This window comes from Scyliorhinus canicula, chromosome 4 (assembly GCF_902713615.1).
Source record: "Scyliorhinus canicula chromosome 4, sScyCan1.1, whole genome shotgun sequence".
Classification (NCBI taxonomy): domain Eukaryota; kingdom Metazoa; phylum Chordata; class Chondrichthyes; order Carcharhiniformes; family Scyliorhinidae; genus Scyliorhinus; species Scyliorhinus canicula.
Genome location: NC_052149.1, coordinates 144,070,384 through 144,142,472, shown reverse-complemented (window position 1 = coordinate 144,142,472; position 72,089 = coordinate 144,070,384). Strand labels below are relative to the sequence as shown.

At 49.0% G+C, this 72,089-nt stretch overlaps 1 protein-coding gene across 1 annotated transcript; it reads left to right on the top strand.

The window, feature by feature from the left end:
- The first annotated feature begins 22,968 nt into the window (after window positions 1-22,968).
- LOC119964255 (matrix metalloproteinase-21-like) lies at window positions 22,969-59,036 on the top strand. The gene is made up of 7 exons (XM_038793534.1): window positions 22,969-23,118; window positions 26,750-27,440; window positions 41,398-41,537; window positions 43,457-43,598; window positions 49,050-49,325; window positions 56,562-56,734; window positions 58,728-59,036. Exons 1-7 carry the CDS (start codon window positions 22,969-22,971, stop codon window positions 59,034-59,036), a joined length of 1,881 nt encoding a protein of 626 aa, XP_038649462.1.
- The last annotated feature ends 13,053 nt before the right edge of the window (window positions 59,037-72,089 follow it).

The window sequence follows — 72,089 nt, the reverse complement described above, 5'->3', positions numbered from 1 at the left end:
GCATTTGATGGATAGACATAAGACTTGAAGTGTGGCAGAGGGGAAGACACCATCAATAGATGCGTAAACAAATTGGAGAAGAATGGCCTGTGAGAAGAATTGATAATAACTGAGACTCGTTTTGGGAAAGGACTGTACCAGATCTCGAAAGGCTGGAATGGAGCCAGAAATTTAGCTTAAAGGGACGCTGCTTTGAGGACTCACTGCGGCAGCCGTAGTAGAATAGTCATCATTGGAGATGAGAAGAAGGGCTGGGAATGGAGTGATTGACCGTAGTGCCAACCTGGAAGATTACTCAGCGACTTGGTAATGTATATACCAAGGAAATAGTAATGTATGTACCAATTTGGGGAACTGTCATGGAAAACGGTTATTGTTTGTGTTTTAGAAAAATCTCTTTCTTCTCTTCTGATAATATATATGTATAAAGTGCTTTCTCCTTTCAATTAAATTATCTTTATTCCTATTTACTCTTCTCTTTTTTGATATTAGCAATTATAATTGTCATGTCATTATTATTATAATCATTATTCAATATTCAATAAAGTTGTTGTTTTAACACGTTAATCATTCCTGTTACGTCCAGTATACAGCTCTGAATCTACGTGAGATGCCGAAAAAGGCTCAGACACCCGATTCCTTACAGCATGGTCCCAGCACATCAGCTGCCCTAAGTAGAATATCTCAACCCCGGGGCTTCCCTGAGCCCCAAAACTCAAACAACATGGAGCAACCAACAGCCCTAGGGCTTCCCTACTCTCAAACAGCATTGAACCATCAATGGCTCCCAGAGCTCCCCTGAGCCCCAGTCCCCTCATCAGCATGAAGCTAATGGCAGCACTTCTTTGCATGGAGCTGATCCTCCTCTTCATTTATTCCCATGGGCATCTCTGCGCCCCGGCTTCATGGAGCTAGCGACCTTCTTCTGCCACTCTCGCTCCTGCTTAAAAACTATCCACACGGGCTCACTTTTTCGTGCCACACTGTCATTGTTTCGCGTCACACTGTCACCTTGGCGCACTACCTGAACCTCACAACTGTCAAACGAATGCCAAAAACCAAGCATGCAATGCCTGTGTCCCTGCCTATCTCTGCGCATGCATCTGTCGGCCCTCATCTCAATGACAACGCACTGTGGAAGCATTGACAACAGGAGACGTTCTTGCTGTCAGACCCCACTCCGCTCTCTATTTATATACCAGAGCCCCAATTACACCCAATTTCCTTTTGAACATTACTGTTGAATCTGCTTTTAGGAAATGCATTCCAGATTATAACAACTCACTGCGTAACAAACTTCCCCCAAAATTATCACTGCAGAGTACCCTGCCACTCCTCTATCTATTAGATAATAAAACTTGATACTTAAGTAAGACTCACCAAAGATTCATTTCTGCTGATGTAACTTAAGTATCAGGAGTTTAATTTAAGTGTTTTAATTTAAATTTTCCTGTCTCCTTGACTACTCCCTGATTTTGGACAAAAGGAAATAAAACTACGATACTCACCTATCAATCACCCGATGGCCTTCCTGTGCTGGAACAGGAATCAATTTGATTTAGTTTCTCGCACTTTTTCAAATTCCTGACCGCTCGTGTCCGCAGTTGCTTCTAACTCCCTCTTCCACAAAGATCAGGCTAAATAAAAGCAGCTTTACAACAGAAGAATGTATTATATTTTACAGTGTCTATATCCTGATAAAACAACATCAACCAACCGACTGGGAGCAGAAGCATGGTAAATCTCATACTTTTTAAAAAGTCTACTTTGTAAATAGCGTGTAGAGAAAGAAACAACACTGAAGAGTAAAATATCAACATAGTTCAACTCACATTTGTGGGTAAAGGCTACAAAGCACCTATTGTTTTCTATTATGGGCCAGAGTTTAGAGAACACCAAAGTATATCATAGAGTTCACCTGACCCACAACCTTTAATAGATTTTGGTTATGGGGAGCACAAGGACCCACTTTACAGGTGTGATGCAACAGGGATCTAAAGTATGTTTAAACAAAAACAATGTTTATTCTATGAATCCAGATAACATTTTATAAACACACAGTAAACATCTTATCAACTGCCAACACTGATAATCCCCACAGATGCAATACTCAATGGGTAACCCTTAATAACTTTCCTAACTACATCCATGAGTCAAAAATACTTTATAACAATGACAGTAGGTTTGTGTTCCTTACAGAAACAGGTATTACTTTGAAATCATCAAGTGATCTGGAGACATTCTTTAGTAGGCAGAGAGAGACAGAGAGACCTAAACACCTCCTTGGTTTGAATGCAGCTCCCCAACTGAAAACGAAACTGAAACTCGGAGCCAAAAAACAGCTTCCAGCTCAAAGCGAAAGTAAAAAGCCAGAAACACAGCTCAGCTCCACCCACACAATGACATCACTGCAGCTATTTGATAAAAATACTTTTCTAAGGGGACCCTCACATGACATTTCTAACAAGCCAGCCTTAGCTCAGTGGCAGGACTCTCACCTCTAAGTAAGGAGGTTTTATAACTTACACTAAGCTGACATATAAGAGATTTTTTGGAAGAGACATTAGCTTTCACAAGTGCAAGCATAAGAACCTGAGGCACTATCTGATGAAGAGCAGAAAGTTTCTATCCAATGCCCTGACCAATAATTATCCCTCAGCAAACATCACTGGCCAGGTGATCTGGTTTGTTTGCGTAAGGCTGCTGTGCACAAATTGTTTCCTATATTACACCAATGATGACATTTCCAAAATACTCATTGGCTGTAAAATGCTTTGGAATGTCCTGGAATCATGAAGGGCGCTATATAAATGCATTATCCATTTCGGTATCCTAACAAAACAGCACCATCTAGAGACTGGGTGTATTATTGGTCTTAACTGAATAAATATATAGATGCAAAATTGACATATTTTTTTATTTAGCAATGCGGGAACATATAAAAGGAAGAGGCTCTGTTATGTAGAGCAGTGGTGGGCAACCAGCAGCACAGGGGCCACATTCCGCCACTCATCTGAGTTCTGAATGCGGCCCACGAGACATTTTGTTAACCATAGCCTACGCACAGTTACCACATTCCAGTGGTTCCATTTGCATAGGTTTTTTTTTCCATGTGGTATGACTGAAGTGGTACACACTTAAAGCAAGGGCAAGTGAAGTGTGGTGCATGCTGATTGCTCAGAACATTGACTGAGAGCCGTGCGTTCTCTCTGCGTCCAATTAAGTGAAAATATTTATTTTGCTTTTTCCACTTGAAGTTGATGACAGTTTTATTAATGTATGAATTATTAAGCATGTGTTATGACTTGGTATGAAATATTTGGTGTGTATTAAATTTATTTAATCTCATTCAAAAGTCATGGTTAGTGAGCAAGCCTGATTTCAATCCTTCGGACCACTGAGATGAAGGAGGGCCACTAGGTGGCCTATTTCCGATGTAGAGGGTGATGATGTTTCACGCTGCTAATCAAAGACCTGTCAGTGTGGTTCCCTTGGCCAAAATCATCTTCACCTTCCCCGGTGGTGTAAAGTGCGAACAATGGGACAGCCCACTAACAGTGGTGGGACCGGGCGATCCCATCACTGGCCAATGGTTGGCCGCCTCGACCACCGTGTAACATGCCACGGCGGGGGGTGGGGGGGGGGGGGTCTGAAAATTCCGCCAATCGTCCCACTTTGAAAATGGAAATGAAAAGCTTAAAATCAATTGCTCCAATTTAGCATATTGACAATTTAAAAGCGCTCAGTTACACTCAGAAAGAGTCTTGTAAATAAGAATTATTTTCTTCAATTGTTATGGAATAAAATTTTTTTTTTATAAATGTTTTTTATTGGGTTTTTGAACAAAGTATATTTACCGTTATGTACACAGGATAAAAGACATATATACACATTATTAGAAGAGAAGGGCACACCCAAACATACCAAAGAAAAGAAAATAGTAAATAATAATTTTTAAAAATACAATAAAAAATAAAATAGAATAACTGGTATTGTGCACCAGCTCAACAGCAGCAACTCTGTACACCTGGCAAAATGATTTACAACACATAAGTGGGCGACTGTTGATGGGGGGGAGGGAGGGGGGGTGGAAACTGGGGAGGTAAATATACATTTGGGTGCCGGAGAAACAATTACAGTGGCCAATACTCAAATGGGTTTGGTGTTGGTGTTGTCGCTTGCTTCTCCTGGATGGATCTCGCTGCCGTCTCGCGCTCACCTCCGCTTCTGCCGTTCCTCCTGTCTTTCGTCTTTATTCTCCTCGTTCCCAGCTCCTGGAGATGCCATGTTCGTTATTGTATCCCGTGCCTTCCTTCCTGCTCTCATTTCCCTGCCTCCCCCCCCCCCCCCCCCCCCCCACCTCCTTGGTTCTCCTCTCTTGTTCCCTATCTCTTCCCTCTCCCCCCCCCCTCCCCCCCCCCCCACCTCCTTGGTTCTCCTCTCTTGTTCCCTATCTCTTCCCTCTCCCCCCCTCCCCCCCCCCCCCCCCCCCTCCCTCCTGTGATTCACCTTTCTTTCCTCTTAGGTTTAGCTGCCCCCCCCCACCCCCCACCCCCCTCCCGGTCTATCTCTCCCTCTCATGCTTTGGCGTCTTTCCCCTGATTCTTCGCTACCTGGCTATTCTCCCGCTTGTTCGTTGGCCACAATTGCATGAATGGCTCCCACGTTCTGTGGAAGCCGTCGTCTGGCCTGTCATAATATCCACTCATGTATATAATGAGATGCAGACAGGCAGTGATTGACACATAGGATGACCAATGAACACACAACACAGAACAACCAATCACCAGACAAGACACCACCACTATAAAGCTCACAGGGCATTAAGACTCCCGCTCTTTTCGGGACCCAGATACTGAGACAGTCAGAGTGCACAAGTCAGTGGACATTATTGCCATGTGGTAGCTAATAAGTCTGGTCGAACCAGTAAGAGGTCATCAGTAGGATTAGTAGAGTGTCAACCCACAGCTGAACATGTACAGTAGTTCATAGTTTAAATAAATCCATGTTGGATCATCTCCGGTGTTAGACGTTTGTGTCTAGCTTCCCTGCATCTAGTTGCAGTCAACGTCAAACCAACCCGCCTAACACATCATGACCCTCGGATGGTGAATTTGGTTTTCTCCATTTGGAGAGATTCCAAGAGGTCGGACAGCCAGTCTGCAGCTCTGGGCGGTGCTGCTGACCGCCAGCCAAACAGGATTCTACGGCGGGCGATCAGGGAGGCAAAGGCAAGGGCGTCCGCCCTCCTCCCCAGGAATAGATCTGGCTGGTCCAAAACCCAGAAGACCGCCACTATCGGGCATGGCTCCACCCTCACCCCCACCACTTTGGACATTGCCTCAAAGAAGGCTGTCCAGTACCCTGCAAGTCTGGGGCAAGACCAGGACATGTGGGTGTGGTTGGCCGGTCCTCCTTGGCACCATTCATATCTATCCTCCACCTCCGGGAAGAACCTACTCATACGGGTTCTTGTTAAGTGAACTCTATGAGGTTACACTCCTAATTTTTTATATTTATTCTTTCATAGGATGTGGATGTCACTGGCAAACACAGAAGTTGTTGCCCATCCCTAATTACCCTTGAACAGAGTGGCTTGTTCAGAGTCAACCACTTTGCTGTGGATCTGGAGTCACATGTAGACCAGATCAGGTAAGATTACCAAGACTAACTTTAATTCCCAGATTGTATTAATTAATTAAATTTAAATTCCACCAGTGCCCATAATGAGATTTGAATGTATTTCTCTAATGGAAAATAACCCTGGGCCTCTGGCCTTACCATTGACCAAATGACTTTACCATTTCGCTATTTCTGGCTGATTTCATGATCTTAGTCACACAATGCAGACCTCACCAAAGCAAGTGCCATACTTATCATGTCAGCCATGATATGGAGATGCCGGCGTTGGACTGGGGTGAGCACAGTAAGAAGTCTTACAACACCAGGTTAAAGTCCAACAGGTTTGTTTCAAGTCACTAGCTTTCAGAGCACTGCTCCTTCCTCAGGTGAATGAAGAAGTACCGTATATACTCGCGTATCATGCGATCACGTGTATCATGCGACCCCTAAATTTTAGACCCCAAAACATGATTTTATGCTATACCTCATGTATCATGCGAGTCACTTTTTTGAGACACAAAATGAGATACCAAATTACGCCATTAACAACCGCCGTAAACAACCAGCTGTTTTGCGGTTTCTAATCACGGTAATAAGCAGTTAACTAACGCGTAACACATAACGGTCGAATACATTCCACCATTAGCCACTGTGGAGAAAAGATCTGCCAAGAAATATACTGCCAAATTGAAGCTGCAAGTCGTTGCCGAAGCGGAACACAGCAACAACGTTAAAGAAGAATTCCAAGCTTTATTTGATGATGACACTGATAGCAATGAAAGCGAATTTGACGGATTTTAGTTAACCTGCAAAAGTTTGTTTTAATAGTTTTTTTATTAAACTTTTATTAAAGTTTGTTAATTAACCTACATATGTATTCCTGTTTTATATTTCATTATGTCCATAATAATGTCCATTTGACTTTCCGTTAATGGATACGGTCTGCTTAACAGCCTAACAGCCTAATCTTGACCAGTACTTCACACCCAAAATTTTGTATCTTGTGTATCATGCGACCCCCAAATTCAGGTCAAAATATAGGTCTTCAAAGGTCGCATGTTACGCGAGTATATACGGTAGGTTCCAGAAGCATATATATAGACAAAGTCATAGATGCAAGATGATGCTTTGAATGCGAGCATTTGCAGGTAATTAAGTCTTTACAGATCCAGAGAGAGGGGTAGCCCCAGGTTAAAGAGGTGTGAATTGTCTCAGGACAGGACAGTTGGTAGGATTTCGCAAGCCCAGGCTAGATCTGGGCCCTCCACCATTTGGCCTGTAGGGTCTACTTTTGCTCCTATTTCTTATTGGGCGGGATTCTCTGACACCCCGCTGGGTCGGCAATTTGGGGGGGTCCAAGGATTGCATTGGGGGATAGAGAGTCAGTGCAGGAAATGAAGGGAAGTGCAGCCTCGGCTGGGCCTTCCCCACCGAGGCCCGAAATAATAAGAGTCCCGTTCGATAGCGGGGTCGTCTCTCGCGCTAGAAGTATCATCCCACTAAACCCGCTCAAAGTGGGACTGTGTTTTCTTTTTCAATAAATGGTGCCTCACATTTTCTATATGACACTTCAAAAGATGTACTTAATTGGCTGTAAATTATGGTGAGATGCCATGAAAGATGCTGTATAAATGTAAGTTCTCTGCTTTATTCGTTCCGAACAATGATAGTTCACTTAGCAACAAAGCTTTTGCTGAAATACCTGACTGCATTGCAAAAGAAAATCACATCTTTCAGTGCATTGACACTGAATGGTGACAGGCTGAACCCATATGTCCATCCTCGGCCTGTTGCTATGCTCCAGTGATGCCCAGCTCAAACTGGAACAACAACGCCTCATCGTCCGATTAGATACGTTACAGCCCTCTGCACTCAACATTAAATTCAACAGCTTTAGACTGTGACCTTTCCCTTCCATCTTGAACCCCCTTTTTGTCTTTAAATTTTCAGTTCCCTTGCCTTGCTCCACCTGTCCTTTGTTATTCAGTTTTTCTCCTACTGATTCGATGTAGGGACCAAATGTGATATTTCCAAGATCGTGAATGATACAAAACTAGGCCGGAATGTGTATGCATATACACATTGCTCTGTATATTTCTTTATACAGAGGGTTGTGAATCTTGGGATTTTCTACTCCAGAGGCCTATGGAAGCCCAGTCACTGCCCCTGGGTGACCACATTTCGCAGCAGGGTGTGCAACCTGACGTTGACAAGGTGCTGGCAATCAATGCCATGAAGACCCCGGAGGACAAAAAGGCGGTCCTCCGTTTCCTCGGGATTGTGAATTTTCTCGGGAAATTCATTCCCAACATGGCATCCCACACCACAGCACTCCGGCATCTCGCAAAAAAGTCGACAGTGTTCCAATGGCTTCCCGCACATCAAGCGGAGTGGTTTGAGCTGAAGGCGAAGCTCACCACAGCCCCAGTACTGGCATTCTTTGACCCAACCAAGGATACCAAGATATCCACAGACGCAAGCCAGAGCGGCATTGGGGCGGTGCTCCTCTAGCGAGACGACTCCTCGTCCTGGGCTCCAGTGGCATACGTCTCCAGGGTCATTATTCCGACCGAACAACAGTATGCCCAGATTGAAAAGGAGTGCTTGGGTCTCCTGACGGGAATAGTCAAGTTTCATGACTATGTATACGGCCTGCCAAAGTTCATGGTGGATACAGATCACAGGCCTTTAGTCCACCCAATCCAAAAGGATTTAAATGACATGACACCTCAGCTGCAGCAAATTCTCTTTTTGTCTCCACCGGTATGACTTCGAACTCGTCTACACACCGGGTAAGGAGCTGATCGTCGCGGATACCCTATCCCGATCCGCCACCATGCCATATGAACAGGGCGACTTCATTTGCCACATTGAAACACAGGTGCAGCTGTGTGCCAGCAACCTCCCAGCCACTGATGAACGAGTTATACAAATACACAAAGAAACTGTCAAAGATCCCCTACTGCAGCGTGTGATGAAGCACCTCGCCCATGGCTGTCAAAAAGGGCAGTGCCCCCAGTTCTTCAACATTAAGGACGAGCTGACGGTTGTTGAGGGGATCCTTCTTAAACTAGATAGAATCGTCATTCCTCAAAGCATGCAAAACATGGTGCTCAGACAGATTCATGAGGGTCACCTGGGGGGTCGGGAAATGTCGACACAGAGCTCGGCAGGCAATTTACTGGCCTGGCATCATCAAGGACATTACCAACACAGTCCTCAACTGCACAACATGCCAGAAGTTTCAACCAACTCAGCCCAAGGAAACGCTGCAACAGCACGAGATCGTGACCTCTCCGTGGTCCAAGGTGGGGATAGACCTCTTTCGCGCCAATGGGCGTGATTACGTGCTCCTGGTCGACTACTTCTCCAGTTACCCGGAAGTGGTGAAACTGTCGGACCACACATCCAAGTCCGTCATCAAAGCCTGCAAAGGGACGTTTGCCAGGCATGGGATACCACTCACGGTAATGAGTGACAACGGTCCATGTTTCTACAGCCAAGAGTGGTCCGACTTTGCATGATCCTACCACTTTAGTCACATCACATCCAGTCCCCATTACCCGCAATCAAACGGGAAGGCCGAGAAAGGGGGTCCATATTGTCAAGTGGTTGCTGTGCAAGGCTGCAGACTCAGCCTCGGATTTCAACCTGCCGCTACTGGCATACAGGGCAACACCTCTGTCGACTGGTTTGCCTCCGGCGCAGCTGCTCATGAACCGCAACCTGAGGACGACTGTTCCAGCCATCCATGTTCCAGACCTTGACCAGCTCACGGTGCTGCAGAAGGTGCAGCGATCCAGGGACCAGCAAAAGATCACGCATGATGCTCATGCCACAGATCTGCCTGCGCTGGCTCCAGACGATGTTGTTCGCGTTCAGCTGCCTGAGGGAGGTTGGTCAGCCCCAGCTGTTGTTATCAGACAGGCTGCTCCCAGGCCTTTCGTTGTCCAAATGGCTGATGGCTCCATTTTACGGCGCAACAGGAGGGCGCTGCGGAAAGTTCCCTGCCCATCACCCGACCGCACTTCTCCACATGTCATCATGCCTCCTCCAGACGTCTTGCACCACGAGGTCACCGATCTGGCAGCGATCCCACCTGTCCACAAGGCCACCGAGATGGCAGCCATCCCGCCTGTCCAGGTGCCGGCGTCCCCCCCTCCACTTCTGCGGCGATCAACGAGAATTCGTCGCCCACCACAAAGACTGAATCTATAGACTTAAATCTTGTAAATTTTGTTCGGTTTGCTCTGTATCTGCACGATAGACACCTTCCCATGTACATATGTTCATTCATTCCCCACTTGTACATAGTTATGCATGTATATACAACCACGTTCCAGAATTCATTTTAAAAGGGGGAGATGCCATAATATCCATTCTTGTACATCATGAGATGCAGACAGGCAGTGATTGACACACAGGATAACCAATGAACACACACGACACAGAACAACCAATCACCAGACAGGACACTCTCCCTCTCTCACAGGACATGGCTGGGGAGATAGTCACAGTGCACAGGCCAATGAACATCATCACCATGTGATAGAGAGCTAGTCTGGTCAAGCCAGTAGGAGGTTATCCGTTAGGTTAATACAGTGTCACCCCACAGCAGATTATGTACAGCAATCAGCAGGTTCAATAAAACAGTGTTGGACCATCTACTGTGTCGGAAGCCTGTTTCTCGTTCTACTGCATCCAGTTGCAGCCGATGTTAGACCAACACAGATAAAACATCAGATCCAGCCTTAGATCTCTAACCATATTAAAATCCCCGCGCCCATAACCAGATGCGAGTCCAGATTAGGGGTCTGCCCCAATACCCGCCTCATTAACTCTACATCATTCCCAGTTTGGTACATAAATGTTCATCGGCACTATGGCATCCCATCCAAATCCCGCTCACCGTAACGTATCTGCCCCCCAAATCCACGACTATACTTCCCACTTCAAATGCCACCTGCTTATTAATCAGAATCGCCGCTCCCCTTGTTTCAGAATCAAGCCCCAAATGAAATACCTACCCAACCCACCCCTTCCTCAGCCTAGTCTGATCCACCACACTCAGGTGTGTCTCCCGTAGAATTGCCACGTCCGCCTTTGAGCTTTTCAGATGTGAGAACACACGGGCTCTCTTGACTGCTCATTCAACCCTCTCACATTTCATGTGATCAGCCTGGTCGGTGGGCAACGCCCCCCCCCCCCCCCTTTCCTAGGCCAGTCCCCAGCCCGCGTCCCACACCTCTTCAGCCCCGCCTTCGGGCACCACCATCAATGACCCTCTCCCTGTTACCTTTCGTCAGTCCCTCCCCTGTCAGCAGACTTCTGCCCTCCCTGCCCCCCCCCCACCCCCATAACAAAATAACAATCCCAACCCCCATCCAAAAACTTACTACCTGCTCACCCCCACTGCACTTCCATGTGCTAGACTGCCCAGTTCGCCTGGTAGCCCCCGTCCATGGCGCCAAGCATCCTACCCCCTACTGATTCCCCTCCCCCCCCCCCCCAACTCGGCCATCCTCTCAGTGCAAACTGTACAATCCGCAACAAACAGAAAGAGAAAAAAAAGCAACCCACCATCCCCCGACAAGAACAAAACAAACCCAAAACTGAACAGCCCAAATACAGTGAAAAAGTGGTTCATACAAACCAGAAGAGAGCCAAAATACAAAATATGGACACTCCCTCTAGAATTCAATATCCTTATTCTCTTGCCAGTCCATTGTCTCTAATAAATTCCATCGCCTCCTCTGGCAATCCAAAGTAGAGTTCCTGGCCCTCGTACGTTACCCACAGATGCGCTGGGTCCAACATGCCGAACTTCACCCCCTTCTTCAAGAGGGACTACTTCACCTTGTTGAATCTCGCTCTCCTTTTGGCCAGCTCCACACCCAAGTCCTGATAGACATGCAGCTCGCTGCCTTCCCATGTGCAGCGCCTCATCTGCCTGGGCCACGTCAAAATCTGTTCCTTTTCCAGGAGCCAGTGCAATCACACCACCATCGCCCTCGGCAGCTGGTTTCTCTGCGACCTGTGCCGGGAGCGGCTCTCGGAGTATCGCTCGGGAACGCGTGTGATTTACGTGGCGCGGTAGGGTCCACGACGGAGTCCCTGGGCGAGAACTCAGGGCTTGCACTGACCAGCTGGCGAGTATATTCGCAGATATCTTCAACACCTCACTCCTCCGCCCCGAGGTCCCTACCTGCTTCAGTAAGACCACCATAATACCAGTACAAAGAAGAACAAGGTAACGGCTACCAACCTGTGGCCCTGATGTCTGTTATCATGAAATGCCTCGAGCGGCTAGTCATGAGGTGGATCTATGCCAGCCTCCCAGATGGTCTCAATCCATTGCAGTTCATCTACCGCAGCAACCGATCCACAGCAGATGCGATCTCTCTGGCCCTACAGTCAACTATCGAACATCTCGACAAGGACACTCACGTCAGACTGCAGTTCTTAGTGTCATGTGAGAGTACCTTTTAAGAAGTGGGTGTTTAAGAAATGTACCTTTAAGAAATGAGTGTTTATCAGTGATGTCAGAGTGTGGGTGGGGCTGGGCTGTCTGTCAGCTTTTTACTTTTGTTTCAGGTTGTTTGCTGCAGAGTGTGTTTTAGTTTTGTTTTCAGAGCTGGATAGTCAGAGCAGTCACAGCCAGAAGGGGTATTAGTCTCTCTCTGTAATCTAAAGACCATAAATCAATCATTTGGTGATTTAAAACTAATAACTGCTCTCAGCAGTGACTTTAACCTGATGTGCTTCTGTTTAAAGGTTTTTTTAAAGTCTTCTGGATGTTAAAAGGACAGCTTAAGGATTACTTAGTGTTGTGTTCGTTGGGGGTTGTATTTGAATTAATGGTTGCTAAAATGTTCACTGTATGTTTTAAAAAGGTTAACTTGAGTTCATAGAATAAACATTGTGTTGCTTTAAAAAATACTTTTCCATTTCTGCTGTACCACACCTGTAGAATAGGCCATGTGCTCCCCATACCACAATCTAATAAAAGTTGTGGGTTAGGTGAACTCCATGATACACTTTGGGGTTCTCTAAACCCTGGCCCATAACAATAGACTACAGCTCCACCTTCTACACCATTATCCCAACAAGGCTAATAACCAAACTCTGCAACTTTGGACTTGACTGTGCAGCTGGATCCTTGACTTCCTCACCAACAGACCGCAATCTGTGAGGATAGGTAACAACACCTCCTCCACAATAGTCCTCAACACCGGGGCTCCGCAAGGATGTGTGCTCAGTCCTCTGCTGTACTTCCTGTACACACACAACTGTGTGGCGAGATTCAACTCCAATTCAATCTATAAGTTTGATGATACGACTGTGGTGGGTCGTATCTTAAAGGATGAATCAGACTACAGAAGGAAAATAGATCACTTGGTTCCATGGTGTACCTAAAACAACCTCTCTCTAAATGTCGGAAAGATCAAAGAACTGATCATCGACTTCAGGAAGCATAGCATGACACACACTCCCGTCTGCATCAATGGCTCCGAAATGGCAGGTTGATGCGACTGTCAAGAAAGCCCAACAAGTCTCTACTTCCTACGGAAGCTAAAGAAATTCAGCATGTCTGCATTGACTCTCACAAACTTCTATAGATGTGCTATAGTGAGCATCCTATCCGGCTGCATTACAGTTTGGTATGGCAACTGCTCGGACAAGATCGGCCCAAGATCGCAAGAAACTGCAGAGTGTGGTGAACTCAGCCCAACGCATCACACAGGTTTGCCATCCTCCCATTGATTCTGTCTACACCTCCCACTACCTCGGAAAGGCAGACAGCATTGTCAGAGACCTCTCCCACCCAGGCTTTGCCCTGTTCCAGACCTTTCCTTCAGGCAGAAAACACAGAAGTCTGAAGACCCGCACATCCAGACATAGGAACAGCTTCTTCCCCACAGTTACTAGACTCTTCAACGACTCTCCCTTGGACTGATCTGTTCTCTGTAAGAACGCCATTCACAACGCCCTATGCTGCTCTTGTTTGGCCTTGTTCCGCACTGTGACCAATCACGATTTGTTGATGTACCATTGTCTAGTTATTTTTTTTAAAATATTTTTATTCTCCTCCTTTTTCACATTTTCTCCCAAATTTACACCCACCAACAATAAACAATAATCAGCAACAGATATGTCAATCCCCATAACAATAACAACGATCCCATCCTCCCACCAACCCCCAAGCATCAGCCCACATGTTCACAGAAACAAATGACAAAAAGGAATCAGGGGTTACCCATAGTCACCCTTAATATACACAGCCCCCCTCCCCCCCAACCCTCCCACACATCCCCCCAACTAATGTTCAATGTTATCCAGTTCTTGAAAGTGCATAATGAATAATGCCCATGACTTGTAGAACCCCTCCGTCCTTCCCCTCAGTTTAAACTTAACCTTCTCAAGAGTCAAGTATTCCAACAGGTCCCCCCGCCACGCCAGGGCACAAGGTGGAGAGGCTGCTCTCCATCCCAACAGGATCCGCCTTCGGGCGATCAACGAGGCGAAGGCTATAATATCTGCCTCCGCACCCGTTTCCAACCCTGGCTGGTCCGACACCCCGAATATGGCCTCCCGGGGATCCGGGTCCAGTTTCACATGAACCACCTTGGAAATTACCCTAAAAACCTCCTTCCAGTACTCCTCCAGCTTTGGATAGGACCAAAACATATGAACGTGATTAGTGCCTCCCCCCGCCCCCCCCCCCCCCCCCCCCCCCCCCCCCCCCCCCCGGGCAACGCTCACCACACATCTTGTACTCCTTCAAAAAATGGAGGCATTTACTCTCCGGAGCACGTCACACCAGACCCCCTTCTCTATAACCTCTCCCAACTCTTCCTCCCACTTTGCTTTAATCCCTTCCAGTGCCGATTATTCTTTTGTCCTCTATGTACGTACTGTGTACATTCCTTTGGCTGCAGAAAAATACTTTTCACTGTACTTTGGTACATGTGACAATAAATATCAATCAATCAATCAATCAACTATTGACAGAGAGCCCCCTCCCCCGCGATTCTCCGCGCAAGACTGGCCGAGTTCCCGACAGTGTGGTTCTAACCATGTATCGGCCGCTGGGAACCTTGGGTGGTGCTGCGGACTCAATCAGTGGCCGCCCTGGTGGGGGGCGGTGGGATCAAGTACCGGGGGGGGGGGGGGGGGGGGGGCCTTATGGGCAGCCGGGAAGGGCGAGCGGGCGGGTAATATGGAGCAGCACAGGGACAATCGATGGGACCTTCTTTCCTGGTTCCTGGTCCAGGTCCGCCGGCTGTGTCCGCCACGCCGCACAGGGCAGCCGCCGCAGGCCGCACTCCCGACCAGAAGCGCGCGACCCTGTATCTGCAGCCAGAGCCGCGAGGAGCACTCTGGGACCCTGCTAGCTCCCTGAAGATGGGAGAATCACTCAGGACTTTCTTAAGGAAAGTCCAGAGTGTTACGCCAGCGTTTGTGATGCTGGCGTGGGGACATAGTCCCATTTTTGGAGAATCCACCCAGAATAGTTATTCCACAATCATTGCACACATGATCCTCGGCAGATTCACTCAGGTCACTTTGGGATTGAGAAGTGCAAGAGGCGGGCCAGAGAATCGGTTTATTGGCCATGGATCAGTCAGAACATTCAATGAACTATGGAACACTGTGAAACATGTCAAAGATATCAGAATCATCAATGCAAGCAAACAGGGCTGAAAATGAGTTGGTTAATAAACCATGGATGAAGATCGGGGTTGATCTTTTTTACCTGGATGGCACTGAATACATACTGCTAATTGATTACTACTCCAACAACCCAGAGGTAATGAAACTACAGAATTCCTGCAGTGCAGCATGATCCGATGTGCAAAAGAGGTTTTTGCACGTCATGGCATACTGCAAATTGGCATGAGTGACAACAGTCCTTGCACTGACAGTTGGGAGTGGCAGAATTTCACTGGGAGATTTGATTTCAAGCACGTCACCCTAAGTCCGCACTACCCTCAATCCAATAGGTAGGCAGAAGAAGGGGTTCACATTTCTAAGACTCTGCTCAAGAAGGCCATTGCTCTAACAGGACTGCCGTTTAAATAAGCCCAACACAAATTCCGTTACATGGGGCTCCAAATGGCCCATGACTGGAAAGGGATCCACAAATGGAACCTCACCAGCCTGGCGGAGGAAGTAAAAAAGGACCTGCAAAGATGGAACACACTCCCACTCTCCCTCGCGGGGAGAGTCCAGATGATCAAAATGAACGTGCTGCCCAGGTACCTCTTCCTACTGAGATCCATTCCGATCTACATCCCCAAGGCCTTTTTCAAAGCACTGGACAAGCTAATCATGGCGTTTGTATTTGTGTGTGTGTGTGTGTGTGTGTGTGTGTGGGGGGGGGGGGGGGGGGGGGGGGGGGGGGGGGATGCTGGGATATCAAAGAAGGTCCTGCAAAAAACAAAATCTGGTGGGGGCTAGCCCTCCCAAGCCTACAATTCTACCACTGGGCGGCGACAGCCGAGCGAATAAGGGGATGGATCCAGGAGCCAGAAGCCGAGTGGGTGCGCGCGGAAGAGGCCTCCTGCACGGGGACCTCCCTCCGGGCCCTCGCCACGGCAGCACTCCCATCCCCACCCAAAAAACACTCCAGTAGCCCGGTGGTGATAGCCACCCTCCAATCCTGGAACCAACTACGGCTGCAATTTGGCCTGGCCAAAATGTCGGACAAAGCTCCCATCTGCAACAACCATAGGTTCACACCAGCGCTGACTGACACCACCTTTAAAAAGTGGGGACAGGACGGAGGGTCACTGACAGTCAGGGAACCTATACACGGACGGCAGGATCGCAACACCGGACGAACTGACAGAGAAATTCTAGCTAGCCAGGGGGAATAGCTAAGGTACCTGCAACTCAAAAATTTCTACGAAAGGAGACAAGGACATATCCACAACAACCATGACAGACATTACTGGAAGAGTTACTGGACACAAGCATCCTAGATAAAGGGTACTGTAGCGACATGTATGACCGACTGGTAGAAAGGGCCGACACCATACTGGACGCAACAAGAAAGAAATTAGAAGAAGACCTGGGGATTGAAATAGGGTGGGGACTCTGGAACAAAGCACTGTATAGGGTCAACTCAACCTCCACGTGCACAAGACTCAGCCTGACGCAACTAAAATTGGGACATAGAGTCCACGTAATAAGAACCCGTATGAGTAGGTTCTTCCCGGAGGTGGAGGACAGATGTGAACGGTGTCAAGGGGGCCTGGCCAACCACGCCCACATGTTCTGGTCTTGCCCCAGACTTGTGGAGTACTGGACAGCCTTCTTCAAGGCAATGTCCAAAGAGGTGGGGATGAGGGTAGAGCCATGACCAAAAGTGGCGGTCTTCGGAGTTTCAGACCAGCCAGATCTATTCCTGGAGAAGAGGGCGGATGCCCTTGCCTTTGCCTCTCTGATCACCCGCCGTAGAACCCTGTTCGGCTGGCGGTCAGCAGCACCACCCAGAGCTGCAGACTGGCTGCCTGACCTCTCGGAATCTCTCCAAATGGAGAAAATCAAATTTGCCAACCGAAGGGTCAGACGACGGCTTCCACAGAACGTGGGTGCCATTCACCCAATTGTTCTGGGACCTGTTTCTGGCCAATGAGCAAGCAGAAGAATAGCCAGGTAGCCAAGAATCAGGGGAAAGTAGCCAGGGCATGAGAGGGAGGGATAGACCGGGGGGGGGGAGGGGGGGCAGCTAAACTTCAGAAAAAAAGAATGGTGAACCACGGGAGAAGGGGAGGGGGGAGGGAGGAAAGGGGGCAGATGGGGGGGGGAAGGGGGGAGAGAAGAGGGAGGAAACAGGGAACAATAGAAGGGAACCAGAGAGGTGAGGGGGAGGCAAGGGAATGATAGCCGGAAGGAGGGTACAGGAAACGATAACAAACTTTGCAAATACAGGAACAGAGAGCAAGGTAAATACGGGCGAAGGACGGGACGAACGGCCGAAGCGGAGGTGAACGCGGGACGACAATGGCAGCAAAAACCGTCCGGGAGAAGCAAGTAACAACACCAACACCAGATCCATTCTCGTATTGCCCTCTCTGTATTGGACATAACTAATGTACGGGTTTCCTTGGCACCCAAATGTATATGTCCCTCCCCAGTTTCCCCGCCCCCACCTACAAACAGGTGCCTACTTATGTGTTAGAAATCATTTTGCTTACTGTACAGAGTTGCTGTTGTTGAGCTAGTGCATAATATCCTACCAGTTTTTGTTTTGTGTTTTCTTCTCTTCTATATATATGTATATTTTATTCTGTGTACATAGCTGCAAATATACTTTGTTCAAAAACCCAATAAAAAACATTTATTAAAAAAGAAGGCCATTGCTTCACGCCATGACCCCTCTTGCCCTGTTGGCGTACCGTACCACACTACTGAGTAGTGGAGCTCCAGCTCAGCTGCCAATGGGGAGGAAGCTGCACTTCCCAGCATTCCTGAAATAAATCCATAATAAGCCCATTATTCATAAATCGCTGCTCAAAAGTAGAATCAAACACACAACTTCTACCGCTCAGCAGAATGTTGGACGGTTTGGGACCAGATGATACCCTCAGGGTTGAGACCCCACAAGAATGGTCCATGACTGCCAAAGTCATAAGACAGGCAGATCCCAGTTCCTTTGTCGTTCTCACGGATCAAGGCTCAATATTGAGACGCAATCGTAGAGCATTGCTAAAGCTCAAGGCAAATCAATCGTTTACTCTTCAATCAAGACTGGATGATGAGGTTACTCTTCCTCGCATGCTTGAGACTATGCACATGGTTGCAGAAACACTGACCATTGAAGCAACAAATGAGCAAGTTAGCTTACCAGAAAATAAACAGACTACCTTGTCTTCACCTCAAGCACTGCGACGGTCCACCAGGATCCGAAGACAACCTGATAGACTTAATTTATGAACATCACCAGCCTGATGATTTGAATGTATACAGAATTATATCCGCATTGTTCGTAAAAATGTAAATACTTTGAAGCTACAAATGTATCTCAAAAAAAAACATTTCCAAAGAAAGGGGGTTGTGATGATAAGCAGATTGTCATCTGTATTCTCATCTGTACGAAATAGTAATATATGTATAATTGTTATAGTTCCAGCATCCGACCACCAGCTGGTGTGAATATGCAGACACTTGACACGGACACACCATGGCCGGAATTCTCCCTTCAGGGGACTAAGTCCCCACACTGGCAGGAAAACCAGCGCCAACGACTCTGGCGTCAACGGCCCCCCAAGGTGAGGAATTCTCACCTGTCTAGGGAGCTAGGTGGATGCCAGAGGAGTTGGCACCACTCCAGCCGACGCTGAAGGGCCTCCGCGGGTTTGCGCATGTGCGGAACGGCCGGCGTGATCTCGCACATGCGCGGAACGGCTGGCATAATTCCGTGCATGCACAGACCGGCCGGTGTATTTTCCCACATGGGCGGGGGGCTGTTTCTCTTATCTGTGCTGGACCCCAGGCAATATGGTGGAGCCCTACAGGGGCCCGGCGCGAAGGAAGATATGCCCCCATGGAACAAGCCCGCCCACAGATCGGTGGGTCCCCATCGCGGGCCAGGCCACCTTGGGGCCCCCCCCTGGGGTCGGATCCCCTATACACCCCCCCGAGGGCCTCCCCCACATACTCACCTGATAGGTCCCGCCATGCGGGACTGGCCAGAAATGGACGGCCGCTTGGCCCATCCATGCCCAGAGAATCATCGGGGGGTGGGGGCGCTGTCAACTGCCCCCGGCCGCGTGGCGGGAATTTCGCCCTCGCCCGAAAAGCGGCACCAGAGCATTGGGCAGCCAGCGGCGGGATTCGCCTGGGGATTCTCCGACCCGGCGGGGGATCGGAGAATCCCGTCTCATGTGTTCCAGAAGAAGTTGAATATGGAGTTTGTAGGAGTTGCATATTACCGTCGCTCTGTAGTATTTTAGTGTAAGTTAGCGTTGGGCCATTATTTCCAACTGTATTCATCTTAGACATTTCAGTAATTCATTAGTATAGTGTTAGTAATAAATAACTTTGTTTATAAAACAAAGTCTAATGACTTTGTTCACACTACACTGTCAAGATTCAACAACAGCCCAATCAAAGAACGTTTCAATGGTAACTTAACATGGCAGCTTCCATTTATCTACTTCAGCAACCGAATTAACTAACAGCATGGTTTCTGCAGTCCCATAACTCACTTGCTTGCAAAGTACGGCAAGCTAAACAAGGCATCCAATACAATGGACGGCCGCTTGGCCCATCCGTGCCCGGAGAATCATCGGGGGCGGGGGGGGGGGGGGGGGGGGGGGGGGGCGGTGGGGTGGGGGGGGGGGGGCGCTGTCAACTGCCCCCGGCCGCGTGGCGGGAATTTCGCCCTCGCCCGAAAAGCGGCACCAGAGCATTGGGCAGCCAGCGGCTTGTAAATTGTAAATTTCCACAAGGTATGGACAATTGCACTGCACCTCCATCAGCTTCACGAAAAATGCATCCTACCCTCACCCTCCTCATATGTTTCATGGAAGTTGCTACATTTGCAAATAAGTTGCCCATTAAACGTGCTACAGAAAGTTAAGTGTAATATTCAACAGCATAAACATCTAATTTAAAGACATGATAACAGTTAATGACTGTCAATCCATCTCTCCAGACTAGAAAATGAACAATAAAAGTGTGGAGAAACATTCCCTCAGATTGCAAATTACTGTTGGAGATTTAAGACATTTAAGTTTTCTAATTTGGGGTGAAAATTTTTACTTTTCCCTTCTGCCTCTTTTTCTTTCGCTCTCTTCATCCAGTCTTTCTTTTCTTCACTTTATTTTGCTTTTGGTACCTGATTTGACATTGAATGCTGCCACTTTCACTTCATTTTCTTTCTCAGTCCTTCTCAATAACTTAATCTCATTGATTAAGGAGATAGACCATTGGTCTTGTCATTTGCTGATGTCCCATATGTCCTGGTGCCCAGGTCACTTTGATTTCAACTTGCACTTCCAACAAGTGGACAGGGCTGAAGAATGCAGGGAAATGTCTAACTGTGCACGCATGAGATGCTCTGCTCAAGCATATTCTGGCCCCATTGAGAATTAAACAACTTTGTTTTCAAACAATGTTCATCTTTATTTATGTACTTCTCTGGTGTAAGGTTACTTAGTCACATTTCCAAAGATTTTTTAAAAATGCTGTTCAAAACTTAGTCCTGACCCAACAGAATCAGCTTTAGTGCCACAGTGCTAAAGATATAGTGAGATCTATAATATTGTTTTTCAAGACTCACTATTTTAAAAGTGAGATTGGGATTGAGTCCAATCCAATTCACACAGAATAGCAACACAGCTGCCCAATACTGCACCAAGCCCACTCACTGATCACCAAAGCCATTTCCCCCTTTGACAACTCCTCAACCTTCAACCTGTTGATTGAAAATCCTTCTCCTCTTCTTCTAATCCTGGCTCATTTTCCCTGCCTCTTAGTTTTGCAACCGCTCTCCAGGCCTATGTCTCAGCTTTCTGGACATTTGTGTGTTCTCTCTCCAATCTGCACATCTCCTCTGCCCCTTTGTCTTCAACAATGTCACCTCCCTCACAAACACCTCCTGCCTAACATGTTCCCTATCTTGTGGTCATTTTCTAAAACCTTCTACTTTACAGCATCTCCCAGCTTCAAAATCTCCCTTAAAACATTTTGGGAATGTTCCTAACTTAGCTCCCCCCCCCCCCCCCCCCCCCCCCCCCGCAATGAACCATTCACTAAATGTCCACTTTTAGCACAAGTTATTATGGTTGTTGATGGGTATTTCATTACTGGGCAACAAATGTTTGTACATTATAACCTTTTCCATGTACCATGCCATGGTCTTCTATTGCATGCATTGTCAAACTCGGGGGCGGGACCCGTGGATGGGTCGCGGGCAGGTGTCAGGAGAATTGCGGAGCTGTCCGTCGCGGTGCTCCTGATCGCGCAAATCTGCTTGCAACAGCCGCAGCAGCCGGCTGTTAATAACGCCGACTGCAAGCGGCCTTCAAAATGGGCATGAACATGTAAAAAAACGATGGCCGCACTGCGCATGCGTGCCAGATCATTGGCACGCATGCACAAAACTATGCGCACCGATGATCGGGCACACAGGCGCAGTGCGGCCGCTGTTTTTTTTAAACAGTTGCAGCTTTTTGTTTTACAAGTTCGGGGGGGGGGGGGGGTTTATTCATTTTATTTATTCATTTTATTTTTATTTTTTTCATTTATTTTATTCATACATTTCTATTTTTTTTACAAGTTCGGGGGGGGGTTTATTTCATAACATTTTACAGGGAAAAAATGCAGAACTTTGGACAGATGGAGACTCCATACTTTCCGACACAGGAAGGCTTCACCTTCATCCAACAGGTTCCATTGGAGGAGCGTGTACGAGGGCCAAAGGGACCCAAAACCATTTCCTCCATTTTTGTCAGCAGCAAACAAGGTAAGAGAAAATGGTGGGTCGCGCAGGTCGGCCAGTGTGGGACGCGAAGGTCGGCTGGCATGGGTAGCGAAGGTCGTCCAGCGTGGGTCGCGAAGGTCGGCTGGGTTGAGTCCCGAAGGTTGGCCAGTTGGTAAAAATGGGTCCCCGGTAAAAAAGTTTGAAGGACACTGTTCTATTGGATTGATTTTTCATTATCACAGAATTCCCAAATTGCAGAAGGTGCCATTCAGCCCATCGAGTCTGCACCGACCCTACAAGAGCGCTCCACCCAGGTCTACTCCCCTGTCCACCCCAAGCTATTCTCGTAACCAAACCTTGGCAAGGTGCTGTAGTGGTTTCCCATTGCCTTCTGCAGTATGCCTAACCATGCCACCCACCATCAGATGTGCATTGGTAGGATTTACAGGCTGATAATCAACCCTACTTGGTCACATTATGAACACCTTCCTTGGCTATAATGTCCTGGATTGGGGAGCTTGTGACCCAGAGGTCAAGGGAACTACCCACTGTGCCGCCGGATCAAATCCACACATACATCATTTTAAAAACATCAAGTTGCAACTTGTTGGATCCCAACAGAAAAAAAAATGTTTTATCACCTGGAAGTAAATGTATTGTATTTCTTCATGGAAGGAGTAAGAAGGGTTCTTTTTATTAAAGATTTTTTTTTTCTCTCTCAACGACTGAAAGTTTTGATGCTCCCTGCCTCTGCTAGCCCACAGTGGGGGTGTGCTCTGACTGAACGTCACTGGGAGGGAGTGAAGGTGGGAGGGAGGGAAAATAATTCTTTAAAAAGTCAGACATCAGACCAGCTGCCAGCAGAAACTCTCCTCGAGTCACAGAGAGAAGGTGAGTGCTGGGCCAGAAGAATGCAGCCACCCAGCCCCCTGCTCCTCGCGCTCGCCTTCACTGCGCTGGCGCCTGGCGGAGGGGAGCCGGTCTTCATGAGAAGGGATCACTCCGACACTCAGCTGAACAAGCAGCGTGCTCGCCGCGTCCTCACCACCCAGGCAGCAGAGGTGAGAAGCAAGACAGCACTCCCCCGCCCCACAAACCCTGCTGTACATTGGGGACGGTGGCACATTGGGCGGCAGGATGCTAAACTCTTGACCGTCGCCAGCTCGGGATTGTGCCATCAGCTTTTCAGGCTGAGATCTGCAAGGTTCCCTGCCTGACAGTTGGATATTTGGTCGTTTAATGTTAGTTTGTGTTGCCATTGCTTAATTGCAGGCGTCCTGGTGAGTGCAGCCTGGGTCGGGAAATGCATTGCAGACTTTTTTTGTCTTTATTTGGGATTCTGGTACTGGGGACTGGAGTTATACTGCTCTTGGTGCACAAGGGGGAATAGCGCCCATGAGGCAGCTGGCTGTAATCTGCTTGTTGGGGAAGATACTCTGCAGCCTTGTGACTCTAACTCTGCAGTTTGGTTTTGATCCTGTCAGGGGTTAAGCATGCAGTTCAGGAGTGAATAGATCTTTCATTTAAAAACAGACGAATGTAAACTCCCCACAATCTGTCAGGCATGGTCTACATAGAATAATCCATTCAATCCTTGCAGTGCAGGAGGAGGCCATTCAGCCCATCGAGTCTGCATCCACCCACCGTAAGAGCAGGCTACCTATGCCCACTCCCCTGTAACCCAGTAACCCCACCCTACCTGCACATCGTTGGACAAAAGGAACAATTTAGCATAGCCAATCTACCTAACCTGCACATCTTCGGACTGTCAGGATGTGGTCTCACAACAGTATAATTGCTAACACCCAAAATCTACCTTCAAAGTCCATAATTTAAAAAAAAAATTTATACCCCATTCTTAAAGTTACAAAGCCAAAATGTAGAAAGGACAGGGGAAGCCCTTAACCCATCTCATTGCTTGCACCAAAAACCAATTCAAGTTGAATCCAATTCATTGGGCGGATTCTCCGACCCCCCCGCCGGGCCGGAGAATCGCCCGGGGCCGGCATCAATCCCGCCCACGCCGTGTCCCGAATTCTCCGCCACCCGGGATTCGGCGGGGGTGGGAATCGTGCCGGTCGGCGGGCCCCCCGCGTCGATTCTCCGGCCCGCAATGGGCTGAAGTCCCGCATCTGACAAGCCTCTCCCGCCGGCGTGGATTAAACCACCTACCTTACCAGCAGGATTGGCGGCATGGGCGGCGCCGGGGTCCTGGGGGGGGGGGGGGGGGGGGGCGCGGGGCATGCGGCGATCTGGCCCTGGGGGTTGCCCCCGCGGTGGCCTGGCCCGCGATCGGGGCCCACCGATCGGCCGGCGGGCCTGTGCCGTGGGGGCCCTCTTTGGGGGAGGAGGTCTTCACCATGGCGGAGGCGGAAGAGACCTCCTCCCCTGCGCATGCGCCGGTATGACGTCAGCAGCTGCTGACGCTCCGGCGCATGTGCGGACTTACGCCGGCAGCAAAGTCCTTTTGGCCCCTGCTGGCGTGGCGCCAAAGGCCGTTCATGCCAGCTGGCGGAGCAGGAACCACTCCGGCGCGGGCCTAGCCCCTCAATGTGAGTGCTTGGCCCCTAAAGGTGCGGAGACTTCCACACCTTTGGGGCAGCCCGTGCCGGAGTGGTTCACGCCACTCAACACGCCGGGACCCCCCATCCCGCTGGGTAGGGGAGAATCTCGGCCATAATCTCCACAAGAGAGACAACTGCTGTTTTTGGAACACTTAGAGCACTTTTGAACCTAATAACTGGGCATTAGCTCAGTAAATAGTTAAATGTGACATTTAAACTGACAAGAAAAGGCATTGCACCTCATCCAGGGCTTGATCTGATGCTTGATCTTAGCGAAAAGGCCAAGAAACGATAAATCCATAATTCTGACCAGGTATCAATGGATGACAATCAGATCCCTAATAACTGATCTAGTCCTTCCTTGAACCAGCATTAGCTCTCCTGGGTCATCCAGTGATAGCAGCTAGACTGCCAGTCAATCCTTCCAGCCATTGGACTTGCTTTGCCTACTGAGTCTGAGGGAGCAGAGCATCTTCTCTCTCCACCCCTTCCCCACCCTCCTGTATCTAACATTTCTTTGTCATGACACAAAAAATCTTACACGCCAGATGAAGGGGGAATATCTATTAACAATTTAAACCACTTATCACCCTCTTAATCTTCTAAACACAGGGACATTTGAGCCCAATTGATGCCATCTGTCCTCATAATTCAGCCCCATAAACCCCAGTATCATTCTGGTGAATATGTGCTGTGTCTCTTTTAAGACCAATATATCCTTCCACGGGTGCAGAGCAAGGCAAAAACTGAGCAGGGTCTCATTAAGGCGTTACCAGGCAATGAAACTGAGATATTTCTGAACGCTATGGCTCAGTGTCACTAGTTAAGGCAGTTATCGCACTAAAGTAATGATGGAAGCGAAGGATCGATCTTAGAAATTACGCACTAACTCCAATGATATTGACACATCATAAAACTATTCAAAGGTGAGAACAAGAGTTAACACAGCTACTAGATGTTGTGCAGTTTTTTGAGCAAACCTTGACACTTGGCAAATTTAGGGATATTCATGGTCCATGGAATCCCTACAGTGCAGAAGGAGGCCATTTGACCCATCGGTCTGCACCGATCCTCTGAAAGAGCACCCTACCTCGGCCCACTCCCCCGCCCTGTCCCCGCAACCCCACCTAACCTGTATATCTTTGGACACTAAGGGGCAATTATTATCATGGCCAATCCAATGATACAATGATGAAGTACGTAATACTTCAGCACAGTGACAGAGTGAAGTGCTCTCATGTCAGGTATAGGAGCTTAGCTGCAGAGTAAAGCTTCCTCTACTCTATTGAATAGCCTCTGATCAAAATCAATTGTTGCTCATTTCCTTGCAGAATGAGTATAAAGTTGAGAAAGGGAGTGGAGGCTAAAGCAATTTGGAAGGGGTTATGTTGCTCCATGGAACACAATGGCTCTGGGACTGGAGATGAAGATGATCTCTGTCTTTTAGTGGTAGAAATCTGGAATTCTATTCTCTGAAAGATTGTGGAATCTGGGACATTTTTGTTGGTTAAGGGTATCAGGAGTTTTGTTAATGAGGATCAATAGACTGAGCTGCTCAGCTCTGAGCTAATTAAATGGCAGAAAAGGTCCATACATCTCAATGGTCAATTCCTGGTCTTACGAAGGCACTGAGAGTGGTAGACATATTGAGGATGGATACATTTTACTTGCTACCCTTTTGAGAATGAGGAATTACAATTCAGCAGTTTGCTCAGGAGATTAAGGGGACAATGCAGTGGCCATGAGATGGAAGTTGAACTAAAGCAAGAAGATTTGGGCTTGGTAGAAAATTTGATCCTGTCTTATACACTGAAAAAGTAATCCATTCCATTTTCCACAACAAAAAAGCAAAGAATCTGAAATTAAATAAGAGCCTTGTCACATCCCACAGAAATGTCCCAGTGGTGATTTAACCCCGACTAGACTAGAGAACGTGGTGGGAATTCGAGTGTGAAGGTCATTGTGCCCATGTAACATAGAAACGATGCTGGCAATTGAATACTGATTAAATTTATTTCTGATATGTGTTCAGCACAATCTCCAGCTGTCTCCAAGGTAATTTTCTTGTGAAAATAAAATCACCTAAGGGAGAGTTAAGAATCATTTACTGTTAAAATATTCCCCGCAGGAATATTTGAAAAGATTTGGCTGGGACGATCCCGTCGATTGGGAACATCAAGTGTCAGGGAGGGACACGGCTCCACAAGAGGAAAACCCAGCTCCCCGAGATGTGCCTCAGGTCATGACTGAAGGAAATTTTGGAAATGCAACCACAAAGGGAAGTCCGAAGAAACCCGACAACAACCCTGCTTACCTTCAAAACCTCAAGAGGTTCCAGAAAGCCAATGGTTTGAGTCCCACTGGAATCCTGGACAACGCCACCCTCGCTGTAATGAACCTACCTCGTTGTGGCGTTCCTGATACGATGCTTCTGGAGAATAGCTCTCTCTTAAACACAACATCACTCAACCAGTCATCTACCGACAGCACTGGCAGTGACTTGAATACCACCCGGTCTGCCACAGGGCCAGAGTCGGTCCGCAGGAAGCGCTTCCTTGACCATCTGGCAGAGCATGCCAGGAGAAAACGAGACGGCTTAGATGATCTGGGAGGAGCCGCCAGCAGCCTGGGCTTCTCGAAGAGAAATCTAAAGTGGCGCCTGATGGATGAAGCCTTCACCATGCAAATGAGTGTCGAGCAGCAGAAGAATATCCTGCGCCTGGCCTTCCGCATGTGGAGTGAGGTGACGCCCCTGGAGTTCGAAGAGGACTTGGTTTCTCTTCCTGCTGACATTGATATTAAGCTGGGCTTCGGAACAGGTAAAACTAAATGTGCACAAGTTGGCGGGCGAGCTTGTCAGTTATTCGGAGTGTGCCAGACTGAATCTCTGATTGTATTCATCTGCTCTCGAGAATTACATAGGAACTGCAAGTGGTGTCAGAATTCCTGGGCTAGAGAAAGATGGGGCTGGGAGGGGCGGGTGGAGGAGATACAGAGGCCACTTCGTCAAAGTTATGTATGAACCCTTGCTGGAGGGGGTGCATGTATGGGCATTGATTGTACATCGGAGCGGGCTGGGCCAGAAGGCTTTTACATCCTTCCCGCTGACCCTTACCACCAAGGTTCACTTGAGAGCAATGGCCACTTGGGTGGAGTAGTAGAAGGCAGAGAGTGCTCATGTATTTGTTCCCCAGCACAAATTACCATCAGGCGAGGGGAGTGGGAGGGTACAAGAATCAGAGAACACCACTCACTTAGCTGAATTGCAATGCTCCGTAATTGGGACCACATATCCACAGTAGCTGAGTGAGCCACGCTGGGATGGTGAGGGGGGGGGGGGGGGGGGGGGGGTGGAATCAGATCAGGTGGCTGGTTAAAATATTTTTACAGTCTGAATCCTGACTTGCCAACCTAACTCCAACCTGCTCACTTCCAATTTAAACAGATGCAGGGCAGGGATCTGGTTATGTTGTTGGGAGAGTATGTGTTTGTGTGTGTGTGGTGGCAGTACTGGAGAACTTTCACTTCTGTCAATGTTAAGTGCATGCAATTCAACACAAGGCAAAGATCCCTTTATCCTTTACAAAATATCTCAAAAGAGCCCCAGGGGCTGGTTTAGCTCACTGAGCTAAATCGCTGGCTTTTAAAGCAGACCAAGCAGGCCAGCAGCACGGTTCGATTCCCGTACCAGCCTCCCCGGACAGGCGCCGGAATGTGGCGACTAGGGGCTTTTCACAGTAACTTCATTAAAGCCTACTCGTGACAATAAGCGATTTTCATTTCATTTTCATTTCAGTTACGAACTCTCCAAAAGTTCACACACCCGCCAGCCTGTGGGCTCCTTAAGGAAAATTGCAAAATTTGAGCGGTGAACGATACAACTCATTTGATGCAGGACTCTTACTGGCAAAGGAGAATGTTATCACCTCGATTTTGGCTAGATTCCAACCCAAGGTGTAAACCCAGTGTCTAATCCATTGCCCCCACCCAAATGCCTGTAATGTGGCATATGATGAGTACCTGTTCCCTGACACTCTGCCAGAAATGTAATGGCGGTGTGAAAGTACATTGGATTGTAGTCAAATAAAGATATAAATAGCCACTGATACATCCTTTTTATGCTGCATAATAATGATTGTGCTTTGATAATAGCCTTGCATCTAACGTTTGTCTCTCGGATACCAGATATCACATTTTGTTGCGAAGTCTATGAGAGAGAGTGAATGACCGGGGCTTTTCATCTTGGTTCCCCCAGACCTGCTGCCTATTATTTACAAGCAGATTACTGACCGGCAAATGATCAGAGACTTGCAACCAGCTACAATAAACTGAATCCCCATCGGCAACATTGAGCAATGGTCTGAAAGGGTCAGTCGACATTAACCGTTAAACGTCACAAGCATCTTTTTGCATAATGTCGGACCTTCTCCATTGGAAAGTCTAAGGATGCTTCAAGCAATGAATTGCTTCTTGAAAGGTGGCACTGGTCACGAAGGTGAACTTTTAATATCAGAATGAATATCGTTAAGTGGAATAGCAATGTATTTATCCCTCCGTAAATGCCATGTCATGACTAATATCTCACTAAAGGTTGCCTCTCTATAAAGGAGCCCTTGAAAAAGATCACCTTTCAGATCGCTAAGCCAGAAAGGAACTTGCATGTGAGTAGTAGATCCCTGATCAAAATTTATCGCTTAAACAAGACTTGGCTTTATATAATAATAATCTTTATTAGTGTCACAAGTAGTCTTACATTAACACTGCAAAGAAGTTACTGTGAAAAGCCGCTTGTTGCCACCTTCCAGCGCCTGTTCGGGTACACTGAGGGAGAATTTAGAATGTCCAATTCACCTAACAAGCACGTCTTTGGACCGTGGGAGGAAACCGGAGCTCCCGGAGGAAACCCATGCAGACATAGGGAGAAGGTGCAAACTCCACACAGACAGTGACCCAAGCCGGGAATCGAACCTGGGACCCAGGAGCTGTGAAGCAACAGTGCTAACCACTGTGCTACCATGCCGCCCCTATAGAACATCTTTTGCGATTTCACAGCTTCCCAAAGTGCTTTGCAGCCAATGAAGTATTCACAGTTGTGATGTGGGAAATCGGTCAGCCAACCTGTGCACAGCGAGCTCCGTCATACATCAATAGGACCTGTGAGCAGTTCATCTGTTTTCAGCGCTGTTAGTGAGATGGTAAGCAAGTATTGGCCGGGGTGTGGGGTTTGAACTCATCTGCTTCTCTTTGAAATATGGGATCACTGTGTCCACCAGAGAATTCCGACGGGTTTAACTGAAAGAGAACACCTCCAAGGAATGCTGAGCTCCCTCCATACCCCACTGGAGGACGGGTTCAGAGAGTGTCACGGGCTGCAGGTGTGCAGACCGCTCACACTGCCTGCAAGCTGCTACCTTTCATTTGTGCCAGTGCACCTCATTAAAAGCTTGTTTTACAGTTTGAACGACTGGAGGTGACGTGAAAGGATAAAAGAGGAGAAAGAGGAAAGAATGAACGAAGAAATATGAGAGATAATTACCAACTGCCACTTTTAGAATGGGTTGACTCCACCTTGCTGTCCTTTTGAGGCATAGAGTTCTCAAAGCACTTTATAATACATGACTGATAGTCGGCGACAATTCTTGTAAACCTATATTATTGAAGTATGTCGGCCAGATTAACTCCTTCACTGCCATGGCCTTACTGGGATTGCCTTCTGTATGATGCGAACCATATTTTAAACCGATACCTGCACATCTTCTGAATTGAATGAAAATGGTTACTGGCATACATTCCATAAGTCTGGAGTGGTCAAAGGTTTGTTTCCCTGAAAGATTGAATATTGAAAAGGATTCGATGAATAACTATAGGAATATGTTGTTTCATAAATCAGCCATGGGAGATAGGCTTTTCCTTACCGGGAACGTTAATCTCGCCAGTTACCATTAAGTTGAGATGGGACAGACATGGTTGTCTGTCAGGCATGCCCTTACTCTGATGCCACAAGAACATTAGATGGTTCAGCAATGTTCGCAGCCAAATTTGGAACGATGCCAGGCCCTCGTCAACTCTGGCGGCTGTTGGAGAGAGATGGACCTAATAAACATTTAATTGGAACACGTTTTATCCATTTGAGGACGCGAGCACAACTGACCCCTGCAAGGCTGCCAGATCTGAGGACATCTTTTCCCAGATAAGAAATATTGGAGCTGCATTTATTTTCACTTCAGCCCAACATCTGGGAATCAGCTCCTGGTTTTTATGCCGTAAATCGCCCGTTACTGAACAGCAGAACTTGGCTCAGTGACACAAGCCGTCCTGAGGTCTGAGTTTAAAAATAAGCTTTTAAATAATTTTTGGTTTCCTACCCTGTCTTTCCTCAAGTGATCTGCTCTCACAATTTAACTCCTCTCTCTGCTGACCCCACCTAAATGGCTTGAGGCTGAATAGTTGAAGTGAGAGGACAACAGTGGAATGAACAATCAATAAAAGAGGCAGACGTTTAAAAGCAGAACTAGGTTTCTGTAGAATTGACAAGCTCCACCACTCCCCTGTATCAAAAGCCAAAATTGACCCGCAATGTGTTTGATCCGAAAAGCAAGTCTCTTTTACTTCAGCCTCTGGTAACGTTGTACAAAAGGGGGCCTTCGAACAAAACAAGGTTGGCATTCAAAGAGAAAGATGGGCCGGCACATTTAAGGCACACAGGCTTGATCTTCACACCTGCAGAGAACAGCCGTGTGGTAATCAATCTACCCTACCCAAATTCCATTAACACCTAAAAGAGATTATTCTCCTGTACTGAGTTTTTTCTTAATCACAATCAGACAATGAAGAGTTTGCGACTGAATTGGAATCTTACTGTGTTGAATACCAACAGCAAATTGCATCTTCGATGTAGAGGCATAATCCAAAAGGATAATTGACACAGAGCCAAAGAAAGGGATATTAGGATAGCTTGGACAAAAGGTGATTTATAAAGAGGGTCTTCAAAGAGGAATAATCAGGGGACATCAAGAGGGAAATGCAGGGCATGGGGACCAGGTAGTTGAAGGCACAGCCGTCAATGGAGGGAGAGGGCGTTTTACAAGTCAGAGGTGGATGATTGTAAGGTTTTGCAAAGGGTTTTACGGCTGAATGAGATAGTGGAGGTAGAAACATTTCAGGCTCCTGGCCTAGGGATATGATGGCTGTACTGAAGAACTGCAGGCAGCTATCTGCAAGGCCAGAAGGTCCGTCGGCAAAGTGAAGACAATATCAAAACTTTGACCATCTGCTTTAGGTCCACTGGTTTTAAGGGGGAGCTCACATTACAAGGTAAAGCCTGCTTGATAAGGCAACACTCCACCCAGATACCCTGTGACCACGGGCTGGATTCTCCCAAAATGAGGATATGTCCCCACGCCGGGGTAAAAACGGTGGAGTTTTACTCCAGAAATTCCTTTTAAAAAGTTGAACAAATTCAGTGTCCTGCAGGGGGCTAGGAGGGACCCGGAGTGAATCTTGCAGTTTTAGCGCATTTGTCCTCTATCCCGAAGAATTTGCTCTTCCGGTTTGGAGTCCGCGCATGCGCACGGTGTTGGCCTCCAGCGGCCGCACCATGCCCATGACGGACTCAGACCGCGGAGCCCAGCAAAAAAAGAGAACCCCTGTTCGGCCGCGCGTCCGAACTTCAAACCCGTGCCTTTAATCGCTGGCCACCTATAATGCCCCCCCCCTGGTCTCCTATTCGCCCGCCCCCGACCAGGGCGGCCGCGACTGAGTCCGCAGCCACACCAGCATCTCAACCGGCAATAGGTGGTTAGTTCCACGGCGTCGGGAACTCGGTCAGTTGGGAGCAGAGGATTGCTGGGCAGGCCTCTGGCAATGACCCCCGGCGGCGCGGCGTAGTCTGCGATCATGACGATTTTTGGGGCCCGGAAAATCGCCGAACCAGCGCCATGCCCGATTACGGCATGAAATGGATTCTCCACCCCCGTGCCGACTGCCATTTTGGCGCCAGGCTGTGGAGAATCCAGCTCCATAACTCTAGAAGGAGGCAGAAGCCCAAGAATTGCCTCACCCCATCTCGTGGGTCACGGTGACACTTAGAACAGTCTTGAAAATCTTTGGACATCAAAAGGTAATGGAGACTGAGAGTAATAGTCCATAACGGCCTCTGCTTGCAGAGAATGAACATTCATAAAAATCAGCCACTCTCTGTTCTAAACATATGTTTACTTATTTTTACTGATGTCTCCTTGGAATATTTATGCGTCTTTACTTTTATTTTTTTTTAAACTTTTTATTCAGGCATTTGTAATTTTTTTACAACAATTTTGAAAGCAAACATAACACAATAAAAAACACCCCCCAACCAGCAATCATACCCAGCCAACATGGCTCACAGTTCCCCAGTCCGCATGTTTACTTTTATTGATATAATTTTATATTTCACATATCTTAGAAAGATCCGTAGTGTCCTAAAAAGTAAGGTTAAGGGGGGGGGGTTGTTGGGTTACGGGTATAGGGTGGATACGTGGGTTTGAGTAGAGTGATCATTGCTCGGCACAACATCGAGGGCCGAAGGGCCTGTTCTGTGCTGTACTGTTCTATGTTCTATTTCTCATGACCTAACTTCATTGCAACAAAATGGAGGAACAGGTGGCCATTGTCTTCTCTGTCCAAGTGCGAGTGTGGGAATCTCAGACAGATTAAGGCCACTTCTCAGGCCAAACACCATCTTCTCCATGATGATTCCACTAAATGACGGGAACACGGGTGGAATGCCGCCAGGGTCTGCTGCTGGTGCCAGCCATGGTCACGGAGACCATCCGAGCCTGTCTGAGGGCCACCCCCCCAAACAATACACTGCCTGTCGACGTCTCCTCCAGCAGGCTCCCTCCCCACACCACTCCCCCCCTCTCAGGACCCCCATTGCAGGGTGACTCCCCCCCGAGGGTGACCCCTCTCCTGCACCACAAATCAGCCCCACCCTCGGACTGCCTGGATGCCCCCTTTCCCCAAATACAGGGGTGACCCCAGCTACCCTGAGGGACCCCCATAATAGGGAGACACCCAGGGACCCCCCTAACATAGAACAGTACAGCACAGAACATGCACTTCGGCCCTCGATGTTGTGCCGAGCAATGATCACCCTACTCAAACCCACGTATCCACCCTATACCCGCAACCCAACAACCCCCCCCCCCCCCCCCCCCCCCCCTAACCTTATATTTTTTAGGACACTACGGGCAATTTATCATGGCCAATCCACCTAACCCGCACATCTTTGGACTGTGGGAGGAAACCGGAGCACCCGGAGGAAACCCACGCACACACGGGGAGGACGTGCAGACTCCGCACAGACAGTGACCCAGCCGGGAACCGAACTGGGACCCTGGAGCTGTGAAGCATTTATGCTAACCACCATGCTACCGTGCTGCCCCTGAAGGAACTCCCACCGAGACCCCCTAACTGAAGGAACATACCCCCCAGATCTCCTTGACAAAGGAACCCCTCCACAGAGACCCCCTAAATAAAGGGACCACCGACAGGAACCCCCATGACTAAAGGGACCCCCCCCCCAAGGAAAGAGGCCCCTGTGTGGAAGCTAGAGAGTGTAGTCCAGACAGGGGCAGTGGAAAAATTACAGCTGTAATTCTCCTTGAAGGAGAACAGCTATAACCTGTGTTTAAACCCATCAGCTGCAAGCCATTCATTCATTTCTAGTAGTGGGCTGTGAGTGACAGCATCCACAAAACAGCTGCAGCCTTGATTCATTCATCTTCCTTTATGGATGAGTGACTCTAAGTGCTGAATGTTTGCAAACATCAACTACATCAAAGAGAGGTGAGTGCATTCCAATCACTCAGGCATGTGATTGCTTGATAAACTTTAACTGTTTACCTCAGAGCTCTCCGATATTACCCAACATTTTGCCAAGCAGCTGCATTATAATGAAATCTGAGGCCCAATATCAATTGAGCCTCAGGCCTCACTCATTCAGGTGCAGAGAATCTGTCATCTTCTCATGAATTTCTGGGCCTAGATTTATACAACCATTAATTAGGAAGCTGCCTCAATCATTTTGCCAGAATATTTGGGCAGCAGGGTAGCATGGTGGTTAGCATAAATGCTTCACAGCTCCAGGGTCCCAGGTTCGATTCCCGGCTGGGTCACTGTCTGTGTGGAGTCTGCACGTCCTCCCCCTGTGTGCGTGGGTTTCCTCCGGGTGCTCCGGTTTCCTCCCACAGTCCAAAGATGTGCGGGTTAGGTGGATTGGCCATGCTAAATTGCCTGTAGTGTCCTAATAAAAAGTAAGGTTAAGGGGGGGTTGTTGGGTTACGGGTATAGGGTGGATACGTGGGTTTGGGTAGGGTGATCATGGCTCGGCACAACATGAAGGGCCTGTTCTGTGCTGTACTGTTCTATGTTCTATGTTCTATTCCTTGGTTTCAATATTTTGTTTTAAGTGGGATGGACAACGGAAGTGTGACAGATGTAATATTTTTGATGGGCATTCCAGAGTTCAAATAATGCAGGTATTCCAGTAGGTTTCTGTCATAGCTCCAGCTGAAGACCAGCTTCAACATTATCTGGGCCAGAGGAACTAATTGACCGGCTGCTCTCCAAGGCAGGACCTCTGTCCAAGTGAGAACGGAAGTCCAGTCTTCTGTCAATCAATGCTCGGAGTGTGAAATGGTAGCGGGCCTGTCAAAGTTAGCGGGAATGTGTTCCCCGCCAACTCTCCAGATGGCAGGGGCTATTCTAAAAATGTAGGCCCTGGTCTCAACTGTAGACAAGAGGAGACTGTCACTGGTGGAACCTCTGTCTTCCCCTGGACTGTGCACCCACACTGTTGAGTGAAGCATTGGGTGTATAATAATAATAATATTTATTGTCACAAGTAGGCTTACATTAACACTGCAATGAAGTTACTGTGAAAAGTCCCTAGTCACCACATTCCGGCGCCTGTTCGGATACACAGAGGGAGAATTCAGAGTGTCCAATTCACCTAACAGCACGTCTTTCGGGACTTGTGGGAGGAAACCGGAGCACCCGGAGGAAACCCACATGGACACAGGGAGAACATGCAGACTCTGCACAGACAGTGACCCAAGTGGGTCTGGCATCCTCGGCCTACAAAGGATCTTCTGTAACACGGGGAGCTCGTACTTCTGAGCTGTAGAGATCTTTATCCCAATGCAAGTGAGTGTGGCAGGACAAAGTAGCCCAGGCTAGTATCATAGAAACTTGTTAAGAAGGATACCGGGGTAGACCTGCCAGCGGGCAGACAGATGCGGGGTGGATGTCTTAGCCTTCGCCTCTCTAAGCGCTCACAGGGAGGTGCTGTTGGAGTGGAGGTCAGCTTCTCCACCAATGCCTCGGTATGGCTAGGGGATCTTATGGATCATTCGTACCTTGAGAAAATTAAGTATATGTTAAGGGGTGCAATTGAGGGATTTAATAAAAGATGGTGGGCAGGATTCTCCAATTCTGAGACTAAGGGCTGGATTCGCCGATTTTGAGACTATGTCAGGAGGAAGTGGCTGGTTTTACGACAAAGAAATTGGCGAGGCCCCAGCACTGATCCTCTGACCGGTGAAGGGCTAGCAACAGCGCCACGTAAAACGCACGGCCTTCCCGATATAAACGCCTGGAGAATTGCCGGGTCAGTGACCGCGCATGGCGATGATCTGCAGTTGTCGCGCCACACAACGTGGCGCCGGCCGCACGCAGACCCAATATGCCAGCTCGTGCCCCCCTGGATACCTCCTCCCCACCCCCGACCAGTCCCCACAGCCCTCGCTGAAGCCCCCCCGGCCAGCAGCATGGCTCCCCCGACTGTGGCGGTGCTGGACACAGTCCGCAGCCACCATGCTGGGTTCACAAAAACACGTGTGCTGTGCCGTTGGGAACGCGGCCCATCAGGGGCGGGCCTTCAGGTAAAGTCCTGAGACCGTCGCACCGGCATGAGGCGTACTCCTCAATGCCACTGTTTTGGAGGGGGCGGAGCATCCAAAAACAGGCACCGCCCTCGATTTGGTCATAAACAGGGATTCTCTGCTCGAACGCTGATTACGGTATCGGCATCTGTCAATGGGAATTCCGCCCTAAGTGTTGATGCCAGCCCAGAATTTGTGGAATTCCACAACAGCAAAACTGGCGTCAAATCTGGAGCGATTCAGCTACTGTTAAGGCGCTAGGCCCGGTGCCAGGGGAAAAAACAATCGATTCCAGTGGGAAATGGTGCGGGATTCGCCGGTTTCGCAATTGACACTCAGGAGGCTGACAAGCTGCAGATCCATATACACACTTCACTCCCCACAAACACCATCCCGGCCAAAAAGATGGCGGCAAGACATGCGGCCCCACACTTCACAGATGCCAAGCTGGAAACCGCCCTGGATGGGGTGGAGGAGAGGCAAATTACCCTGTATCCCGGCCCGAGAAGGAGGCTGCCAACCGCCGCCATTCGCCGTGCCTGGGTGCAGTTGGCAGAGGCGGTGAGGTCTCTGGGCAACAGCGTCCCGACCGGTTAACAGTGCTGGAAAAAATTGCATGACCTCCTCAGGGCGACCAGGGTGAGTTGGCAGCACTGTGCCCCTGGGGCGAACTCTCGTCCCATATACCCGTAACCCCCCCCCCCGGCAACCTGCGCCACATGCTGCCACCCATACCGGCCGCCATTGGCCGGGTGCCCTGGCCACTGAGGCCACCAGCTACCCACCCCCTGGGCTGCATGCGTCGAACTGTCCAACACTGTTGTTTCTGTTTGCCCCAACCCCCAGGAGAAGGCCGCCCATAACAGCTAGGAGCGGGAGAAGACTGGAGGGGAAACGCTGGACCTGCGGCCTCTCACCAAGGCAGAGACGTGGTCGGCGGCCCGGAGAAGGTGGGTTGCTGGGGTGGAGTTCGGCCGCGGACAAGGAGGTGAGACCGTCCTGAGTTGCAGTTCCCTGTGACATGTGTGTCAAGCCCCACCCAACACCACGCCTACACCACTCTCACCCCCACCACTTGCATTCCTCCCCCACCCAGCTCGCAGTCTAATCATGCGTCTTGTCTTGTGTCTTGCAGGACCTGCTGGCGATGGGGCGGGCCCTTCTGGTGTTCCCCACCTGCCCCCCAGCCAGTGCCACAGCCGGAGACCCGTGTGCCGAGCAGTGATGAGGAGAGCAGCTCGGACACCAACCCTCCGCCCAAGACGTAGGGCACCCCGGAGCCCGAGTCTGAGGATAACAACAACCTCCACTATGCCAGAGACACTCACCTCGGTTGGGCACTTTAGTGAAGAGGCTCCTGGGGCACTATCTGCTGTGCAGCACATAGCTGATCCGGTACATCAGGTGGAGGCAGCAACACCCAAGGGGGCAGACAGTCGGAGAGCAGGCCATCCCCAGGGACTAGCTTCCGTCCAGACAGTTTTCGAGCTTCTGGAATGGGCAGTCCCAATGATTGTGGAGATGCAGTTGCAGAGCCAGGGACTATATGAGGGGTTGTCGGAGAGCATACGGCACCTGCAGGTGCAGTTGGAGGAGTCCAACCGCGTTCCGGCGTAGAAGACCACCCAGGCCAACACCGCACAGGTGACATCCACGGTGGAGGCATTGGGGGAGATATTTTGGCTATGGATCAGCATGTCCAAGGCCTGGGGCATTTTGCGCAGCTCTGGCCGAGGCCCAGAACAGGTATTCCGCCTCGCCATGTGCCAGAGCCACCTGGAAATTTCAGCGACACTCATGAGTGTGGCCCAGTCACAGCAGGCCATGGCTGGGAACGCCGGTGGCGTTGCCCAGGCGCTGGCCGACATGGCGGACGCAGAGGGATGTGGCCCAGTCCCAGAGGGAGATGGCGCAGTTACTGGCTGATGTGACACAACCCCAGAAGGCGGTGGCACAGTCAATGGGTGATATAGGCCAGTCCCAAAAAGAGATGGTCCACTCCCTGCGCTCCATCGTCGCCAGAAAGCAGACCTTGGTCGAGGTGAGAGCAGGCCTCCAGAACTGGCATGTCAATTAGCTGGGGAGCATCAGGGGATAGCTCCGCTCACACCCCCATCCCATGGAGTAGCCCGGGTTCCATCGGGCATCCTGTGGTAGAAGGAGGTGATGGGGCCTGTGTTGGTGGCTCCTGCAGGGGAGGTGCTGGAACACCGCAGCATTTCAGACCCCCCACTCCTTTCCCTGGTGCATTCCTTGGGCAGCGGACAGAACAGGATGGCCCCATGCCACCTGGGACACCCGAGCAAGGTCGGACCCACCCAGGCCTGGTCGAGCCCGAAGACAGCCGGCAACGGGGACCCAGGTGGCAGGCGGGGAATCACAATAGGTTGCCTCCACTCTCGCTGTACCGTCTGGAGACTCACCAAGATGTAGCGTTAAGGCCCATAACGTCAGAAAGTTAATCACTAGTTAAGTTGGCATGGTGCAAGACAGTTTAGTTATAGGGGCGAGGGCACGTATCTGTATATATGTTATCACATTAAACATCTGGGGCTGGATTCCCCGAGCCCCCACCGGGTCGAAGAATCGCCGGGGGGCGGCTTGAATGCCATCTCCCGAAGTCTCCAGCACCAGAGATTCGGCGGGGGCGGGAATCGCGCCGCTACTGTCGGCGGGCCCCCCCCCGGCGATTCTCCGGCCCACGATGGGTCGAAGTCCCGCTGCTTTAATGCCGTGAATCAAAACACCTCCCTTACCGGCGGGACTGGTGGCGCGGGCAGGCTCTGGGGTCCTTGGGGGGCGGGGGGGGGGGTGGCCGATCTGGCCCCGGGGGGTGCCCCTACGATGGCCTGGCCTGTGATCGGGGCCCACCGATCGGCCGGCGGGCCTGTGCCGTGGGGGCACTCTTTTCCTTCCGCGTTGGCCATTGCCTTCACGATGGCCAACGCAGAAGTGTCCCCCTCCCCTGCGCATGCGCGGGGATGACATCAGCAGCCGCTGACGCTCCGGCACATGCGCGGACTTCTGCCAGCCGGCGAAGTCCCTTCGGTCCCGGCTGGCGTGGTGCCAAAGGCCTTTCCCGCCGGACGGCGGGGCGCCAACCACTCCGGCGCGGGCCTAGCTCCTCAAGGTTAGGGCTTGGCCCCTAAAGGTGCGGAGAAATCACGCCACTCCATCCCGCCGGGACCCCCCCGCCCCGCCAGGTAGGGGAGAATCCAGCCCCTGTTCACACTGTTACAACCTGCCTCGGCACACTGTCAGATGGGTTTGAGGGGTGGGCTGGTCTGGGCTGGCCAGAGATGGGGTGGGACGGGTGTTTTGGATATATCAGCAATCGATGAACGCGCCAGGATGAAGGCACTGCCCAGGTATCGGGCACAAACGTGTATGATGCGCATCTGGTGGTCACATATCAGCTGTACGTTCATCGAGTGGAACCCCTTTTGGTTGGTGTAAAGTGGCCTGGCATCTGCAGGTGCTCTACGAGGTACATGCATCCCATCGATCAACCCCTGGACCCGGGGCATCCCGCCGATGGTGGCGAACCCTGCTGCTCGGTCCACATTGAAGTGGATGTATTGAGTCACCTGGACGTATAGGGCCTCCGTGATGGCATGGGTGCACCAAGGTCTGTGAGATCCCAGACAGGTCCCCACTCGGCACCTGGAAGGACCCCTTGGCATAAAGATTCAGGGCGACCGTCACTTTGACAGCCACCGGGAGCGGGTGCCCTTCCCCCATGCCCGGTGCTTACTTCACGTGTGTTCCGGAATGCATTGACGTCGCTGTCGAGGTGACGGTGAATTGCGATTTGGTGTCAAATCGGCACCTGCCGCAATTTTGACGTCGGAATCTATTCTCCGCTCAATTGCGTTTCACGATTTCAGTGTCAACCAACACAGAATCCCGCACGATATCCTTTCATTCAATTTTTAAAGAGCTCGTCACCGTCAGCTGTTGGGGGTGGGTGGTTATGGTTTTATTTGAGGGTTTTGTTTTATTTTATTGTTCTGCTTTCATTAAAATTGTTCAATAAAAGTATATTTTTTAGAATGGATAACAGGGAGGACTTTGAACAAAGGGGATGGTTGGAGGAAGGTAGCACATCATCCCAGTTTGTCACTTAGGACCAAATATGCAACCTCCTTTGTTAGGGAATGGTCCAGGTGCATTGTTGTTGTGACACCAAATGCCTGCTTTTCATGAACCCACACATTACATCCAGGGATGTACTTCTACCTGTGGCTGGATGGATGGCTGGACAGATGGACGAGTAAAGAGCAAATGTTATTTAGTCAGATTGGATGGTAATTTCATCACATCTCGTACTGTTTTCAGAATGAAACTCCCAAGGCCCCCACAGCTCAGGAACCATTATCTTCGCATCACATGAACATCTTTAGCTGGGAATCCTTTGCCCATTTGCAGGGCTGCTGAGTGTCGAGGAGGATGAGTCAGAGGAAATGTCAGGGTCCAATTACTCTTAATTTCTGACAGCAATTTGCATTGAGGAGTCCAATGCAAAGTGGTTATACTTGCACCCAATGCAGACCCTGTTGAGGCCGCTCAGGAAATACAAAATGAGTGGACAACATTGAGTAGATTTTCTTGTCCCATTTGGCAGCACGCTGAGATTTCTTGTCCTCGGCCACTGTTTTCATGCTGTACACTAATTGAGCAAAGAAAAACACATTTTCTACAATGTTCTTACTGTTTTGCTTTGCCTTACGGAGCTTTGAACTGGGGACCTACTGAGGTGTGTGATTTTTTAAAAAAGGGACACTGGGGCATGCCCACATAATAAAGTTTGGAAACCACATCGTAACCAGATACATTTGTGCTTGTGTTCTAGGGCAACACCTTGGCTGTTCTCAGGACTTTGATGGGACAGGACAGATCTTCGCCCATGCCTGGTACTTGGCCGATATCCATTTTGACGATGCTGAACATTTTGTTGTCACCAACAACGGTCAGGGCATTAGTCTCCTTACGGTATTACATGTGTTTTTTTAACGCTGCAATCTTCTCTACATAATCAAAGGAGTAATAAACCTTAGAATCATACATCTTAGTACGGAATTAGCGATGGAGTCATTGGGATTGCAGTTCTATTTTTGATCATGGTGGCTGGTGTTTCCAGCAAAGCCTTCATCTTTACGCAACATCCAAACTTATAGGCCAAGGATTTACTTGGGGCCGCTCTGCACTTCTGCCGTAACTAAGTAAGACATCCCAACTCATGCTGCCACTACTCCAGCTAAGTACAGCTGGAGAGTGAAAGCAACTGAGGGGATTGTCAGCTGTACGATTTCCATATGGAAAGGGGTGATGGGAAAAGGATAAAGGAAGGATCCATTTCTACAATTTCTGCCATCTCCAGCTTGATGCCACCACCAAACACTTCTTCCCTTCTCCTCTTTCAGCATTCCGAAGGGACCGTTCTCTCCGTGATACCTGATCCATTCCTTAGTCACTTCCAAAGGCCCCATCCTCTTCCCCGACACCTTTCCATGCAAACACAGGAGATGTAACACCTGCCCTTTTACCTCCCCTTTCCTCACTGTCCAAGGCCTCAAATACTCCTTCCAGATGAAGCAGCGATTTACATGTGCACCCTTCAATCTGGTCTATTGTGTTCTCTGCTCACAATGTGGTCTCCTCTACGTTAGGGAGGCCAAACACAGGTTGGGAGACCACTTTGCGGAACATCATTCTTCAGTCTGCCAGCATGACCCTGGGCTTCTGGTGGCCTGACATTTTAATTCTCCACCTTATTCTCACATTAACAATTCTGTCCTCAGTCTGCTTCACTATTCCAGTTAAGCTCAACACATGCCTTCTGAACTCCACATTGAGTTCAACAATTTCAGATTGTGACCTCTGCCCCACTTTGTTTCATTTTTTTTGCAGGTTTTGTTTCTTTTTTCTTATTTTCACTTTTAGCCAGTAGTACACCTGCACTCGGCCCATCTTTAGTTTCTTTGCTTCCTATCTTGTATGATCACCGTTCCCTTTGGCTCTGTGAGACTAACTCTTCTGTCAATCAATCTCTCCTGCCCTCTGCCCTCTCACACACCCCATTTCCAACCCATCCCCCTGTTCGAACTCCACTACATCTCTAACTTTTCCCAGTTTCAATTTCCATTTTGTGGAATTGGCATTAACTGATGGACAGGGAAGTGAGCTCCCAGCCTACAGGTATTTCTGTGCATTGGAGGGGGGAGGGGGAAAGAGAGAATCAATATCAGCCAGTGCTCCTGATCACTACCCAGTGAGCTCCTACTAAAACGTGCATATGCAGACATCAAGCAAGAATAGGATTGGACCCAGGCCCAATGCCCTCTCTGGTTGAATAGAGTACTGATTAGATTCAGTTTGGGGAAGGTGGGAGAACACCGCTAAACCGCTAAGCCAAAGTGGTACAGCAGAGTTAAAACGATCTGAAGCCGTAATGTAATATTTGGGAATCGGTGGCAACTCAAAGGTGCTCGAGCTTCAGTCTCATGGTATCACCTGGGCCTCTCAATTATCTGTAATTGTAGTAATTGTTCACAGATACATAATAATCTGTTTGTTCAATATCAGGAAAAAGAAATTCTAATGTCCTTGGAAATTACTTTGGTACAGATTAAGAGCAGATTAGTTGAATAAAAAAGTTACAATCAGACAGCCAAGATTAGATCAATGCAGCAGTTTGTGAAAGGGATAACGCGCCTTCACTTTACTGAACAACTCGATCAACATCCACAAAAGCTAGAGGGAAAGGGATACTGCACCTTGAAGTAAACCGCATTGTCATACCTTACTCGCTTTGAGTAACCTAAAGGCATTGTAACCAAGAAAATGATCTCCTTGTTGTGGCTTGGGTTTACGGTCTACGTCTTTGCATCCTTCTCTTTCCTCTCTTTCAGGTTGCTGTTCACGAGATTGGCCATGCCCTCGGTTTGTCCCATCTCCTTCGAAGAGGCTCTGTCATGCACCCCAATTACAACACCCAAGGTGAAAACTTTGAACTGGACTGGTTAGACAGGAAGGCAATGCAACGTTTATACGGTAAGACTAGGCATGGGAAGTGCGCAGCCTGGTGTGAAATCAGGGCACGATTGCATTTTTCAAAGAGGAGAAATGGGCGGTTTAGATTTGAGAGGTGAGCTTATTGAAACATATAGGGCAGTATTCTCCAACCCGCTGCACCAGTTTTCAGGTGCAGCCGCCCGCCGGGGGCAGGATTCTCCGTCCCGTCAGCCTGCCAGTCGGGTTTCCCATTGTGGGCAGCCCCACACCGTCGGGAAATCCCCGGGCGTAGGTGCGCTGCCGACGCAATGTAGAATCCCAACAGCAGAGAATACAGCCCATGAGATCCTGAGGAGACTTAACTAAATGATACAAGGATGTTTCCCCCTCAAGGGAGAGACTAGAGCTAGAACTGTGCGGTGTTGGTTTGGGTGGCACGCATTTAAAAATAAGGAGCGGGATTCTCTGTTTCAGAAACTAAGTGTTGACACCGGGACTGACTCGATGGAATTCCATGATAACTAAATTGGCACCCGTCCCGGAGCAATTCATGATCCGTTAATGGGCTAGTACCAGTGCCACGTGAAACTCGATCGATTCTGATGAAAAACGGTGTCCGATTCGTCGGGGTCAGGATTGCCACTCGAGAGGCTGACAAGCTGCAGCCACATATAAGCACTCCACTCCCCACACACACACTCATCCCAGCCAAGAAGATGGCAGCACAGAGAGTGGCACTTTGGTTTGCGGACGCAGAGTTTGAGACACTGCTGGACACCCTGTTCCCCGGGGTGGGAAGGAGGCTGCCGCCTGCCGCCGTACACCGGGCCTGAGCGGAGATGGCAGAGGCCGTGAGCGCCTTGGGCACCACCAGGGCCGGCAGCAATGCAGGAAGAAGTTGTACGACCTCCTCAGGGTGGCCAGAGTAAGTAACCAGCACCGTGCCCCTGGCACCAACCCCGGTCCCACACACCCGTAACCCCCCCAACCCGAAGGGCGACCAATCCCCAGCCACCGGCAGTGTGCACACTCCCCAACCTGCACCACATGGCAGCAGCCTGCCATGGCCTGGGGCCCTACCACAAAGGCCACTAGCTACCCACACCATGTGCTGCACGTGTCAGACCACCTAATGCTGTGCGCTTTCTGTCTCTACCCCCTACCGCCTCCTCCTGGAGAAGGTGGCGCATAACCACAGAGATAGAGAGAAGACTGGAGGGGGACTGCTGGACCTGCAGCCCCTCACGCCGCGGAGCAGCGGGCACTGGATCTGATCGATGGGCCCGGAAAGAGAACATTCACCAAGGCGGAGGTTGGCATCGGGCAATCAGGTGAGCCCCCGCTGAGTTGTGCTGTCCCTATGGCATGTAGGCATCACCCCAACACCACCCCCCTCACCACCCCACCTCCCCTTCACCACCCCCACACCTTCCATACACCATGCCACCTCCCCCACACCACCCGCTACCCCAGCACGCGATCCAATCATGCATCATATCTTGTGTCTTGCAGGATCACCTGAGGCGGTGTCCTCCGAACCGGACCCTAATTCCATCGAGGATTTCAGCGAGGAGTCAGCAACGGATAGCGAAGGGAGCCCCCAAACCCCAGCCCAAGACACCCCGAAGTACGAGTCTGTGGACGACATGGATTTTCCATCACAGCTGTCTCCAGCACCCACCACCATCCCAGAGATATTCAGCTCGGTTGGGCATGTTAGCGGAGAGGCTCCCGGGGGCACTATTTTGTTCACCACACATGTGCAGTGGCACATTAGGTGGAGGTAGGAACCCCTGAGGGGGTGGACAACCGGATGGCGACCCAACCCCAGGGACTAGCTGCCATCTGGACGGGTCTCAGTCTTCTGGAAAGGGTGGTCCCATTGATAATGGAGATGCAGTCACAGAGCCAGGGACTACATGAAGGGCTGTCAGCAACCATCTCGCGCCTGCTGGTGCAGTTAGAGGAGGCCTGCAGGGACAGGAGGCAATGCCAACCATGCCTGCCACCCAGGCCCTACCCATGCCAGAGGTATGCTCTGCAGCCCACGTCCGGTTCCTGTAGGTGCTACTGTGGGCGTTGCTGCATGATGCCCCACCAGTGGGTGGTGCCCAGTTGTGGGGGGGGTGAGAGAGGGTGTTGGTGGGGTGAAGGTGGCATGTAGTGCGGGAGGTGGTGGCACCCATACAGCCTGTGTCACTCTGCGCCACCACGGGCCGCGGTAGGCGGTCAGTGCGGTACGCAGCGAGGTGGCTGCCTGGCAGGCCATGGCAATGGTGGTCAATGGTTGGACACCCTGGTCCTGGGGGATCACCCTGACCTCACGGCCCATCCCCTGATCGCCCCCCCACCCTTCTACCCCCAGGCCCTGGCAGACCCGCCCCCAGTCAGCCTTGCCAGTGGCAGGACCGGCAGCCTCTGGGAACATGTCCTACCTCCTCTCTATTGCTCAGCTGCCATGGCGCCTGTTTCCCAATTTTTAAAACCACAAGTGAACTTCACCATCAGTAATTCCTCCAGGCGGAGGCGGAGCATCGCTGGAGCCCCGGAGAATACAGAGTCGGGCCTGAGAATGATATACCAATGGCATTTAATGTACGTGGGGAGTAGAATGCATTGTCGCCGCTGCCGAGGCACCGGAGCATGGCATTCCGTTGGCTGCCCGGCGCCGGTCACGATTTGCGGCTCACGCGCAATTCTCTGCCCAATCGCGTTTCACGATTCAGACATCACTAGATGGAGAATCTCACCCAAGGCGTCACCTATTTAAGATGGAGTTGAGAATAATTTATTTCTCTGAGGATCGTGAGTCATTGGAATTCTCTTCCACAGGAGACGGGGTAATTAAATATTTTTAAGCAGAGATAGATGAATTCTTGACTAACAAGGGAGTCAAAGGTTATCGTGTGCAGACAGGAATGTAGAGTTGAGGCCGCAATCAGATCAGCCATGACCTTAATGAATGGCAGAGTGGGTTCAAAGGGGCAAAGAGATCAGTTCCGGCTATCAACTCATATGTTTGTATACACACTGTGTTTGAAGTTGCCTACATTCTTTATTTTCATTCAATAAACGTAAAACTCTCTTGACAGATATCTATTTGTCCCCGAAAGACTTTGGAATTGGAGTTGTCCAGAAAAAGGGAGTGACCTTTAGTTTGGAGTTAGGTCGATCAGAGATGGTGTCAGGAAGCATTTCTTTACAGAATGCAGTGGAAACCTGAAACGCTTGCCTCTGTAAAGCTGTTCAGGCTGTTGATTTATGTTAGGCAAGGACATTAAACGTAATGGAACCAAGGTGGGTAGATTGAGTTAAAATGTATATCAGCCTATTGTTACAGACAGGAGGGGGTTTAATTTAAACAGCCCTGATATCTCTTCTCAGCACCCATCCGTAAACAGGAAGGTGATTTTTATTTTTGATACCCCCTTTATATGTAGTGATGTATTTTCCCAAACCCTCAGTTTTGGTGTGATCCAATCTTCTTTTAATAACCCCACAGCAAACTCAAGATAGAATAAAAAAAGGGTTCATTTGTTTATTTGCACACACTCAAATGTGAGGGGAGATTTGCAACATGGCCTCCTTTTCATTCATACAATAAAGGTGGGACAGAGCACAGAAAGAGGTACAGGGCAAAGACCCCAGACAAACTAAGAATTATTGTTTCATGTGAGTCCAGAATCTAAGTCCAATGGTGTATTCTTTCAGAATCGGCAGGTTGAAGACTGATGCTGGATAATTCATCTTTCCATATCGTGACTTCCCCAATAATATGGGCTCGTAGGGATAAATTAGTCTTGCAGCCATTGGTACAGAAGTTTAAAAGTCCCAGTGGAAAACAGTGTAGGGGAGCCAGGTATTCAAAAACCTGGACAAAGCCCTTTTTCTGCCTACTAGATGGAAGGTTGAGCCTTTCCCTCAGCATCACAAGGGAATATTAAAGGTTCTAGCACCTTGGGGTGGGAGAGGGGATGGTGTCATGTGGCATGACTCCCACTTCTCCACCTTTGTTTTGACAAAGGATGTCTATCCCTGGTCTGGGGTCTTGGGATGGTTAATGTTTCAACCATTAATAGTTTCAACAAGGATTTCAGGGTTCTTTTGGCCTCACAGACTGGTCATCTCCATTGGCCAGGGCCTGACCTTAGAAATGTAAATGGCCTTTGTACATTTCCTTGGGATTTGATCTCTGCAATCCCAGGGGACAGTATCACATCGTTAGAGAGAGATAAGGGATTTTCACAGTGACTTAATTGCAGTGTTAATGTAAGCCTACTTGTGACACTGATAAAGATTATATTATTATTAGGTTATATTATAACAGTTGCTGCTGTTCTGAAGGTCAGAAATTCCTTTTCTGAGTGATAGCTAATCACGGATTGTCATTATAAAGTCATGTCCAGTTTTAAAATATAATTTTATAAATTAACCAGGATCATATATATGTATATAATAAATAGAAATGCTCCGGGACCCTATCACCAACTTTCCTTTCCTCTCCAAACATATCTTCACGGCCTAAATCTGTGCCTGTCTTGCCTGGATATTTGCATAATTCCAATAAGGTTCAACACTTGGCACAGTATCATAATAGCTCTTACCAAAGACATAACTGGCATCCTATGTGACCATGACAAAGATAAGCCAGTCTTCCTCATCCTATTTGATTTGTCTGAAGCCTTTGGCACAATTGACCGCGCAATCCTCCTCCATTGCCTCGCCACTGACATCAGCTGCAGTTGTGATTAAAATATGATAAAAACAAGAATATAAGTGTGTTTCTGAAGATTTGTCGTGGCCAAGACTTTTAGCGCGATTGTCTATTTTAAAACCAAGGAATCCAGCTTCCTGAGAATGAAGAATTAAAATAATGTTATTTCTTCCTGGGATGTGGGATTCGCTGGCTAGGCCAGCATCTATTTCCCATCCCTAATTGCCCTTGAGAAAATGGTGATGAGTTGCCTTCTTGAACCGCTGCAATCCCTGTCAGTACACCCAGAGTGCTGTTAGGGAGGGAATTCCAGGATTTTGACCCAGTGGCAATGAAGGAACGGCGATATATTTCCAAGTTAGGATGGTGAGCAACTTGGAGGGGATGTTTCCCATGTATCTGCCGCCTTTGTACCTCTAGGTGGTAGAGGTTTAGAGTTTGGAAGGTGCTGTTGAAAAAATCTTGTACACTGGTACACACTGCTGCCAGTGTGCATTGGTGGTGGAGGAAGTGAATATTTCATGTTTAAGATAGACAATCTCATGAAATGTGCAGAACAGGGAAAAAGTCTTCAGAAATGTACTTATATTCTTGTTTTTACCAAGCAGCTCCCCTGGGATTCTACTCGATTGGCACTTGACAATCTGTTAGTAATGAGCTTACACGAGACCTCAACTTCACAAAGGAGTGGCATGAAATGCTTTCAGTATTGGGGCATCCAATTTAGTTCCACGGGGTCAGCAACGGTAACTTATTATTCCTCCCTTAACTCACAGGTGTTTGTGAAGGTGCTTTCAGCACGGTTTTTGACTGGGTCTATCAGCGCGAGAATACCGATGGCACTGTAACGTACCACTTCAATACGTACTTCTTCAGGGACAGCTGGTATTGGATGTACGAGAACCGGAGCAACAGAACACGCTATGGTGATCCAATTCCGATCTCTGCAGGCTGGCGCAATCTCCCCGACTCAGATATAGATGCGTTTGTTCATATTTGGGCATGGAGCAGCAATCTTGAGGAGAAGAGGGATGCCCAGTACTTCTTCAGAGGTAAGGTACACCTTGGTCACCGTTTATAGGAAGGTTCGGTTAAAAAGGATAATTACAACTCCCTCTGCCTCCCATTGCCTTAATGGTTAACGCGTTGCCAGATGTGAAATTGATTCATTCGCCAGGCTGTGCAATTCAACAAGTTGCTATCATCAGCCTCAGCTCCACTGTGATGTACCAGAGTCAATATAATCAGTCTTGGCTTCAGCTCCCAATCCTCATCCAAGAGAGAACATGCATTGAGATAGCACCTTTCATAATCTCAGGGTGTCAAAGTGCTTGCCATCTAATTCAGTACCCTTTTACACTGCAAACAAGGTTGCACTGTGGGAAACGAGGCACATATTTGCACACAGCAAGATCCCACAAACAGCATTGTGATAATGACCTGGGAATCTGCTTCAGCTGTTCAATCAGAGCTGAAACTTGTCCAAGGCATTTGGAGTAATTCCCCAGCTCTTCTTCAAAATATTGCCCTGGGATTTGTTACATCCAAGTGAGAGGACAGACAGTGCCTCAGTTTAACATTTCAACCAGCAAAGCAACAGGATCTCAATTAATACGACACCAGGCTTGTCCAACACTTGGCGCAGGGTCAGGAATGTAACCCCATAGCCACTGTTTAAAATGTCGGTCAGACTGTTTAGTGAAGTTGTAGATTCTGCAAGAGGCTGCGTTCCAATCATAGGCTGTTGCTTCCCCGCGTTTGCTGTTGATAGACTCAATAGGCAAAGGTGGAAGAAAAATAGTCTGTGATTGGAAGATCAGTGAACACTGGGGAAAAACATGGGCTTTGTGAGTTGGGGGGGTGGGGGGGGGGGGGGGGGGGGGGGGATGGGGGCAGAGAAAGGTGAGGCTGCAAGGCCACAAGGGAAGGTGGAAAATCCCACCCACAGTCTCAGAACTCTCACTCCCCCCCCTCCCCCACACACCAACAAATATTGACTTCCACTCACTCAGTGGCTGAGGGTGAGTGAGAGAGCACCCTGTGACAGAGAGCGAGTCGGGCATACACACTCCGACCCTCTCACACTCTAATGGTTCATTATTATTAATTACTTTTTAAAATTATTAATGTGTTGCTTTGACATTGCTTTATTTTTGCTCAGCAAGTTGATTATTTTCTTCACACAACTTTTTGAAATTCATTTATCATTCTGAAATGTACTTATCGGATCCTTGAGTGAGAAGAAAATTGAAATATGTGCCCTCCCCGTACAAAAGAAAATTGAACAAGCCAATACTACCCTGAAGAGTCAATCTGAATGATATGCTGAAGTGGGACATGGGCCCACAAGTTCCTGACTGTGAGTCAAGAGTACTATCAGTGAGCTGCAGCTTATACTCAAAACAAAGTGAGTGTCTCTTCTTGAGACGTGTATGTCTGAGAATGGCACGAAGGAAAAGATTGAACGTCTTTGGTCTGCAATCAAATAGCCATCAACTCTGATAGTCTAGACTAATATCTGAACAATTGCCACTTTTGCAAAGTCCCTGGTGTGACGCCCACCTCCACATCTTCAGGGCACAAGAAGGGAACATCTGAACAGGGGGCCGTACAGGGGCCTTACCGTAATACCCTCGTATGCAGTGCAGTATATACAATATAATACAACTGTGGGAGTGTAATCTCTTGGGCTAGACATAAATACAATGGTATCTTGAAATAAATGCTCGGGTCACTTACAGGTCTGATCCCTGTCTTCCTTTGACTGACAGGTTAATTAGGAGTTTGATTACAGGTATATGGAGAAATATGTGGGAAATTAATACAGCTGTACAGGTGGAAGGAAGAGTCAGGTACAGGAGGTGAAAAATCAAAAATTGCCTCATTGTAAGAATAGTGTTTTATAAAAAAAAGTTTACCTTTCCCATATTTACAGCCCAGCTTAGAACCATTCAGTTGTTCTTTTCAAAATTAATTTGTAACATATTTTTTTGTTGCCCACCATAGTTGTCTCGAGCAAGGCAGTCAATCATGGGCAAATAATGTTCTGAGCAGGTGTAAATGAATTAAATATGCTTAGTAAATTTGACCAGGTTAGAATACTTTAAAAGGATAATGTATAATAGAAATGTCACTGAGAAAAGTTATGGAAAAGAAGGTGCACACAAAGGGTTTGCAGGGTGTCATTGATGCACTATCAATTACGATGAGACAAGAGTAGAGTGTGATCGAGGCTTTATTACACAGAGATGTGTGGCCTCCTACAGCTGCTGCTGAAATGGCTGCAGTTCGGAGAGCACACACATTTATACTCCGCCTACTGCGCGGAGCCAGCAGGCAGGGATTTACCCCCATACCTGTAGTACAGGTTCCTTACCGTAATACCCTCGTATGCAGTGCAGTATATACAATGTAATACAACAGTGGTGACTACCACATTCACCCCTTTTTAAAAATGAGTCCCGCGGGGGTGGTGGAAAATTATTTACATACAGATTGTCTTTAAAATTTCAGAGAAGGTTACAAATTTAGACGATCGGGCGCCTTGATCCATCGTTGAGAGCACCGCAGTGCTGGTGGAGAATCAGGCATAGGCTTTGTCATTGGTGACTCCGGGAGCATGTCGACATCCTCTTCATCCCCGGGTGGGACCAAGGCGAGGACAGATTGTCCTGGAGCGGGGGCTGTGATGGGGTGCGTTGGGGGTAGGATGGGTGGCGCCAGGGCAGAGGGGGGCGGGTGTGTGGAGACCCAGCTGGTGCCAGGACCCTGAGGGAGACTGTGTCTTGGCGGCCGTTGGGGTATGCAACGTAGGTGGACTGCGGGTTTGCTGAGTAGCTGTACCCTCTCAACCAACGGATCCGCCTTGTGGAGCCGCACGTGCTTGCAGAGGAGAAAGGGTCCTGGAGCTGCCAGCCATGTTGGGAGCGAAACCCCGGAGGTGGACATCTTGGGGAAGGCAAAGAGACGTTCATGGGGAGTTTTGTTAGTCACAGTGCATAGGAGCGACTGAAAGGAGTGAAGTGCGTCGGCGAAGACCTCCTGCCAGCGGGAGGCTGGGAGATTTCTGGACCGTAGGGCCAGCTGGACGGCCCTCCAGACCGTCCCATTTACCCACTCCACCTGCCCATTTCCCCTGGAGTTGTAGCTGGTTGTCCTGCTCGAGGCAATGCCCCTGTTGAGCAGGAACCGGCGCAGCTCATCGCTCATAAATGAGGATGTCCGATCGCTGTGGACGTAGGCGGGGATACCGAACAGAGCGAAGATGGTGTTGAGGGCTTTGATGACGGTGGCAGACGTCATATCGGGGCATGGGATGGCAAAGGGGAATCGGGAATATTCGTCGACCACATTGAGAAAATACGTATTGTGGTCAGTGGAGGGGTGGGGCCCTGACTTCCTCAATGGAGTAGGGCAGATTGCGGGCCTTAATGAAGTGATAAAAGCCGGTGACTCCTGGGTGACAGAGATCGTCGTGCAGGGTCTGGAATCGGTCCGCTTGTGTGCTGGCACATGTACCTCGGGACAGGGCATCGGGGGGGGGGGGGGGGGGGGGGGGCTCGTTGAGCTTACCGGGGCGATACAAAATCTCGTAATTAAAGGTGGAGAGCTCGATCCTCCACCGCAAGATCTTATCATTTTTGATCTTGACCCACTGTGTGTCGTTAAACATGAAGGCAACCGACCATTGGTCAGTGAGGAGAGTGAATCTCCTGCCGGCCAGGTAATGCCTCCAGTGCCGCACAGCTTCAACAATAGCTTGGGCCTCCTTTTCGATGCAAGAGTGCCGAATTTCGGAGGCATGGAGTGTGCGGGAAAAGAATGCCATGGGCCTGCCTGCCTGGTTGAGGGTGGCGGCCAGGGCAACGTCTGATGCATCGCTCTCGACTTGGAAGGGTAGCGTCTCGTCGACCGCGTGCATCGCGGCCTTGGCGATGTCGGCCTCGATACGGTTGAAGGCCTGGTTAGCCTTGGCCGTAAGTGGGAAACTGGTGGAGTGGATGAGTGGGCGGGCCTTGTCCGCATAGTTAGGGACCCACTGGGCGTCATACGAAAAGAACCCCTGGCATCGTTTGAGGGCCTTGGGGCAGAGGGGAAGGGGGAGTTCCATGAGGGGGCGCATGCGATCGGGGTCGGGCCCTAGAACTCCGTTCTGAACCACATAGCCGAGGATGGCTTATTGGTTCGTGCTGAACACACACTTCTCCTTGTTGTAAGTTAGATTGAGGAGTTTGGTGGTGTGGAGAAATTTGGAAAGGTTAGCATCGTGGTCTTGCTAGTCGTGGCCGCAGATTGTGACGTTATCCAGGTAAAGGAAAGTGGCCCGCAGTCCGTACCGGTCAACCATTCGGTCCATCTCCTGTTGGAAGACCGAGACCGCATTAGTGACGCCGAAGGGAACCCTAAGGAAATGGTAACGGCGGCCGTACGCTTCAAACGCAGTGTATGGGCGGTCCGCCTTGCGGATGGGGTGCTGGTGGTAGGCAGACTTCAGGTCCACTGTCGAGAAAACCCCATACTGTGCAATCTGATTGACCATCTCAGATATGCATGGGAGGGGGTACGCGTCGAGCTGCGTGTACCGATTGATAGTCTGACTGTAGGCAACAACCATCCTGTTTTTCTCCCCAGTTTTCACCACTACCACTTGGGCTCTCCAGGGGCTGTTGCTTGCCTCAATGATACCTTCCCGCAGCAGCCGCTGGACCTCAGACCTGATGAACGTCCTGTCCTGGGTGCTGTACCGTCTGCTCCTGGTTGCAATCCGGGGTGAGGTTTGCAAACAGGAAGGCGGGTCGACCTTAAGGGCCGTGAGGCCACAAACAGTAAGGGGTGGTAGGGGCCCATCAAATTTCAGGGTTAGTATCTGGAGGTTGCATTGGAAGTCCAGGCCGAGTAGCAAGGCAGCGTAGAGGTTGGGGAGGACGTAGAGCCGGAAGTTGCTGAACTCTATGCCCTGGATGGTGAGGGTGGCGATGCAGTACCCCCGGATCGCCACCGAGTGGGAATCCAGAGGCCAGGGAGACTTTTTGGTTAACGGGGTGTACCGCGAGGGAGCAGCGCCTTACCGTATCGGGGTGGATGAAGCTCTCAGTGCTTCCGGAGTCCAGAAAGCAGGATATCTCATGCCCGTCGACCTTCACCTTTGTCAACGCAGTTGCGAGGTTGTGCGGTCGGGACTGGTCGATCGTGACGGAGGTGAGACACGGCTGGTCGTCGGCAGTTGCAGGCAATGAGCGGCCCGATGAGGTGCCCAATAGGCAGGGGTCCTGAGGCGGGTAAGATGGCGGCGTCCACAGGCTGCGCATGCCCTGTGTCAGGCACAATGGCAGCGCCCTCGGGCCGCACGTGTCCTGGGGCAGGCAAGATGGCGGCGCCCATTGGTTGTGAGGCAAGCAAGATGGCGGCACCCACGGGCCGCACGGATTGTGAGGGGAGCAAGATGGTGGCGCTCACGGGCCGCACGTGGTCTGAGGCAAAGAAGATGGTGGCGCCCACTGGCCGCATGTGCGGGGTGCAGGGACAATAGCGGCGATTGAGCGGGCCTGGCACACTGCAGCAAAATGTCCTTTCTTGCCACAGGCCTTGCAGAGCGCGCTCCGCGCCGGGCAGCGCTGCCGGGGGTCTTTTGTCTGTCCGCAGAAGTAGCACTTGGGTCCCCCGGGGTTGGTTGGCTGCCGCGCGGCGCAGGCGTGACATTGGCTGGGGGCGGTTGCTCATGGGGTCCACGATGGGGTGGCCACTGGCGGGGTCCACGATGCCCAGGAGGGGTCGGCCGTGTGGTCGGGGGCAAACGCCTGTACGTTGCGTGAGGCGTCTGAGCGAGTGCGCTAGTATCTTGGTCGCCGCGAGGTCAAGTGTGGCCCCTTCTAAGAGGCGCTGGCGGATGTAGTTCAACCCTATGCTCATAACGAATGCGTCTTTCATTAGCAGGTTCGAATATTCAGCGGCCGAAACGGCCCGGCAATCACAGTCTCTCACCAGGGTGAGCAGGGCACGCCAGAAATCTTCCACAGACTCACCGGGAAGTTGGTGCCGCATGGGCAAGAGGTGCCTGGCGTAGAACTTGTTGGTCTGCTGAGCATAGTTCTCCTTCAGTTGCGCCATGGCCTCTGCATAGGTCGGCGTGTCCTGGACGAGGGGAAAGACATCGGAGCTCAGCCGCGTGTACAGAATCTGGAGCTTCTGTGCCTCTGGGATTGGGTCTGTCGCAGACCCGATGTACGCTTCGAATCAGGCTAGCCAATGTGTGAAGTCCTTTTTGGCATTGTCTGCTTGAGGATGCAACTGCAGGCGATGGGCTTGATGCGGAGGTTCATCTTTGTAAAATCTCTGTAATAAATTAATGCTCTATCAATTACAACGAGACGAGAGTAGAGAGTAATCGAGGCTTTATTACACAGAGATGTGTGGCCTCCTACAGCAGCTGACGAAATGGCTGCAGTTCGGAGAGCACACACATTTATACTCCGCCTACTGGGCGGAGCCAGCAGGCAGGGATCTACCCCCATACCTGTAATACAGGGGCCTTACCGTAATACCCTTGTATGCAGTGCAGTATATACAACATAATACAACAGTGGTGACGACCACAGTCATAAATAGAGATTAGAGTACACAATCAGTGGTTAGGCCTCAGTTGGGCTGTCAAGTTCTGAATACCACAGTTTAGGGAGGATGTCAAAGCCATGGGCCGGGATTCTCCGAGCCCGCGCCGGAAAATTAATGGATTGAAAATGTGAAAGGAATGTCACACAGAGAATCCATTTTCACTGTTGCGGTAAGCAAAATTGAAGGGATATAATCTTAAATTTGGAGCTGAACTGTTTAGGAATGAAATCAGGAGCACTTTTCACACAAAGAGTCATAGAAAACTGAACAATTTTCCACCACCACTGCCCCCCCCCCCCCCCCCTCTTCCCACCCCCAAAGGATGTGGGTGCTGGAGGCCATTTGAGGTTTTCTAGACTGAGATTGCAAGATTTTTTTTAGATAAGGGTATCAGAGATATGGAGTTAGGGTGAGTAAATGGATTAGTGGGGTAGATCAGCCATGATTTGATTGAATCACAGAATAGGCTCAAGGGGTTGAATGGTCTATTCCTGTTCCTAATAGTCCTCTGTTAATGAGGTTAATGAGTCATCAACATCAGTTGAAATGTGGATGGGGCTTCTGTGGGACACACACACATAGCTCCTCCATCTTGTCATCATCATCAGTGCATCCGAGGAGAAGTGGGGGAGCCTGGGCTAGAACATTAAGCCTAATTCTGTCCCTCTGCTTTGTAGGGACGCAGTACTGGCACTATGATCCCATTAACGATATGGCTTTTACTCAAGATGCACATGGTACCAAATATCCCAAGCTCATTAGTGAAGGGTTTCCTGGTGCTCCCAGCCCAATAGACACGGCTTATTTTGACAGTAGAGACCGGAACATTTATTTCTTCAGGGGAGATGAGGTAAGCTCGATCATTACGTTCATGCACCTTGTTCACAACAGACATAAACATAAACTGTGATTTTTATGTGTCAACATTCAGAAGTTTAATATATAATTTACTTATAAACCTTAAAATGTATGTCCTTGAGGTTGACAGTGCAAACAAGCCACCTTCCACAGGAGTCATTGATATAGATTGCATTGGAGTTCGGTCCAAAGAGGGCTCTGGCCTACTCTTGCTCTGGACTCTGTTACTGAGCTCTCGAAGTTCTCTCACGTTTTTATCAAACTCCTGGGACTGGATTCTCCACTGGCGGGATGCTCTGTTTTGCTGGTAGCCCAGGGGTTTCCCAACGGCATGGGGCTGCCCCAAAATGAGAAACCCCATTGACCAGCCAGCGTAACGGAGCATCCTGCCAGTGGGGTGAAACAGAAATGTGGCAGGGCGGAGAATCCAGCCGCTGGTCTCCTGCCCTGATCTTTCAGGATTATGATCTCACACTCACATGGCCTGACCCACCCACAGAATTTCAGTTGATCCAACCTTTCAGTTTAATGCTGCCCTTTCTCAGTCTCCTCTCAGACTTGAAGTAGTGTCATGGGATCTTCTACTGAGAGGACAGAACAGAACTCAGTTTAATGTATCAAAAAATAGCTCATCTGGCAGTGCAGCTCTTCTTCAATAGTGCACCAGAGTATAGGCCGACACTATGGGCTGGATATTCCCCTCTGTGTCAGGAAATGTGAATTTGGTCAATTTGCAATCCCGTATCCGTCAGCTCCTCCCACTTTCATGTTATTTTTGTCTTTGTGAAACATGGCTCGGCATGCTTTGGGTCTGCCATCTCCCTAGGCAGCAATGAAGGCAGATGTAGAGTCAGGCTGGTTAAAAGTCATGCCCCAACTCTCTACATGGTTGTTAGGGCCTCTCGCCCTTAACCTGTCCACCCACACGGCCCCCTTCATGCCCCCTCATACCCTTCCTGCCACTCATACCCCTTTCGCCATCCATATCCCCATGCCCCCTCAGTGTCCCCCTCATACCCCCTTGGTGTCCCTCAAAGCTTCTACATAACCCTCTACCCCCATACTTCTTCCTTGGCCCTCATGCATCTTCTATAGTCACTCTTCCAGAATCCACTGTGCACAGAATGAATCAACCATTATTGGCTAATGCTCATGAAACTTACAAAAAAGCAAACACACTTTGAAAATCTCCTTTGGAAAAAACAATTAATCCTACAACCTTTTGAAAAGCATCATTAAAACATAACCTACTATAAATTCACAAAAACCTTAATTCTCTTAACACCTCTTAATCTTGTCTAAGTAAACACAGACATTGAAAAACACAACAAAGAATAACTTATTATAACCTCATAAATCTGCCAAACAAACAAAGCCAGCACTCCCCTTCAAGCTGTTTTAACATTGTCAGCAGAGCTGAGTCAATTAGCTACACTAATTAGCCAAGCGTTCATAATGAGGCCATCTGACCATTTCTACTCGGACATGGTGGGGCATGATGATATGAGGCGGCATGGCGGTTATGTGAGGGCATAGGCAAGACCTTTGAAACGTACCTGTCAAAATGTTCCCAAGCTGACCTGGGGAAGTTCACATAGGCTTTTAAATCCAACCCTTCATGGTGAAAATAACATGGGGGAATGACATTCAAAATTCTGCTCTGTCCTTATTATTGGAATCAGAGGGCATCTGTGCAAGGTCACAATCTGCCACGCTTCCCGACTGGGGAAAGATGGAGTGGGTCAGGAATGGATTTGTAAATTCAGACTTGTTGCCTCATGGGCCTCATTTTTGCCCATTCGATCATCACCTATACACCATCGATAAAACATCTCCTTCCAAAAACAAACTGGGAATTGAGAAAGGGGAGCTGGGTGCCTTAACTTCAAAGCAACAGAAGCAAACAGAACAAACGCAGTGTAATAAAGTCAGATGTTTGATTTTGTGCCAGCCTTCATATTTGTCCTTCCATTGCCTTCTCACAGGTGACAGCCTTCACCATCGATCATAACCAGAAGGTTAACGGGTTTCCCAAAAAGATTGTGGACTTCTTTCCTCCGATGGTGGCTGGCGACCATCCAGTGGGAAATCTGAACGCTGCATTTTACTCCTACACGCACCGCGCACTCTTCTTCCTAAAGGATCGGTACTACTGGAGGGTGGCGAGTGAAATGGAGCGCCAAGCCAATCCAGCACTGCCGGCCAGGGGCTTGCATGGACGGGGAAAAGTGTCCGAACAATGGTACGACATCTGCGACATCCACCCGTCGATGCTTCATGCATCGTCCAGTTGAATTCTACATGCATTTTGTAAATAGGTTCTGCCATTTGTCAGTCACAGTTTCAGTCAAACAGAGAGGTTCGGGGAGGGGAGTAGGGCTGGTACATTGTCAGTTTTAATAGCTGGTCCTGTTTCCGTGGCTTTCCAGTTTAATGAGGGGAGTATGAGTTGGGAAAGTGTACTTGAGAAGAATGATCAATCCACAGCCAGCGCTTGGTAGCACAGCACAGAACAGGGATAAATACAAAAGTCCGGCATTGAAAATTTGGCGCATGATTGTTGCTCACGATCGTACAGGGATGTATGAGACGTCAGCAAGAACAAGGGCAGTAAACTATCTGAAAAAGACAATATTAAACAGAATTTTATAAAAAAAACTTCCAGTTTCCCATATTTAAGTAGAATGTGTATCGAGGACCAGTGTTTAAACGGATTTTTAAAATTCCCTCATGGAATGTGAGCATCGCTGAATTGCCAGCATTTTTTACCATCCCTAAGTGAGTAGACCGTACTGTGCCATCTACTAGCACTGTCACAGTCTGTGTGGTGCACGTGGCATAGTGGTTAGCACTGCTGCCTCACAGCGTGAGGGACTCGGGTTCGATTCTGACCTTGAGTAACTGTCTGTAGAGAATTTGCACCTCCTGCCCCTGTCTGTGTGGGTTTCCTCAAAGCGCTCCAGTTTCCTCCCAGAGTTCAAGGCTGTGCAGGTTAGGTAGCCATGTTAAAATTGTCCCTTAATACTGTGCCTATTAGGTTATGAGGCTGTGGGTACGGGGCGGGAGAGTGGGCCTAGGTAGGGTGCTCTTTTGGAGGGTTGGTGCAGACTTGATGGGCCGAATGGCCTTCTGCACTGTAGCGAGTCTATGGAAATAACTCCCTTTGTTGCTGCTGATCTCTCACTCTGCCAGAGCTCATATTTAGTGGTTCAGTGTCATATTTTGTTTTAAGCGTGGCAGCGCGGTGGCGTAGTGGGTTAGCACGGCAGCCTCACGGCGCCGAGGTCCCAGGTTAATCCCGGTTCTGGGTCACTGTCCATGTGGAGTTTGCACATTCTCTCCGTGTTTGCGTGGGTTTCGTCCCCACAACCCAAAAATGTGCAGGCGAGGTGGATTGGCCACTCTAAATTGCCCCTTAATTGGAAAAAATGAATTGGATACTCTAAATTTATAAAAAAAATTAAAATATATATTTTGTTTTAAGCTCCCATAAGGTGCATTAGTACATTTTACCATGTTAAAGGCATTATATAAATACATGCTATTGTATAATTCAGCGAGCTAGTCTGTGTACTCAAGTACACAAGGAATAGGAGATGTAGACCAACCGGCCCGTCATGCCGGTTCTGCCATTCAATACGATCATGGCTGATCTTGGGCTTCAATTCCTTATCCCACCCACTCCCCATGACCCTTGATTCCTTGAGAGACTAAAAATGTATCTGTCCCAGCTTTAAATCCATATCCCAGCCTTAAACATATTCAATGCTGCAGCGTCCACAACCCTCCAGGGTAGAGAGTTTCAAAGAACCTCATCTTAGTCCTAAATGAACGTCCTCTTTTCATGAGACTATTCCCCATGTTAGAATGCTCAGAATATTCTGATCGCTTTAGATATTTGTCAGTTTGTTTGTTTTGTTTGTTCATCAAAGCAAGGCATTGGTGCTGGTCCATGTGGCCTGGACCCCCATACGACATCCAACGCTGTCACATCGGAACATTAGGAACATGGGAAGGCCATTCAGCCCCTTCACGTTTGCTCTGCAATCAGTGAGATCGTAGCTAATCTGCTTCTCAACACCATCCATCGCGCTTTGCTCCAGCCCGCTTGATATCCTTTCCAGTAGAATCAGTCTCAGTCTTGAGCACTAAATGAAAAAATGAACAACCTGGTGAGGATGAGAGTTGCAGACGTCCTGTACACTTTATGTGACCCTTGAGAATCACTCAGAGCCCTGTGTCGCCCTGTCTCTGTTCATGACTTTCTGTTGTGTCATGTAACCAGAGCTAGGACTCAGTTGAGTCATATCCTACCTTGAGAAGTGCCGGGTAGGTGGGATACCATTTGGATACTGGATGATCCCCACCATCTGAAACCACGTGAAACATTGCTGTTCAAACTTTAGTTCCTTGTAGGCTTTTCATTCACTCGCCCTCCTGTAAGACAGTGGCTGCCCAGTGCAATACAGTTGAGAGCAGGAGTTCATTGCAGTGGGATCATGGGCTAGTCCCATTTCTCACCACCGAAGGATTGTTCTTGAGAACTGCTCTTGAGTTGTTTGAACTTGTTGCCATCGCCAGTGGTAGCTCTCAGTGTTACAGTCAGACCCACTCAGGCCAATGGTCTTTATTCTGTTCCAGCTAAATGCTCAGCCCTACCCATATGCACCCTTATTGCAAAAACAAATCTAGCTGCCCCCCCCCCCCCCCCCCTCCCCTACCTCAGATTATAATTCACTGAGTTTTCCACAGTAAGGGCTGGGTCTACTTCAAGTTCCATGAATGTTGACAGCCACTATGCAACCCGGTTTCCAGATCCACCCTTCTGTGTCGTCCCTATTTCCTCAAAGGGGCCATGACCAGTGTCCCTCTGAACTCTCTTCCCTTGTAACCCAGATACGTGTACACCTCCTGCCTCACTATATGCTAGGGTTGCCAATCCTGGTTGTGCATATTCCTAGAGGTATCATCACATGACCTCCCATCTCCAACCGCCCCCCACCCAGTCAACAGCTTTCTTTCCCTCCTCCAATAATTTTAATACCAATAAACAGAAAATGTTTCAGAGACAAAAGAAAAAGCTCATCATTGTTTTTTTCTCGTGTCCCTCTGCTTTTTGCAGCAGAAGATTAACCTTTGACCCCTGGAGATCCAAGTCAATCATTGAGGGTTGTCAACCCTACTACGTTGAAATGCATACTAGTGGCCTGAGAAGGAAGGAATAAGCTGCTGCTTGTGGTGGGGACCCGCTGTGAGAATGCTGTGCATCCTTTTTTATTTTTTTAAATTTTAGATTACCCAATTATTTTTTCCAATTAAGGGGCAATTTAGCGTGGCCAATCCACCTACTCTGCACATTTTTGGGTTGTGGGGGCGAAACCCACGCAGACACGGGGAGAATGTGCAAACTCCACACGGACAGTGACCCAGGGCCGGGATCGAACCTGGGACCTCAGCGCCGTGAGGCGGTTGTGCTAACCACTAGGCCACCGTGCTGCCATGCTGTGCATCCTTGACACTGACTTGTGATTGATGCCTGTGGCTGGAGTCTGCTTTAACATGCAAATTCATCCTTCCATTTGACCTCCTCCACCTCCACCCCTTCAGTCATTCCCAGTTCTCTCAAAATGTTTTCAATTCCTCTCGTGATACGGCCCCACTTCCTCATTTTGTTAACACTTCAGTCATTTATCCTTTCCTGTTTTACACTGACACACTCCGCAAGGTTATCTTCACTTAACAACGGTCGCTACAATTCAAAAGTACTCCGTTGATTGTACAGCATTTTAGAGTGTTCTGAGGTCATGATGAGATGCTGTAGAAATGCAAGTCTTTCGTCTTCTGCTGCTTCTCTGGCCTGCTTCCCTCCCCCTTCCCTCCATTCGATTCATTTTAAATGGCGGTTATCTCCAATCTGGGGCTGGTTTAGCACACAAGGGGCTGGTTTAGCACACTGGGCTAAATTGCTGGCTTTTAAAGCAGACCAAGGCAGGCCAGCAGCACGGTTCAATTCCCGTACCAGCCTCCCCAAACAGGCGCCGGAATGTGGCGACTAGGGGGCTTTTCACAGTAACTTCATTGAAGCATACTCGTGACAATAAGCGATTTTCATTTCATCTCTTCCATTTATGTGAAGGATCCACACTTGAAACATTCGACAGAGAAATGAATGTTTAAGTATTTTCTGATTCCTTTAAGATTGCCAACATAACAAGGCTCCCAGGAAGTTGAAACCCTGTGTTTTCAGAAACATCCAATAATACAACTTAAATAGCTTAAATAGCTAGCCAGGGAAAGTTAGAATGTTTAAAATTACTGCTAGCTCCTGAGTAACTATAGTACCGAACCCTTCCCCCCCTCCCCCAAGCCACCCAACCCTGCTCCCGACCAGTTGACTACTCCCCAACTCCACCCAATAACCCCGACCCTTCTACCACCCATTCAAGTACTCCCCCCCCCGCTTAACCCCATCTCAACTCCCTCCCAATGATCCAACTACCCCTCACCAGCCCAACCACTTCCCAATTGCATTCCCCACCCCCCGACAACCTATCTTCCTGACTTCCCCCCACATGTGACTGACCACCCGCACCCCCATCCTACATCCCTCCGACCCATCCAACATCCCTCTGACCCATCCCACATCCCCCTGACCCATCCTGCATCTCGCTGATCCATTCTAATTTCAATTCATCCGACCACCCCCTTCCCCACCATCCTACCCACTTACCTTATACATTTCGCCGCCTTCCTCAAAGTGCATTTAAACACACATTTATATTTCCGTGATTTACAGCAGCTAGTGCCGTAAAAAGCTTTCCCTCCTCCGACGCTGCTGCCCTCCCACCTGGAAGGCGTTGGGAACCAGGTACGCTGCCCATTTCTCACAAGGCTCAGAACAAAACTCCAAGTGAGAAATGTGCAGCTCCCAACCTGGGTAAATAAAAATGAGGTGAGTAGCAATCTGGCTGTGTTTGCCACTCCTCGGAAGCTCTAATTGACCAAATTCTATCATCCATTATGGAATGTCACTCATCTACACCGGTCAGCTGATACAGACAGCTGAGTGTGATACAGCCAGCTGTACCTGATTGTCCAGGATTGGCCTTTCCTCCCACCACTGTATCCATAATGTGGAGATGCCGGCGTTGGACTGGGGTGAGCACAGTAAGAGGTCTTACAACACCAGGTATCCATAACAACAGAGACTCATCTGTTGATTGGACAAGGGACTCCAGCATCATTGTACATCCAATCAGGATACACTGAGCCGAATTACAATGGAATTTGATCTTGCTTGATACAGCCAGGATGTTGGTCGCCAAAATCCACAACAATCAAATTTGAAGCTTAGTGTCAACAAAATCACAGTTGACCTCTGAACTAGTTTGCGTTTTGGGTTCCAGCTTATTTTGGCCACCCCGAACACAGCAAGGGGACTTGCCCATAGACTAATGACCTAATGTCAGCATTGGGCATGGCTCAGGTGGTGACACTCTCAACTCTGAGCTAGAGGTTTGTGGGTTTGACTGAGGGGAAACTCACTGGGATAGGTCAATCCTGCTTCACCTCACTCTGTGGGAACCATTTCAGGACAATTTAATCACCTGGAGCTGAAGGTTGGCTCAAAGCCAAAATTAATTTCTCACAGATGCTAAGCTTGCCGGCAGCATGAACCGTAGGCAGATAAAGTGCTTGGAACCTCTTGCGGGGAGACACAGTCCAGATACGGGTGAGGTGGTGGGACGAGAGGAGAAGGGAGGCTGAGGGTAAAAATGAGTGGGCGTTGAATAATTCCTTTGTTGTTTGTCTCAAGAAAAATTGGAGGGTTTAGTTGAACGTGCTTTGGTTGATTGGCCAATGATTCCCGTTGGCCTTAAACTGCGCCATTAGGTATGTGGGTCCCTTCAATGGTATCTGTTAAATGTGAAGTTATATATAATTGCTGAGAATTTAAGATATTTATTTTTGAATTGCCAATATATTTATACCTTGTGCAAGGTTTTTCCTTTCTCTTAGTTGTTTTTCATCCAGATTCTATAATGTACAGGTTTAGGGATGTACGATGTATCAGAAAATAGTTTTATTTTAATGTCATTCTGACCTGCTGGTTAATAACTCCAGTTAAAATGTATTTATGTAACGGACAAATTCATAGCTCCACTGAAAGCGTAGAGCATTCTCGCTCCTAATCATGATTCAGTGCTCCAGTGTTTTGGGAATGTCCACCTGGGTGAGGACACTATCAGGCCTGACTCACAGCTAAATGACCTGCTGACAAATAGCCTTTCTAGGTTTGTATATGGTCAGCAGTCTCTCGGGTGAGGTGAATGTTGCAAACAGTGCCCGTAGAATTATGTGCCGACAAGAACTCCCGCTCTCAGAAGATTGATTTTTGTTTTTTAAATACGAGATTCAAATCTGCAAACAGACTGTTTAAAGTCAGGAACTGGGTGAACTAGATGGTCGATGTACACTTATTACTGACAAATGACGCATCTGTCATGCGCTCTGGATCTTTATTGTATGGCTGACGTAGAATCGTATAAATGTGTTCTCTGGAAACCGTTAAGTAACACGCATTGTGCCCCTTCTTATCCTAACTCAAAACTGGTTGGGGCTCAGCTGGAGTATTGTGATTAACTCTGGGCTCCACACTTTTGGAAAAATATTATTATGATCTTCATAGAGACTGATAGCTATTAAAAATAAATTCAAACTTCATTTCATGTTTTAAGTTGTGTACTGTAACAAATGACTAAAAGCACTCATGACTAAACACTACCTTTGCTAGCAACTTATAATTTGGACTACAGAATGGAATACACCACTTCATATTTTTAGCACAACCACAAAAACACACTTCACGGGTACATGTTACATTATCAGTTAAGTAAAGATTCAATTCTCCTGGAATCAATCCAAAATGGTTTTTAGATCCCAAGAGTTTTCATCTGTTCTATACCTTTCTCTTCCTGGTATTTTCTAAGCCCAGAACAGTCCTTCATGGTAAGTATATTATTGGCGATCCTCCCTTTAGTACAGGCTAGGTAAATCTTCCAGCTTTATTTTAACTCCTCACAAATTTGGGGCGATATTCTCCGGTTGCCAAAGGCGGTCATGTGTGGTCTCATCCTTCGGTAACTCGGTGTGATGGCTGCGGACTCAGTCCAGTGCCACCTGACTGGGGAGAGGGCTGATCCGGGGACATTATTGGGGCTGGGGCACTGGGAGGTGGTCCCCACATGTGCGAGCCGGCCAAATGGGGGGCATCATTTTACGGACCGGGTCCGCGAGCGGCCTCCGCCATAGCGCATGCGCAGCCACGGACCCAGCAATTCTCCAGGGCGTATCGGCAGCTGGAGCTGGGTACTCTACGCTGCTGGCATGCTAGCCCCCAGCAAAACAGGCCTCCAGCTGCTCTCACCGTCTGGATCCTGGCGGACTAACCTGTCTGTGATATTTAGTGATATTTTAGGAAAGCCTGCAACCCAATATAACAATGGCTTGCTCCATGCCTTTCCCAGCTCAAAGCCCATTATAATGCCAGTGTGAATCACATAAGCCTTGTATCCAGCTGGAGATGCTGATTAGCTATCCTTCAGAACGCAACTCTACTTAATTTTGGAACTAAATGGACAGTTTAAAGCACAACTGTTTACAACCCAACATTCACCCGTTCCCGCCACCACCCGCACCCCCACTGCAGTCATCCCAAACCAGCCCATCCCACACACTCTTCTGACAGAGCACCACGGCAGATTTTAACATTGTGCACAGGTGTTTAACATATATACGGATTTGTGCCCAAGCCCCTATCACTAAACTGTGCCCTGCACCCGTGCCAACTTAACTGGTGTTTAACATTCTGGCTCACAGGCCCTAACGATACGTCTAGGTGGATCCCCAGATGGTACATCAGGAATTGAGGCTGTCTGCTGTGATTCCCGCCCTTGGCGGGTGTCTTCTTGGGCGACTGAGCCTGGATGGGCCTGGCTGCTGCACGGGTGTACCAGGTGGCATGGTGCCACCCTGTTCTGCCAGCTGCCAACAAGTTGCGCCAGGAACAGGAAAGGGGCTGCTGTGGTGTTGCGTCACCTCCCCTGCGCGAGTCACAGGTGTGGGCCCCATCACCGCCTCCTCCATTGGGGTGTTCGATGGCCCCCGAGCTACTCCATGGGACGGGGGTGTGAGCGGAGCTATCCGCTGAGGCTCTCCCGCCAGCTGGCACTGCTGGAGGCCCGCTCTCGGCCAGGGTCTGCATGCTCTGCATGCCATCGAGCACAGGGAGTGGAGCATCTCCATCTGGGATTGCACCACATCACCCATTGACTGTGCCACCACCTTCTGGGTCTGTGCCACATCAGCCAGTGACTGCACCATCTCCCTCTGGGACTGGGCCACCTCCCTCTGCATCTGTGCCACGTCGTCCAGTGCCTGGGCAATGCCACCAATGTTCCCAGCCATGGCCTGCTGTGACTGGACTACACTCAGCAGCATCACTGCAATATCCAGGTGTAAGAGGGCAGCCCTGTCCTGGGCCTCAGCCACTGCCCCAGGCCTTGGACATGCTGATCCATAGCCAAAACACTCACCCCCAAGGCATCCACCTCGGACGCCACCCATGCGGTGTTGGCCTGGGTGGCACGCATGGCCATCACCACCACCTGCTCCTGCACATGTTTGGACTCCTCCACCTCCGCCTGCAGGTGCTCGCTGACAACCCCTCATGTAGTCCCTGGCTCTGCGACTGCATCTCCACGATGGATGGGACTGTCCATTCCAGAAGCCCGAAACCCGTCTGGTCGGCAGCTAGTCTCAGGGGTCAGCCCGCCCTCAGACCATCTGCCCCTTCCGCATCTAATAACCTGTCAATTTATTTCTTGTTAGATCACATGAGAACTTTGCAGAAGTTAAGGACGTATTGCCAGAATTATCTTAATTTCCCTTTGGTTTTAAATGAGACACTGCACAAAAAGAAAGTAAATCCCAAGAGTAATCACACCAGGCAAGTGGAAGTTAGTTTGGTGTCAGGGGCCTTGGAATATTTTGATTGGTATCCCAATATGCTCCCGTCTCCTTCCTTTTCAAGGGGAGGATAGGGGAGGAACATCTGTGACTGAGGTGGACAGATAATGAAGACAGATCTTGTGCATAGATTCCATTTTTCTCAACAGGGATCAATCCCACGTTGTGGGTGGGATTTTCTGCGCAACCCGTCGCTTGTTTTCCAGTAGCGGAGGCGGCCCACCAGCAGGGTCTTCTGGTCCCGCCATTGTCAATGGAATTTCCTATTGAATGCACTCCTCGTCACCAGGAACCCCGAGACGGGGTGCGCCGTCAGTGGGACCGGAGGATCGTGACGTGAACAGCCAGTAAATTCCAACCTGTGTCTCCAAAGAGACCATTGGAGAAGGAACGGGTAAAGTGGCAAGTTTGATCAGTCACACTGAAGAGCTATAGACATAGCCAGGTTAGAGGCTGCTTTGCAAACACTTCTTGCAGACTTGATGGGCTGAATGGCCCCCTTCTGCACTGGATGGATTCTATGACTGGTAGAAAGATAGAGAGGAAGAAAGACTAGATAACTTGCATGGTTTTAAACCGCAGTACATCCCAAAGTGTTCTACAGCCAATTAAATATTTTCTGCAGTATCGAGACTGGCGTAATATAGAAAATGCAGCCATGAAGCCCAAGGTACTCTGTTATATCTCCTCTACTCCTTATCATTAAAACAATACAACTGGTGCTTCATACACCCCTAACAAGCCAGTCAGGTCTGGGTGTTAATATGTGTAAATATGTGTTGCCTCTAGAATCAACTTCAAGAACATGCACAAAGTTAATTCGTGTTAACATGCCTGTAAAATCAAAGTAATTTTACCCTGTGATATGTCCCATTGGGTGTGAAAGTGCCAATCGGATAATGTGGCTTGATTTTTAAAAACTCTTTCTTTTCCTTTTAAACCAGTTTCATCCTCAGTTTTACCTGCCAAACCTTGACTGAGTTCTGGTTCCACAGATGCGAGGTGGCTGCATTTAGGTACTTACTGCACAGTCACCCCTGCATGTGATAGCCCAGTTACCGAATAGCAGCACTGGGGCATGGCGGGGGGCGTGTGGAGGGTGCATTGCACCTTGGTGCAGTCGATTCAGATAATCTCCACACAAGTGAATTTTCCAGTATAGAACTTATAGAACAGTACAGCACAGAACAGGCCCTTCGGCCCTCGATGTTGTGCCGAGCAATGATCACCCTACTTAAACCCACGTAACCCGTATACCCGTAACCCAACAATCCCCCCATTAACCTTACACTACGGGCAATTTAGCATGGCCAATCCACCTAACCCGCACATCTTTGGACTGTGGGAGGAAACTGGAGCACCCGGAGGAAACCCACGCACACACGGGGAGGACGTGCAGACTCCACACAGACAGTGACCCAGCCGGGAATCGAACCTGGGACCCTGGAGCTGTGAAGCATTGATGCTAACCACCATGCTACCGTGAGGCCCCAGTAAGGGTCCCTGGATAGCAAAGAGGCACTTCACCTTCCCACCCCAGCAGCACTAAAGTTGTTTTGTAGTCGCTGTACAAACTAGGAGGGGGTGCAGGGATACGGATCTCTGGGAAACCATTGAAACAGCTGGTTTTATTCAGTGAAACAAACTTCAGGTTTACGTGATAAAGCGTCGCCCAGGCCTTCATTCACATTCTTGATTAACAAAGAGGGGGGGAAGGTGAAGGTTTATCCGGGGGGGGGGGGGGGGGGGGGGGGGGGGTCGGTCGGCCGGCAGGAATGTGGCGTTGAGGTTACAATCAGATCGGCCATGATCATATTGAATAGCGGTGCAGGCTCCAGTGGCCGAGGCGCCTACTCCTGTTCCTAATTCACATGTTCCCATTCCTCTTGCACCATTGAGTTATCGTCATGGTATTGATTTTCAGTCAGCTCTTCTTTTCTCTCTCACACTAAATTATTTTCTGGCTCCTTTTGTTCACTGGCTTCGAACAATTCTTAATGACAACTCCATCTGCCCGTGGGCTCTTAGGTGGTGCTGCATGCATACAAGGCTAATTCCTTCTCACTGAGGTATGAACTGAAAAGCAGGTACGGCGAGCTCAGCCAAATGAATCCTCACACACACACACACATATATACGTACATGCTGAGAATGTAACTGTCTCAGTTTTCAAGTGCGTGTGGGCCAGCAGGTGCCGTTTCCAAAATGTTCTCTCTCACGCTGCAGGTAGAAAGCTGTAATCCTTCAATTAACGTTCTTCTCAGAAAGGGCTCAGATAACAGCATCCACACACACAGCAAGAAGAAGCCTTTCTTGTTGCACAAGTAAATTGTTTGTAGCGGCAGCCTTCAACTGCCTCAGTGAATAAATGCATTGCCCGATGAGGAACCTTTCTCCTTATTCATTCTCAGGGTGTGGGCATCACTGAAAAGGCTGCTTTAATTTTCAATTCCCCGTCGGTGGTCGCTCTGAGAAGGCGGTAGGCCTTCATCCTGAAATGTGGTTTGATGCAACAGCATGAGCAGAGCCACTTCAGAGAGTAGGTCAGAATCAATTGCTTTAGTGTGGGACTGGATTCATACAGAGGTCAGGCCATGCAACAATGCCATGTTTCTTTCCCATTGGAGCATTATTGAAGAATCATTTCGAACAATCTGACAGCATTGTGTTAATTTTTATTCATAGCAGAGTTCTTCTAAAAAATAATTGTATTCAAAGCCTCAAACATTTTGGGACCTGAATTTACATTCTCTGCATTACCAATTCAGTAAGTGTAATGACGCACTTTCACAGGTCTCATTGGTGAGCACAAAAAGGATTTATTAATCAGAAAACAGCAGCCTCACGGCTACACCTAGCTCCCTACAGGTTTCTTGCGAAAGACAGCTGCACCTCCAGGGGTGATTACCCACTCTGAGTCCCAATTGGTCCCCCAAGCCAAGTGACCCTTACTCTGCTGTGATGCCCTTAAAGTGACAATCACCACAAATCACCACTTCCATCTTTTTTCTAAAATATTTTTATTCCCAATTTTCACATTTTCTTCAAAATTTACACCCCACCAACAAACAGTAAATGGTAACAAATACAAAGTCAATCCCCTTATTAACAACAACGATCCCATCCTCCCACCACCCCAAACAACGACCCGCCTGACAATATAAGCATGAAATAAAACAAAACCTCCCAAGGGAAAAAAGGGAAAAGAAAAAGGAGTCAGGAATTGCCTATGGTCACCATTGAAATATATAGTCCACTCACCCAACTCTCCTCTAATATTCAACGCCATCCAATCCCCAAAAGAATACTGTGAATGACACCCATGAATTGTAGAACCCCACCCCCAACACAGATTCCCCCCCTCCACTTCCTCTTGTAAACCCCTCCCCCCAACCTCAGTTCCTTCCCCCAACTTTTCACCCCGGCTAGACTCACCAAAACCCATTCTACCAGGCTCCAATGGTCGCAACCCCTCCCCCCACCTCACTCCCGGCCACTGGCCGACTTATACCGGCCAGCGTGGAGGCCCCCACCAGGGTCTCCTTCCCCCTTTCCCGGTCCCAGGAAAACAAAGAAATCCCCGTTAGCACACAACCCCAGCATACAAACCCAAGCCCCAAAGAACCATCATTGCAAATGAAAGTCTCAACTCTTCCCTTGTCCAAATATACTGCATCGATTCATTTAGTACATATACCAACACGCAGTGAAAAAATAAAGTTACATGAGGATACATCAATACAAGACCAACTCTCAGTCCCATTTCTCAATCTGCCACAGTCCTTCTGCCTTCGCAAATCCCTCTGCCGCTTCCACCGTCCCAAAATAAAAGTCCTTGGATTTGTAGATCACCCTCAACTTTGCTGGATACACTATGCCACACTGCACCTTGCTGTTGTCCAGTGCCTTCTTCTCCCAGCTGAAGGCAGCCTGCCTCCTTGCCAGCTCCACCGTAAAGTCCTGATATATGCGTAAACCAGCTCCAGCCCACTGCACCACCCGCTTCTGATTTGCCCAGCACAGGACCTTCTCCTTCACGCTGTACCTACGGAAACAAACAGTTACTACTCTTGGCAGCTCACTCGCCTTTGGTATACGCCATTCCTCCACCTTTAACTCGTTTATACAATCTCCAATAACTAATTTGCACAGTCCTAAATTCTAACTAAACATTATGTACATGAGTTAGACAATTGTAAGTTGAGTCTTTCAGGAGTTTTTCTCTTTCTTGTAGAGTACCATTATTCTGTTGTCTGAGATGCTTCCACAGGATCAGAATTAACAGGAACTGCAATAATGGGTACCCCTTCTGGCACAGG

Bases quoted from the DNA above. Each gene is read 5' to 3' on its own strand.
- LOC119964255 (XM_038793534.1), top strand. From the start codon at position 22,969: ATGCAGCCACCCAGCCCCCTGCTCCTCGCGCTCGCCTTCACTGCGCTG. The intron at 23,119-26,749 runs GTGAGAAGCAAG...TATTCCCCGCAG, and splicing joins TCACCACCCAGGCAGCAGAG to GAATATTTGAAAAGATTTGG. The intron at 49,326-56,561 runs GTAAGGTACACC...TCTGCTTTGTAG, and splicing joins TGCCCAGTACTTCTTCAGAG to GGACGCAGTACTGGCACTAT.